Source organism: Saccostrea echinata, unplaced genomic scaffold (genome assembly GCF_033153115.1).
Source record: "Saccostrea echinata isolate AGI-Se365-2 ecotype Australia unplaced genomic scaffold, CSIRO_AGI_Sech_v1 ptg000056l, whole genome shotgun sequence".
In the NCBI taxonomy this organism is placed as follows: Eukaryota; Metazoa; Mollusca; class Bivalvia; order Ostreida; family Ostreidae; genus Saccostrea; species Saccostrea echinata.
In genome coordinates, this window is record NW_026889805.1 from 7,022,389 (window position 1) to 7,094,477 (window position 72,089).

General features: G+C 32.8%; 2 protein-coding genes across 2 annotated transcripts in view; both read left to right on the forward strand.

Moving 5' to 3' along the window:
* Positions 1–20,681: 20,681 nt before the first annotated feature.
* On the forward strand, positions 20,682–37,038 carry LOC133173062 (NADH-ubiquinone oxidoreductase 49 kDa subunit-like). The gene is made up of 14 exons (XM_061307976.1): positions 20,682–20,813; positions 22,585–22,706; positions 25,850–25,959; positions 26,219–26,299; positions 29,436–29,556; positions 31,399–31,511; positions 31,812–31,886; positions 32,029–32,192; positions 32,336–32,455; positions 33,295–33,424; positions 33,567–33,662; positions 35,828–35,911; positions 36,581–36,638; positions 36,843–37,038. Exons 1-14 carry the CDS (start codon positions 20,719–20,721, stop codon positions 36,878–36,880), a joined length of 1,407 nt encoding a protein of 468 aa, XP_061163960.1. The 5' UTR covers positions 20,682–20,718; the 3' UTR covers positions 36,881–37,038.
* A 12,290-nt stretch (positions 37,039–49,328) lies between these two features.
* LOC133173571 (uncharacterized) overlaps positions 49,329–72,089 on the forward strand; it is a 32,023-nt gene continuing 9,262 nt past the window's right edge. The window contains exons 1-22 of the mRNA XM_061308552.1: positions 49,329–49,368; positions 49,606–49,783; positions 54,780–54,883; positions 55,221–55,355; positions 55,511–55,687; positions 55,795–55,910; positions 56,057–56,177; positions 56,300–56,308; positions 56,412–56,595; positions 56,813–56,916; positions 57,127–57,264; positions 60,879–61,058; positions 65,039–65,151; positions 65,629–65,749; positions 66,394–66,402; positions 67,060–67,240; positions 67,433–67,536; positions 67,625–67,762; positions 68,421–68,597; positions 68,753–68,865; positions 69,046–69,166; positions 69,369–69,377. Of these exons, the coding sequence (XP_061164536.1) occupies positions 49,329–49,368; positions 49,606–49,783; positions 54,780–54,883; positions 55,221–55,355; positions 55,511–55,687; positions 55,795–55,910; positions 56,057–56,177; positions 56,300–56,308; positions 56,412–56,595; positions 56,813–56,916; positions 57,127–57,264; positions 60,879–61,058; positions 65,039–65,151; positions 65,629–65,749; positions 66,394–66,402; positions 67,060–67,240; positions 67,433–67,536; positions 67,625–67,762; positions 68,421–68,597; positions 68,753–68,865; positions 69,046–69,166; positions 69,369–69,377 (2,572 nt within the window). The remainder of the gene's footprint in view (positions 49,369–49,605; positions 49,784–54,779; positions 54,884–55,220; positions 55,356–55,510; positions 55,688–55,794; positions 55,911–56,056; positions 56,178–56,299; positions 56,309–56,411; positions 56,596–56,812; positions 56,917–57,126; positions 57,265–60,878; positions 61,059–65,038; positions 65,152–65,628; positions 65,750–66,393; positions 66,403–67,059; positions 67,241–67,432; positions 67,537–67,624; positions 67,763–68,420; positions 68,598–68,752; positions 68,866–69,045; positions 69,167–69,368; positions 69,378–72,089) is intronic.

The following is a 72,089-nucleotide window of genomic DNA, read 5'->3' on the forward strand; positions in this document are numbered from 1 at the left end:
TTCTGGTGTTTGACCAATGGTAAGCAAGCTATATCCTGTGTGCTGCAACTGATTCTATGGCTGCATCAAAATCTGGCCTGATTAAAAGGCCTCTGTCTTTTCTACAAACTTTCTTTCTTCCGCTGATTCACCAGTAAGGGTAGACTGTAATACCCGGTAATCTAATGTATATGTATTAATCTTTGTCCTGTGTCATAATCAATTAATCAGTCAAAGTGAGACTTTCATCCGACCTTTCAGGAGACTCAGACAATTCTTTTCCCTTGAACTAGAAGAATGAATGGCTATTGTTTTGAAAACTGGATAAAAAGTGATATTCTATATATCAAAGATCTTTTTGATAATGATGGAAACTTCCTTAGTATTGAACACTTTTATAATATACTAGAAAAGAAAAACAATATACTCTGTGAATATATCATGATAAAGAAGGCACTCAGAGAATACAAAAACAATTTTGATTGTACATATGCAAAATTTATTAATATTAAAAACGAAGTGTCATTTTTATTTAGAGATAATAGTGTAAGAACTGTAGCAAACCTTAAATGTGATTTTTATTATTCAATTTTGGTAAACATAAAGTTTCAACGATCAGTTTATGAAAATATGTGGCAAAAGACTTTTGATCTTAGTTACAAATATGTCTGGAAAAATGTATATCTAGCTAAAATTAAGTATATGTATGAAAAAAATGTTGCTGAATTCAATTATAAATTGTTGATTTGCATATTGAACAATAATTTAAATGTGAGTAAATGGAACAAAGATGTAGAACCTTTTTGTGAATATTGTATGGTTGTTGAAGACACTGAAAATCTCCTGTACAGGTGTAAACTTTGTGAAAATATTTGGAAAAAAATTAGTTTGTTTTTGGGTTTTGAAATCACATGGAAAATACTGGTACTTGGTTTTTACAATGAAATCAATTTAAAAACAACTAAATTGAATAATCTATTGTCATTCATTTGTTTTACCATTTACAAATATAAAATGAGATGTAGATTTCAAAAAGAAAACATGTATATAGAATTTTTTCGAAATAAGATAAAAAATTGTCTTTGTTTACAAAACGTGATTCTAAGGAAAGCACATGTAATTAATGATAATCTGTATCTAGAAGTAGGCAATTATTTGTGATTTTAATTTATAAATTTCTATGCAATGTATGTACTATGATTTTCTGTACATTGAATTATTTATGTACCATGTTTTAATAAAAGAGAGAGAGAAAAAAAAGAATGAATGGCTATAAATTCGTTAACAATCTTTCTAAAATCCTTTTAATCTAAAATATTGAAATTAATAATTTCTGTTAATATTTTTTTTCTTAATAAAAACTTGAAATATAGTTTAGGTCGGATCTTTAGGGCGTCATGTCATATTATAATGTCATATCTTTCAATATTAAAACATATGAATGAAAAATATATCAATATAACAATAAAAGCAATAATATAACTAGATATTGTCATAAGACAGTAATACCCGCACTTAGGTGTTTGCCTCTAAATGTACTCACCTTCATATTTGGGTTACAAGAGAAGAAGCCTCAATACTATAATTTACAAAAAGTCGGTTTTCAACCCCCTATCGTCCCTAGGGTGAAAAGCAAAATTCCGAAACCTAAATGCACATCATCTACAGGAAACCCAGACTTCTTCCAAAATATGATTGGGCTACTGTGAAAAATGACGAGGAGTTCGGGGAATTAGGGTTTTTTCCCCCCTTATTTTTTACCCCATTAGGCCCCAAAGTGAAAAATCAAAATTCTGAAACTTATTGCACATCTACAGGACACCACCAGTCATATTCCAAAAGATGAGTTGGTTACTGCAAAAAATGCAAGAGGGTTTCAGAGCACCAGGTTACTGTAGAATTTTTTTTCGACCCCCAGTTGTCCCTAGGGTGAAAAAATCGAAATTCAAAATCTTTATTGCACATCTAGGGGACATTTCCAATCACATTCCAAAATATGAATGGGCTATTGCGAAAAGGGGCTCAGATTTTATGAAGAAAAAAATATTTTGACCCCAATCGCCCCTAAGGTGAAATGTAACTTCCGAAGCCTTGTTGCACATTTACAAGACACCACCAATCATTTGTTATGAGTTGTATTTACTTCATCATAATTTGATATTGATTTTTAATATTATATAATTATACTCACACTTTCTAAAGAAAGGTCGGATATATTGTTGTTATCTTGGTCCGTCCATCCGTCTGTCACACTTTCTCAAACTACTCTTATATTCTAAGCAGTGTACTCAGCCAACTCATCTTTTGGAATATGATTGGTAGTGCCTTGAACATGACTTGTGCAAAAATATTTTAAAAATTTTCATACTCACTCCGGGGGACAAATGGGGATAAAAAAGTTTTTTGTTCTTTTCACCCTGGGGGCAAAATGACATTCAAAACTCCTCTTACTTTTTTTGCAGTAACCATGGTAACAAGCGGTGGGGTGCAACAAGATTTAAAAAAAAAATGGTTCCCTGAACTCCTCTTACATTTTTTTGCAGTAACCAACTCATCTTTGGAATGTGACCAAAAAAAAAAAAAAAAAAAAAAAAAAAAAAAAGACGGAAACACAGAATTGTTTACAGACCCATATAGGGTAAGTCAGGGTAATTTCGACCACCGTTTAATTTCGACCACAGGAACACAACACCACACAAAGATCTACGGAAGTGTTGAGACTAGTTTAATTTATTAGGAATTATAGAAAACTATTCCTCAAATTGTGTGTCCTAATATAATTATTCATCGCAAATATTGCTTGATCAGAGATATAAATAATTAAGGTCTTCCGTTTCCAACGGAAGACCTTCTACTGATTGTGATGCTTAAGATTATTCTTTTTTTTTTTTTCCTAGACGCCAACTTTGACGCTTCATATCTTCCTCATTTTTAAACAGATTTTGTTCAAATTTTCAGAGCTTTTAGACTTTACAAAACACTGTCAGAATACCGTAATACAATTCGGAAATTACCTTCTGTTCACGAGTTATTCCCCTTTGATTGAATTTTGCATGCCTCCGATTTCCAGACAAAGGCTCAGAAATGGTTATAATTGGAGCACAAAACCCTTTGAAATTGAAAAGAGGAAGCATTGAAGTTGTGCACATCGGTTTTTGTTTTTTGATTTTTGCATTAAAAATGGCGCTAGAGAGGGGTCAAAAGTTAGAACGCGGAAAACAGCAAAAAATTTGACATATTTTCCTTTATATCTTGAAAACTAGAAATATTTTGTTAAGACATGTAGAACAAAAGTTGTGCATAATTGCAAGGGCTTTCATATTATACTATTTAAAAGGGGCTGGCCCCTATGATTAGGGATCTTGGGCCCTTAAAAGTTTTTGCTTTATAACTCAAAAACGGTAAATATTTCGATCTGGATCTTGGGAACAAAATTGTTCTTTTACACCTTTTTGATCTAATGAAAATGTTGTTTTGTTCGAGTATACCATGGGTATTGCGTAATACGTATTAGAAAGCAGGCCAGGTAAACAGGTAACGTTTTTCATTCGGCAAGGAAATCAGACCTCTTCATGTGTATAACTTAAACAGACTTGCTATCAATAATATACCCTGCGGTATTTAATGTTAATTTTCTTTCTAATAAGGTTTAAAACGTGGTTTATGGTTCACTATTAAATTATTTATTACAACTAGTCTTTCTTTTCTTCTTTTTTAAATTAGATTAATAGTGTTCAAAAGCGGAGAATATTAAATCTATCTTTCTACGTTTATAATTACAACAAACTTTGTAAGTGATTTTAAACTGTATGCATTGAATAATTCACGATCATTAGCTGTATGCATATTACGGTCTCCATGGTCAGCTCGATGTTTAGTTATGTAACCCAACGCGCGAATCCCACGCTGTTGATTGAGGTCACCAGTGTACTAGCCACCTGTGGCCATATACCAAGCTAGTATTTGTGATCGCGTATAATGTCAATTTTGTACAAAGAGCTATTAATTTATGGAACGTTATGTTTTTAATTATATCGAATCAGTAAGATTACTTTACCGATCTTTTATAATCTTAATTCCAAACACTGGTGCATAAAAATCATTTTGAATTTTAATCGCTGTTTTTGTCTGTTCACGCAACAATACATTTTAAAAAAGTATTGCTCTATCCCGTGTTGTTGTATTTTAATTCATCTGCAATTGTAATTGAATGGGGGCTTCGGTAAATAATTGTAATTACTACGCATGCTACGCACATATTATTTTTACCATCACTCTTGTGAATGTCCATTTATTATTTATAGAATTAAATAAACATTAACATAAATAAAAATTCCTTCAAATATACATGTACTATAATTCAAGTCTTTGTAATATAGCAAACAGTTTCATCCATCTCTGCCGCTTTGTGTCTTAAGTGTTGTAGTCCAGTCCTCGTTTACATACACGTGGCTACAGAGAGCCGCGGACACCTCGATGTTGAAATACATTGTGTACTCTGATAGTTGCTCTACACAGCACAAACAACTTACGTGTACATGCAGTGTAGTAATTGGCAAAGATTGTTTGAAAAATATAAACTGGCATGTGTTCGCTACGAAGCATTCATTTTAAAATTTTATTTACATATAGATACCTTATAAGAACAAAATAAAGTAAATGTATAACACTTAGAACAATGTTTAAACAGGTAAGCGTTTTCATTCGGCAAGTAAATCAGAACTCTTCGTGTGTATAACTTAAACAAATTCGCTATAAATAATATACCCTACTGTATTTAATGTTAATTTTCTTCTAAATAAGGTTTTAAACGTGTTCTATGGTTAACTCATAAATTATTTTTTTTACAACTTTCTTTTCTTTTTTAACTTAGTTTTAAAGAGAACAGCGTCTTCTAATAAAGGAAGGAATTAAATGTATCTATATAACTATATAAGTAATATTAAACTTTAAGCATCGAATAATTAATGATCATTAACTGTGCCTTTTTACGTTCTCCATGTTCACCTAAATGTTTTTAGTTATGTAACACAACCCGCGATCCCACGTTGCCGAGGTCACCATCGACCAGCCACCTCCGGTCATAAACCATGTAAACAAAACAAATATCTGTGAAGACTGTGATCACGTTTTTAATCCATCGTGCAGAAACAACGACTAATGAAACATTATGTTTTTTTTTATTTATATTGAATCTTTAAGATAACTTAATCTCATCTTTGATTTAATCTTAAGCGTTCCAAACACTAGTGCATAAAATCATTTCGAATTTTAATCGCTTTTACCGGCCTGTTCACTGTCGACACAACAATACGATTTAAAAAAAAAAAAACAGCAACAACAAACAAACAATTTATTTCTCTGTCCCGTGTAATTGTATTCAATTGTTATTGAAAAGGTGCTAAGGCAAATAATTGCAATTAGTGATGGAAGTATTAAGTATTAATACTTGTGTAAAGTATAATTTTTACTATCAGTCTCTTAATTGTTTCTTCATTAAATATTAAACTATATACATCAAATAATACTTTTAAACATACAATAATTCACGCCTTCTTACAGCACAGGTTACATTCTGCTCTGTCGCTTTGTAACCCAGTCTTCGTGCACACGTGGCCGCAGAGAGCCGGGGTCATATCGGTGTTAAAATACATTGTGTACTCATAGCGATTAATGGAAAATTGGGTTTGAAATCATTTCGAATCTTACATATTATTTTATTTTACTCTATCTCACGCTTATTTTTATCAATCCTTACCGCCCGTGCATTTATTCATTTCAAGTTTTACGCATTTTAATTGCCGACTTAACCATTAAGTTTGCAACAATTTATTTTTCTGTCTCGTGTTTTAAACTGCATGTACACATGCATGATAATTGTAAGTGGAGGTGACTTTCTCAATTCTCGGCATCCTCACAATATCAAGGTATTGTGATTTCGGAACCTTAATTGACATTGTGAGGATGAATTCTCGGGAAAATCGGAAAGTTTTACGGATACATACATACATGCATGCAAGTACAGAACATGCTCTTTTTATAAGCACGATCATGAATTCGAATGTACATGTATATGCAAGAGCGCCCCAAATGTACGCATATCGAGTGTTTAAAATACAGAGAAATACAAAATCCCCGGTCTCTGTTTTACATTATCTTTGCAACAAAATATTAGTTTTATTTATTTTTTTATTTTAAACATATTTTATTGAAACATAATCAATAGGATTGGACACAAGTTTTACTAACTTAGAATTGTCCTCTCCAACACAAACAAAATGATATATACATATACACGTGATGTACAACCAACATATGTACAATACAAAAAAAGTGCAGGGAAATAAGAAAAGAGTGGGGGGGGGGGGTGCAAAGAAAGAAAGGAAAGGGGTTTTAATAGGTACAGAATGGTTACGCTGCGTATTCATAAAAATCTTTTCGATTTTTTAATATATTTGTGTACGGCTTTAACTATGTTCATATTATTTTGTTGGTTAATCTGAAATCAATTTTATTGATCTATAGCTTATTTTGAAGTAAATTATCGGTCCACTGAGTTGATAATGAGTTGTTTTTATAACGGGTACATTTAGAGTATTCCGAATCACTTTTTACTTTTTGACTGTAAACGATTTTATTAACAATTTTATAAATGGTTGGTTGGTATTAAAGGAAAGCCAATTCAATGAAAAATCAAATCTACATTACACGGCGAGTCTATCTACGATACAGGCCTTGACAGGGGTTATATTTACATCACCTTTTTAGTGTATTGCAGGTCACTTCCGGGTATTTCGAATCACCAGGTAAATGGCTAAAAACAGTCAGATAACAACATTATAATTAATGAATTAGTTGGTATTGTTTACCAAAAGTATAAAAAAAAATAAAAAGAATTATTTTCTTGTTGAATGTTGTTGTTTTTTTTTATTAAGTTATTAAAGCCCCCCCCCCCCCCTTCTGTAGACACACTATAAAACAGCGCTCTCAGAGGCGGATCATGCAGAAAAGCAAATACCAACAGAATATTACTTTCTGAAATTACCTGATTGTAAATTGTTGTCCTGTAAATATAATCATCATGGCCGTAGGAACCGGGGGGGGGGGACACGGGGGGCCGTGCCCCCAATAATTTTGCCGATTTATAGAATACTATAGAAAATATAGCTACTATGTGTTTGTGCCCCCTCAATAATAACGTCTGATGACATTTTTTTTTCGCTTGTCAAGGAATTTTGGTAGGTGATAGTGCCCCCCAACTGAAAATGTATGGTTGTGCCCCATCAAAGTGAAATTGCTTCTTACGGGCCTGATCATGATAATTTTGTAATTTTTTTTTTCCTATGTGATTTTTTTAATGCAAATAATTAACATTGAACTGTCATAATTCTACGAGTAGGCTACCAAATAATGATATAATGATGATAAAAAAAATTGTGAAAAGGAATTAAACCAACTCATGTTTAGATTTCATGATTATTAAGAATGACGTATATCACTGCATACGTGTGCTCGTACATATCAACATTGATCAACACTGATCACGTGTATACCGGGACCCGGGATAGTCTTATTATAGCTCTTGCTTTGTCAAATCATTACTTTCATACCCCTTGCATTTAAGAAAAACAATGTTATAAAAAAAATATTAATCTGACATATAACAAGTATACATGTAGCGTGTGCAATTTATTTGGCTAGGGGCATGTACACACGTGGTTCGAAACTGTAGGGGGCTACAAATGCGGCCATAACTAGTATATTTTTGAGGTGTTATTAAAAACAAATAATACTCATAAAAGCTTATAAAATTGCCGTTCTATCGATACCTTATATGCCATGTTTCATCCACCAACAACGCCACGACGTCGATCATAGGCACTCCCCAGCTTAATTGTTAAAAAAATATATATCTACTATACTATAAACATAACAAGGCATGAAACTAGCCTCCATGTTGGATTCCGCTTAGGGACACTTTCTGACTAATAGCGAGAATTTCTCGCCTAAGTCGGACTTTTCTCAGACTTCGGAAGCTGTCATTTATTGAAATAAAATCAAATCCGGTTGAATCTTGCAGTACGTTCGTCGCATTCACGCGTTTTCTAACATTTCTCTGCAAACCAGGTCTCCTCGGCCGGAACTTAAAGGTTTATGGGGGTATAGATAATTCGATCGTCGTTTACCTTCAAAGTGCGTCTCATGGAAAGCTAACGTTGTTTTTCATAACGAACGAATGTACCGCGAAATAAATATAATTTTACATCAATAAGACCTTTCAAGATTTGATAATACATTTTCAGGTCCATAAAAGTTGTTTCAGTGTTTGTGTGTATGTGTGTGTGTGTTTGGTGGGGGGGGGGGGGGGGTCAACTGAACAACAATTCTTGGAGAAGAAAAAATATAATTGAAGGAGGACAGTCCTAAGTTAGGTTTGTTTTCTATTGCATAGTATTAGTATATTGATGTATTGGCAAAATTATAGGGGCGAAAGGAGGGGGGTCGCGTTTAAGCAGATGAGTCTTCAATACAGAGATGGATTTGACCGGGGGTGGGGGGTGCGGTAAAAAAAATAAATGTATAGTAGATAGATATAATAAAATAAAGCGGATGTATACCAGGAATAAATAAATAAATATATTTAAATAAATAAATATATATACAAAAGCAATCTTGAAAACAGTAGCAAATCTATGGGGGGGGGGGGGTTCACTCCCTTTCAAATTTTTAAGGAAAAAAAAAAGAAAAGGGGGAAAATGTTCAATATAAAAGAAAGTCTTGATAAAACTTATGCTTTAATACTAATTTTTACTACAGTTATTTTTAGTTTCTATTACCACTTAATCATTTTGCCCCCCCCCCCCTTTGAAATCCCGGATTCGTCTCTGGAAAGTGTGTTACTTACATACATGTTAAGTATAACTTTTATTGCAAAATAAATAAATATACAAGTACATGTATATTTTATCCTGGTAGCGGGACTTATTTCTTATAGATGGATTCACACAAATATACTATAATAAAATGGGACAGTTCTTAAGTTTAATAAAAAGTTCAAAAATTTCACTAAAATATTATACAAGTGGTTTGGATGTTTTAAATATTTTGTAAGGGTAATTATTTCTAAACATATATTTTGGCATGTTCACATCACCGTTAATATTTTCATAGCTGAAACTAACTTCATCAGCTCACTCTTTGTCGATTTTATAACAGTGTTCCACTGAGAATGATAGCATGTATGGCATTAGTTTTGACCAAAAACCAGCTTCAGTCCAGTTAAAAAATGCAAAGGCAGCTAGATTAGGAGTCATTTAATAGACTAGTTTACTATGTATACGTCATTACAATGAAGTTCCTGAGCCCCGCCTTGCGCTGATTAATTTCACTGCGACAACCACATATAAACACAAACATATACACAAAGAGTTAAACTATTAATTTCTTCATGTGCAAGATTATAAAGTGTGAATTTTCACACACTTTCTTGACAACTACAGTATAAAGGATTCAATTCGTGATGCATAATTCTGAGGGGACAGCTACTTGATTCTGATACGTGCTGGCAGATTTTGGAGAAAAAAAATCTGTCCTTGAAAGTTTTGAACTGAAAAAATACCTATTTTCCACTAGGAAGAAAATAAATTAATTGACTTTGAGTGATGGTAACCCCACCCCACCCTCAACACCCGCTCCCCACACACACTCTAATTTTCCCATTTTTTCTTTATTTTCTCCTACCCACTTTTTTGGTGTAATAGAAATAAAAAAAAACTTTCCCGAATCATCTTGGAAATAAATTTTCTGTCCTTCAATGACATGAAAATAAACATTTTGACTCGAAAAAATTCCACCCCCTTTAGAATCAAATTGTCCTCTAAATTATATTATTCTGTTTTGGTGTCTCTGTAACATCATTGAATTTTCAACAACAACAACAACAACAACAACAACAACAACAAAAAAAAAAGCGCCAAGTCTTTTCCCTGTGTATAGTTCTTTTTCTTCCAATATAATTCACAATTTTCGTGCAGAACTTTCCTCTGCAAAAAATAAAGATTGTCCCCTTCAATTATATTTTTTCTTCTCCAAGAATTGTTGTTCAGTTGACCCCCCCCCCCCCCCCCCAAACACACACACATACACACAAACACTGAAACAACTTTTTATGGACCTGAAAATGTATATAAAATCTTGAAAGGTCTTACTGATGTAAAATTATATTTATTTCGCGGTACATTCGTTCGTTATGAAAAACAACGTTAGCTTTCCATGAGACGCACTTTGAAGGTAAACGACGATCGAATTATCTATACCCCCATAAACCTTTAAGTTCCGGCCGAGGAGACCTGGTTTGCAGAGAAATGTTAGAAAACGCGTGAATGCGACGAACGTACTGCAAGATTCAACCGGATTTGATTTTATTTCAATAAATGACAGCTTCCGAAGTCTGAGAAAAGTCCGACTTAGGCGAGAAATTCTCGCTATTAGTCAGAAAGTGCCCCTAAGCGGAATCCAACATGGAGGCTAGTTTCATGCCTTGTTATGTTTATAGTATAGTAGATATATATTTTTTTAACAATTAAGCTGGGGAGTGCCTATGCGTCGATGAGAAATACCATGCAACGTTTCTACACGGGCATTTTCTTCGAAAAGGATAGGAAGTTAATGAATTAAGATAATTAATTCTTTTAGTTAACGCATTCTGTTTACCTCTTTATTTGTTGTATGCAATAAGTATAGACCTTACTAATAATGACCGTTTGGTTGTCACACTTGTGCATGTGTCGTGCGAGGTACAGCGGTAAGGTAAATTACCGAGAGTCGCGATATGCGGGGTGATTCGGAATACCCTAAATGACAGTGGTCCATTGAATTAACCTGTCAAATCTAACATGGGCCAACATAATACCATAGGCACTCCCCAGCTTAATTGTTAAAAAAATATATATCTACTATACTATAAACATAACAAGGCATGAAACTAGCCTCCATGTTGGATTCCGCTTAGGGGCACTTTCTGACTAATAGCGAGAATTTCTCGCCTAAGTCGGACTTTTCTCAGACTTCGGAAGCTGTCATTTATTGAAATAAAATCAAATCCGGTTGAATCTTGCAGTACGTTCGTCGCATTCACGCGTTTTCTAACATTTCTCTGCAAACCAGGTCTCCTCGGCCGGAACTTAAAGGTTTATGGGGGTATAGATAATTCGATCGTCGTTTACCTTCAAAGTGCGTCTCATGGAAAGCTAACGTTGTTTTTCATAACGAACGAATGTACCGCGAAATAAATATAATTTTACATCAGTAAGACCTTTCAAGATTTTATATACATTTTCAGGTCCATAAAAAGTTGTTTCAGTGTTTGTGTGTATGTGTGTGTGTTTGGGGGGGGGGGGGGGGTCAACTGAACAACAATTCTTGGAGAAGAAAAAATATAATTGAAGGAGGACAATCTTTATTTTTTGCAGAGGAAAGTTCTGCTCGAAAATTGTGAATTATATTGGAAGAAAAAGAACTATACACAGGGAAAAGACTTGGCGCTTTTTTTGTTGTTGTTGTTGTTGTTGTTGTTGTTGTTGTTGTTGTTGTTGTTGAAAATTCAATGATGTTACAGAGACACCAAAACAGAATAATATAATTTAGAGGACAATTTGATTCTAAAGGGGGTGGAATTTTTTCGAGTCAAAATGTTTATTTTCATGTCATTGAAGGACAGAAAATTTATTTCCAAGATGATTCGGGAAAGTTTTTTTTTATTTCTATTACACCAAAAAAGTGGGTAGGAGAAAATAAAGAAAAAATGGGAAAATTAGAGTGTGTGTGGGGAGCGGGTGTTGAGGGTGGGGTGGGGTTACCATCACTCAAAGTCAATTAATTTATTTTCTTCCTAGTGGAAAATAGGTATTTTTTCAGTTCAAAACTTTCAAGGACAGATTTTTTTTCTCCAAAATCTGCCAGCACGTATCAGAATCAAGTAGCTGTCCCCTCAGAATTATGCATCACGAATTGAATCCTTTATACTGTAGTTGTCAAGAAAGTGTGTGAAAATTCACACTTTATAATCTTGCACATGAAGAAATTAATAGTTTAACTCTTTGTGTATATGTTTGTGTTTATATGTGGTTGTCGCAGTGAAATTAATCAGCGCAAGGCGGGGCTCAGGAACTTCATTGTAATGACGTATACATAGTAAACTAGTCTATTAAATGACTCCTAATCTAGCTGCCTTTGCATTTTTTAACTGGACTGAAGCTGGTTTTTGGTCAAAACTAATGCCATACATGCTATCATTCTCAGTGGAACACTGTTATAAAATCGACAAAGAGTGAGCTGATGAAGTTAGTTTCAGCTATGAAAATATTAACGGTGATGTGAACATGCCAAAATATATGTTTAGAAATAATTACCCTTACAAAATATTTAAAACATCCAAACCACTTGTATAATATTTTAGTGAAATTTTTGAACTTTTTATTAAACTTAAGAACTGTCCCATTTTATTATAGTATATTTGTGTGAATCCATCTATAAGAAATAAGTCCCGCTACCAGGATAAAATATACATGTACTTGTATATTTATTTATTTTGCAATAAAAGTTATACTTAACATGTATGTAAGTAACACACTTTCCAGAGACGAATCCGGGATTTCAAAGGGGGGGGGCAAAATGATTAAGTGGTAATAGAAACTAAAAATAACTGTAGTAAAAATTAGTATTAAAGCATAAGTTTTATCAAGACTTTCTTTTATATTGAACATTTTCCCCCTTTTCTTTTTTTTTTTTTCCTTAAAAATTTGAAAGGGAGTGAACCCCCCCCCCCCCATAGATTTGCTACTGTTTTCAAGATTGCTTTTGTATATATATTTATTTATTTAAATATATTTATTTATTTATTCCTGGTATACATCCGCTTTATTTTATTATATCTATCTACTATACATTTATTTTTTTTACCGCACCCCCCACCCCCGGTCAAATCCATCTCTGTATTGAAGACTCATCTGCTTAAACGCGACCCCCCTCCTTTCGCCCCTATAATTTTGCCAATACATCAATATACTAATACTATGCAATAGAAAACAAACCTAACTTAGGACTGTCCTCCTTCAATTATATTTTTTCTTCTCCAAGAATTGTTGTTCAGTTGACCCCCCCCCCCCCCCACCAAACACACACACACATACACACAAACACTGAAACAACTTTTATGGACCTGAAAATGTATTATCAAATCTTGAAAGGTCTTATTGATGTAAAATTATATTTATTTCGCGGTACATTCGTTCGTTATGAAAAACAACGTTAGCTTTCCATGAGACGCACTTTGAAGGTAAACGACGATCGAATTATCTATACCCCCATAAACCTTTAAGTTCCGGCCGAGGAGACCTGGTTTGCAGAGAAATGTTAGAAAACGCGTGAATGCGACGAACGTACTGCAAGATTCAACCGGATTTGATTTTATTTCAATAAATGACAGCTTCCGAAGTCTGAGAAAAGTCCGACTTAGGCGAGAAATTCTCGCTATTAGTCAGAAAGTGCCCCTAAGCGGAATCCAACATGGAGGCTAGTTTCATGCCTTGTTATGTTTATAGTATAGTAGATATATATTTTTTTAACAATTAAGCTGGGGAGTGCCTATGCATAATACGACTAAATTCGTTTCATGAATGAACTGGTTCTACAGTATACAATATCTTTTCTTTAGATCTGTTTGTTTATTATTTTCAACCACAATCTGCAGTACATGTATAGTTACACGAAATCCATGCACAACGGCGCTACACCTGTCAATCAAAATCACTCGATATTGTGAACTCAGTCTGGTGCTACGGCAGCATTTCTGAAGTGATTCAAAATATTCTTTCGGCTTATTCTAATTTTTCGCGGTGAATAATAATATTTTGGAACAAAGTTGGAATTAAGGCTGGAGCTGCATGATGTGAATTTATCACTCCTGCAGTCTGCAGTCTTCCCATCATACATGTATATGAAGCATCTGTTGAATAATGTTGTTTGTTGTTTTATTTGAACCAGAGACATTACATCTCATAGGTATACAAAATATGTACATAAATATTTATACATAAGCTTTGCACAGGATAAGTGTAGTATATGCTATACAATATACATTACATGTGGCATTTACATAAACAATAGCATTTAATGTATTATCACTTCTTATTGTACACTATTTAAAACATCATTTCTTAATTGATAAGAAAAATACAGAAATTTACTTAGGTTACATAGTTCTTTAGTATTTGTGGAACTCAGTAACTGTACTAATTTAAATACTGATGGTTTTTTAAAATAATAACTCTTCATAATTATATTTAATTCTTAGTTCTTCATATCGAGGACATTTTAATACAAAGTGAAATTCGTCCTCTATCTCATCTGATATACATATTTCACATTTCTATCTTTTCTTTCTATGTTACAATACCTTCCCCTCTCTATCTTTAAATCATGCGCTGATAGTCTTAAACGACTAATAGGTATTCTATACTTTGAATGTAATGGTTTTCTCAAATACGTCTGTAGTACAACATTATCCACTAAATGTTGATATAAAAAATATTTAGGAGAATTACAAATTCTTGCCATAATATCTTGTTTATAACCGTCATACATTCTTTGAAATACGATGTTCAGAGAATTATTATCAATACAATTGCTATTATACATGTCAGTTAAACCAAGCCTTTGAAATTCTTTCTTAATGTTTACAATCCATTCATCATTATTTTCCACCATATCTTGATAACATGATTGTAAAATACAATTATCACTGTTTTTTAATTTCACCCAATATTTCAAAATTTTCTTTTTCCTTTCTAGTATAAGTGGAAATCTACCTAATTCACAATAAACTGCATCATTACTGGTGCTTTGTCTGACTTTTAAAACTCTTTTACAATAAGTTAAGTGAACATTTTCTATATCTTGACCCTTGTGAAATCCCCATACTTCAGCTCCATAACTCATTACACTGTTAATATAGGTATCGAATACTGCTAATTGTGTTTCTACGTTAAAATGCAAATCCCTGGTTTTACTATTTACACCATACATAGCTTTTTTACCCTGACATGAAAAATGTTTCTGTGTTTCAGCAAATTTGCCATTATAATTGAACAACATAATGAATCAGAGAGCATAATGTGCGGAACAAGTTTGATTGAGATTTTCACTTTTCCTTTAAGATAAAATGATTAATAACATAATTTGTGCATCTAATAGATACATATAAATGTACATGTATAGCTTTTTTTAAAAACAAGAATCTGTAATTGAAAATGTGAAAGTGAAGAGTTTAGGTAATAGTTCTTAACCAATCAAAATTTAACGACAGTTCATTCCTTCCTAGTCTCTATATAACTTTTAATTACGGCCGTGCCCTCTCCCCTTCAATTGATGTCTTATACATGCTTTTAAATTCTGTTATGTATCAAGAAATTTCCACAGGTACTTGTGGACAGGATCCCCCCCCCCCCCCCAATTCAACCCTGATGTTTGTTGGACATTTTTTTCCACAAATTATATTTATTACACTTATTCATCATGTGAACCATAGGAAAAAATCGAGAACAAGTACCTGTGGAAATTTCTATTTGCCCCCCCCCTCCCAAAAAACTGAAATTGCTTTCTACGGGCTTGACAACAGGTACTTGTGGACAGACCCCCCCCCCCCCCCCCGATATTCAACCCCGGGGCTTGTTGGACATTTTTTCCACAAATTATATTTATTGCACTTACTCATCATGTGTACCATAAGAAAAAATCGTGAAAACCCCAAAATAATCGTTCCACACAAAAAATGCCTCACTATGTACAGTTAAAACATTAATTTTTCATATTTCTTGATGAAATTAACATTAAAAAATCAACACAAAATTAATACCGAATTACATATCACTTGAATTTATCATAAAGCAGAAAATCTGTTCTGCGGGCTTCAAGGCCAGCTCAGGAACCTAAAGATGTCCTCATTTTCCAAGTCCAGTACAGAACGTAAAATAAATGAAATAAATCACACGATCACTGGGATGGACTCAAAGAAAGAAGACTCTTGAGGAAAAGATATTTTGATTCGACTTATAGACTGAAATAAACCGATATTCTCTTTTTGCCACTCTTTCCTGGTGCCCTGGGACTCTGAATGTAGGATCAGTATTTTTTTTTCACAGGTCCGTTGTGCGGATTGTACGGGGGAGGGGGGGGGGCAGACCTTCTGAAAATAGTCTTTTGCTGTAGTTTTAATATGTAAATTTTGATTTAGTTGCTGCTTGCCCCCTCCCGTCTCTTTGTTTCTCTACGGTCATACATAGGCGAATCCCAGCAAAAATGTAATGACCCCCCCCCCCCCCCCTCCAACACACACTTTTTTTAAATGTGTATTGCGATAGGACTTAAAATTGGAAAACATTTTCTGTATATCTCTACATCGAAAAATATAAAACAAATATTTTTTTTTATATTTCCTTTTTAAAACAACATAGATAATTATACATAGCTAATTAAATACTGAATTAAATATTTATCTTTGCAGACAATATGCTCTGGGTTATAGAACATGATGTGAAAGCGTATCGTAATGCACCTTGTAATCCTTTGGATTTTCAGATTTAAGGCCAATGCAAAAATCCAAAGACGTCGACATTTTTTTATGCTACTGTAATCGAAGATCCGGGGGCATACAGTTTTTGTCCTGTCCACCTGTCTATTTGTCTGTTAGATTGTGTTAGCCTCTTTGTCCGCAAAAACTTTAACTATGCCCATAAAATTTGATTGGTTGGAACTACTGCTTTCATATTTCTTATGTGTATTCCTAGTAACAAGGACTTCCTTCAGGTACCAACATATTTGACCTCTTGACCTTGAACTTGGAGTTTGATCCTCTTTCGCAAAATTTTACCAAACTATAACCTTGGCCAAAACTTTTGAACAGTTGGTGCTATGGCTTTTATACTTCACATCTGTATCCCTTGTGATAAGTCTCCTCCTTGGGTATAAATATGTTTGACCATTTGACCTTGACCTTGGAGTTTGACCAACTTTTAAACAACTTTAGCCTTGACAATAACTTTTGAATGACTAGTACTAGGGGTTTTATATTACATAGGTAATTTTCTTGTGACAAGGCCTGACATTGTATACCTATAATTTTGACCAGTTTACCTTGACCTTTGAGTATGTCCTACTTTTGAAAAACTTTAACCTTGGTTTTAACTTTTTGGTGCTAAGGCTTTTTTAATACCACATGTGTATTCCTTGTAACAATTAAGACCTTCCCTCAAGTACAAACAATTATGATCCCTTGACCTTGGAGTTTGACCTTTTAAAGAAATTAACCTTGGCCATAACTTTTAAACTGTTGCTGCTGTGGCTTTCATACTAGTATATATTTCACAGTATATTCTTTGTTCAAGACCTTTATTTGGGTAATAACATTTTTTTTATCTTTTGATCTTGACCATGGAGTTTGACTTGCATTTGAGAAACATTAACTTTCACCATAAGATGCCATATGGGGGCATCAGTGTTTCAAAAATCACGTTGTTCAGTATCCAAATCGGGCATAAAACATTTACAATGATCCTTTAAAGCAGTGAGTTGAACCTAATAAATTACAACTATAGAAATTATGATAATTTATTTCGATGTATGGTCTAAAAACGTTTATTATACCTCTGTGAAAACTAGCTTACAAGTGAAAAATCACTAGTAAAATAGAATTTGATTGGCCGAGAAAGTCACGTGTCCATCATGTTTGCCCTGCAACAAAACGTCGTGTTTCACGATTGTGACGTCACAATTAAACGAGTGAGGAGTAAGATTGTTTATAGCGACGCTGCTAACTTCGTTCGCGCGGTAACAACAACTAAAAATTCACCCCAAAAAAATCACCTTAATTAATGGAATTGCATACATATAGTAGATTAAACGTTCTTTGTTAAAATGTTTGCACTTTTCAAAATTCGTTTATGGAAATACAGCTAACATACGTCATGAGACGTCACAGTCTAGACGTTCCAAATGTCTCGTGCTGTTTGAAGAGGAGGATCTTAAAATTAAGTGAACAATGCACTCCCCCCAACGGTCGCACCGTCAACATATTATCGTTGATTGATTGTGTCGATTTAAATGTGTAAAAATGAAATAGTGGTGTTTGAATGTTACTGGTGTGATCACGCAAACTTGTCACGTAGGATTTTTTTTAATGAAACGAGGAAGCAAATTCAGTTTTTGTTTTTTTTTTTTTTGGGGGGGGGGGGGGACAGCCATACATTTTCAGTTGACAGTTGAGGGGGCACTACTACCATAAATTTCCTGACAAGCGAAAAAAAAGGTCACCAACTACCAAAAATTCCTTGACAAGCAAAAAAAAAAAAAGAAGGTTATCAACGTTTTTATTGAGGTGGCACAAGCTATAGTATCTATGTCTATATCTACTATAGTAATCTATATATCGGCAAAATTATTGGGGGGACGCCCACACCCCCCGTGCCCCCCTCCCCCGGTTCCTACGGCCATGTTGATTAAATTTAGGGTCACTAAGGAAAGAATGTTTTGACTGGATGAATGGTCTGAAAGAACATGTGTTAACTTGTCGAGTCGGTAACACATAGATGGGGTTTGCTTATAACCAGAGTGTGTCATGGTTTGATGCAAGGTCATTTGAACGAGTTCAAGGTCATCAACGGAGAAACAACATTCCTTAACTGTCTTTCTACTGGTGAGACATTGCAAGTTGATACCCCTTACAAGATTGCTTATAACCTTAGAATGTGGCATGACCTTGACTCAAGGTCACTTCTTCCTGTTCGCAGCTCCAACGGAAGACCTACTCGTTGCTTTGCAACGAGCTCTGCTCTAGTATTTTTACTATTATTTATGTCTCCAGTTTGACGTTCGAAGTCCCCGTCTTCTGTGCGCTTGATTTGATCAAGGAAATGCAAGAGAGACAACTCGTACAACCTCTTTTTTAAGTTTAACCTTGTTTAACAGGCTACAGCACGAATTAAATTAAAATTGTTTTATTTTTTCTTGAAATATCTTTAATTTGCAGAATTTTACAAATTTATCTTGGATTTCTCTCAAAATGCACAAGAAACGTCCATTTGATTTTGGTCGAAATTACCCCTACTGATTTTAAGGACGCGGGGTAAATTCGACCACTTATTCTGAAATACACTGTATGTGTAAGTTGTCTTTAACAGCTGTTTAATGCAATGCAGAGTTAGATCTTCAAAAAAAAAAGATTATACTGTATATGTACAATATTATCTACAAATAACCTTTTATATTTAAAAAAAAATATGTCGGATTAATTTACATATGCATGCCTGCTATATATATTGTCCGGCCGTTCACGAGGGTGCATCACTGATCGACGTGCATGCGAGAGAACACGGAGTCGGCACTGGCTTTGAATGAACACTGACGAGAGCCATCCAAAAGATTCAAAACCCGTCAAATTACCAAAAGAGAGGATGCAGGAAATATTAGATATATGTAAAAAAAAAAAAAAAAAAAAAAAATCAGGTTTTTGTAGTTTTTTTCATTATTACGAATGCGTAAACTTTGACGGATGAGACTGAGACTATCGAAAACCAACGAACCAGTCGTATTAAGATCGTATCACACAGTCCAGGTACACAAATCCAAATAGTACCCAAAATATTAGAACAACACACCAAAAGAGCCGCAACTACCTTGAAACAAAAAAAAAAAAAACCCACTATGATGTTATACGAAATAAATGATTTGTTTGAGTTTTTTTTTCGGGGGTGGGGGGGGGGAGGATTTCAGAGGACTTTGCTTCTGTAAATCTTTATTTAATTGACTTGATCGAATTTCTCAAGATCTATCTCTTAAGAATTAACAAAGCACGTAAAATACGTAATACAACGCATTCCAAATGAATGTGTATATGGTAAAAATTAGTGAAGAAAAATGTACGCAATTCTAATGCTATGCTCAAACCTTATACATTTATATACAATTCGAATGATTCGGTTGTGAAAAGACGATATTAAATAAAATCCCTTTTGGGTTGGACAATTTAAAAATCATAACAAAGAAATTGTTTGTGGAATCTGAGAAAATTTTATCTATTTGCATAGCTATATATCACAATTTTAAAATATAGAGTTGGCGAATTAAAAGCAGAATTTAGAATAAAGAATAAGAATTAATATATCTACAAGACAGCATTGAAAAGCTTATGTAACCCCAACCCATTTCTTTACTGTATGGATACTAGTACTTATCCATTTCAATCTTTTTATTGAGAGATATAGAGATAGATACACAAATTTTCTAAATAACTACTAAAGGCAATATAGTTTCTCGGACCATAAATTTTGAATAAAATGCAACAGGTAAAGTTTACTTGCATTGCAAGAGTTATCTTTCTTTTTGATGTTTGTTGTGGTCGAAATTACCCCGAGGCCGGTCGAAATTAACCCATGCAACATGCTTACTTATTTTTAAACCAATTCATTATTTTTTATGCATTTTTAACTCCTAAAGCAGAAAAATATGAAGAAAAAATCAACCTCAATTACTTTGAATCTTTTTTAAACTAGTACATTTGAAAACAGTCGTGTTTTGTGGATTGAAAGCCACAAATCAGCAAAAGTGGTCGAAATTACCCCACTCTACCCTAGAGTCGGTGTTTAGTATATTTGATTAGATTTCCGGTCATTGGCAGAACCGTCGAAAATGGCGGCGGCTGCACGACTGTTACGAAAATTGGCTCCTGTGGTTAGGACAAACCACTGGCAATCACTTCTTTGTAAAACTGCCACACCAGCTTGGTAGGTTTAAGAAATTGTTAAAATCTCTTCAGAAAGCCTGCTTCTGTTTGTTGAAGTTAAAAGTAATCAATGTCCTTGAGAGCCAAAATATTATTATGTTATCCCGAATTTTCTCGCAGCATATATGTTACGAAACAAAAAGTATTTTAAAACTTGTAGGATTAATTTTTTTGCCGACAACTGGCTCAGTGTTTAATGATTTTAATTATGTTATTGTTAATGTGGGGAACAATTACACAAAGGGTTATTACACTTTAACTTGACTTTTAAATTTGTTTATCAGGTCCATATACAGCTCCAACACTTTTAGAACTCTTCAACTTTGATTGCAATTGCTCTAATTGAGACACATTTTGGAAAGCAATTTTTTCATGCATTGTTTTCAGAACAGTTTAAAGTTGAAAACTATCAATACACCAAAGTTTGATTTTTTTACAGGCTGAAAAAAATGCTCATTTATAGAAATAATACTGATTTAGTTGCTAAACAAAGTTACTTTGAGTAGATCAATAAAGCTATGTAAGCAATCCATGCTATGTAGCTATATTAAGTGATTGTACTGGACTTAATTTTATGTCCTAATTTTTTTTTTTTTTTTTTTTTTTTTTTTTTTTTGATTGCAAAACCAAACATTGTTTAATTAATACACCTGATATTGTTGGCATTTATTCATGGTCTACTACAACTTATAACCCACTAACAACCATAAACAAACATCTCAGCAACCTTTCATACTTTTAGGAACTGATGTCTAATTAAGATAATCAAATGAATGCAATTCAGATACATGTATGTTCACTTTAATACTCTATAGGATTTTTATGCAGGGCTAGGCCATCAGGGATAATGAATCTTAATTGGGCAAATATAAAACTCACCAACTGTGATATTATAACTGATTGAGAATATATTGACGGTGCGACTGTTAGGGTGAGTGCAGATACCTTTTCCATGTTTTCAGTGTACTGTTTATAAACTGTATATAGACCCGTCTATTCGAACCGCACGTGACATTTGGTTTGTCTAAACTCTGACATCACAAGACATCATATTTAGGTTGCATTACCAAACCGAAGCCTGAACAGTGCTGATTTTAATGAAGAATGTTTTATTTACTACTTTATCTGCATTATATCCATTAAATCAATACGAGTTTATTTTTTGTTGAACTTTTGTTGTATTCTCGCAAGAACATAGTTTTAACAAGCGATGCATTGTGGGTCCAGAGTTACTAAGGAAACAGATTCTATTGAATGAATGTGCATTAGTCCAAATTTTCTCTTTGCCCAGGCCTTTTTAATGATTTATTATCCCAAAGAGACACACATCTCTAATTGTTCAGGTTTTTGTAGTTGGGGCATGATTAGGGGGAGTACACATTGAAGCTTGAGCATATAACCCTCACATTTAAACTTCAATGCTCTACTGAAGTAAACCTGTTAACTCACTAGCTAGAGCTACACTGTGAAAGGAGCAAAACCACTGTCTACATAAAACTCTTTTACAACTTGTCTTAAAATTCTATTACAACTTGTCTATAAACTCTGTTACAACTTGTTTGGCCATATTGGTTGATTGTTCCAAATTTTTCGAAGGTTGCAGATGTGAGTGAATTTGCTTTATAAGAGAAGAAAAGATTTTATTTGAATTTAATTTCTAAAAAGTGTACAAATATAAATTTGTTTGTGACACTTACTGATTTCTGTAAGTACAAAATTCACTTGTTCTTGGAAAAGTTCCAGTTTTGATCAGACTTGTATATCGTTTAAAGCCAGGTTCGGTTTGCTGGGTCTGCAAGATGGGATCCACTTCAAGATCCAGAGTGGATAGAGAGACTTAACCAGCCAGTCTTATATCCAGATCCAGAAATGTCCAACTGGCATCCACCAGAACGTGAGTATTTGTGATTATGTCTAAAAGACCTATTTGGTTTGTGCAAAACAAAAATAATAAACCACAATTTTGCCATTCAAGTTGAATGACGATATTGTGGTTGAATCAAACATGGATACTTAACTTACTTACTTAAGGGACCAGCCAAAACTTTGTCTTTAGTTCTCTCACAAGGCAGACAGATAACTTGTAGAGTTTTTAAAATAAAGTCATACTAGACTTTGACCCGTGCGTGCACGGCTTGACATTGTTATGAATGCATCCATGTGCATATCGGACATTTACAAAATAGATACATCGACACATTCATATTGTAAGGTACTTTTGAGATAAACAATGAATGTGAATATAATTTTTTTTTTTTTTTGATTTTTTTTTTTGTTTTGTTTTGTTTGTTGTTGTTGTTGTTTTTTTTTGCAAAATTGTTGTGTAACGGCGTAGCGCAGAATGGCTTTGATCACCAGTTAGCTATAAATCAAGTCCTGAGTTAGAATCACACCGGAGCTTACATAAATTTCACCTTTCCAAACAAATTTAATAAAAGAAATTATGGATATTTATTGAAAATATGGCAACAACAAAGAGTTCAGCACTGCTGATACATATCAAGCAAAGTAATGAAAATGAAGAAATGTGCTAAACTGGTATTTTTACACAATCGGTTATTAAACTAAAGGTGTATAAAAATTTTGTAACAATTTTAACACTGCAGGTCTCAACTTGTTCAAAATACATGTATGACCTCAACAATAAAAGAGTTAAGCACTGCTTATACATATACTTTATATATACACAAGTAATAGACATGTATATAATCTGTTAAAGCAGAAATGAAAATGGACAAATGTGCTACACTGGTATTTTTACACAATTTAGCAGATGTGAAGCAGAACAGATTATCTTGCAAATACCCCCCCCCCCCCCCCCCAAAAAAAAACATACTGGTTGTTCAAGAGATCATAATAAAAATTAAGAATATCAAATGTACTTTATATATGATGTAAGAAAATGCTCTCATGATTGTCTGTTTTGATAAAAATTAATGTGATATCCTTGAATTAGTACAGTATAAAATATATGGGAAACATAAATTATCATTATTATTAGATAAACCAAGCTTAGTAGGAAAGAAGGAACTTGAAAGTACTTCTTGCTGCAATAATGAAGCCTTTTCCTGGGGGAGGGGGGGGGGGGTACAACTCTTTTTGGATCATACAATATCATTTCCATTTTTTAAATGAAATCATACAATGTAATCAGAAACATTTTAAAATAAATGTTTCTGATGTAATTATTCAGAGCATAATTTTTTCCAAAATATTTAGTAAAGTTTGAGTTTACTGACCTTGACTGATTTTATTTTGGGACAGCCAATGAGAATTTGGGAGCGGGATCTTGAACTGAATATGGGAATTTTTCTTACTTCGCACATAAATAATGCAGCAAAAATAAAATACATACCTCATAAACATTGATATATCTGTTTAGCGATAACAAAAGGTAATCTACTGCAGTATTAAACGTTTTCAATCAAAAGTCATGCATTACATCACTTGAGAACTGTCATGGCTGCTGAAGAAGACAACTTGTTTTTACGCTGGTGTATTTTTTCTTGTGGCGATTTAATAAAGCGTTAGTTTGTTTGCTACGATTAAATATAATTCATTTCATCAATGAATAAATATTTTTTATGATCTTAATTTTGTCCCACCTCATAGTTTTGAGATTTACTATATGCATGGATTATATTTTACAAACGATCGATAAGAATAGCTTCATTGATAGAATGAAGAATGAAGACTGTACGGACCACAAGGGCTGACTTCAGACTACCTATCAAGCGTAGTTACCATGACAACCTTTACATATTTAAAAGAACAAGGAATCAAATATTTCTTTGCTCTTAGTTTATGTTTCATATTTACCGCGTTATAAATTTCAGCAGTGAAGGTAATAGTAAACATGGCGAACAAATTCAAGTTGCAATCATTTAGACACATTTCAAATTGAAAATATCGGTTATATTGACGTTATTTAATTACTTCGATTTATTTCAAAGTTAAGAAATGAAAATAATGTTATTGTAATTTTTGGCGGAAAAAGAATGCCTACTTCACTAAGATGTGATTCTAGCTGGAGTTGTAACACCCCCCCCCCTTCACCTCAAAAAAGCATAAAAGAAAGGAAAGATAAAAGAAAATCGGGTAGTTACATTAATATTGCTCCTACGATCATGAGCTTTTTGCCCCCGTTGAGATGGCCAGAGACATAAAGAACATATAATAAATGTGTCTCCGAGATGGCGAATGATTATCCACGTGGCCACAATATCACATTTATATGGATAAACTCAGAAAGATAATACAAATACGTGTAAATTTTCATTGAAAATTTGCTATATATTCTGTTCATATATATTTATGATTTCTTATTTTCTTATTTCTTATTAGAAAAATTATAAAATAACAAATATATATATCTACTTAGTACTTCTTTTGTCTTCTCTGATTTGAACACAGTGATATAGCGTGAATGTAATGCGCGCACGCAAGATTGTAAAATCCAAGAAAATCCAGATGATTTCCGGAATTTTTTGTGGAATTTTCGTTGATTATTAATTAGCGAAGGCTAATTGAGAAAAAATAAAAACAAATTGGTAATCTTCAAGTACCAATTATGTTTAAAATATATAAAACAAAAGACAGTACTCTTCTGATTTATCGGTATTAAAGGCCCCAAATTCAAGTCTATTATTTTAATATAGTAGTATAGATGACAGTAAATCATGTGATAATAATGTAAGTACTGTCTAATAACGTTTCTGCTGACATGTGTCAACTCTGTTCTGATATATCACTTGGAATGAACATTGTACAAACAATGGATCTCCATGTTAGATTTGAATTAGAGAGACATTTTAAATATACCCTAATAAGTATATTACAACAATGTGTACTGACAACAAAAGAAATCATGAAGTTGGTGGAGATTTATACATGTACATGTATGCATTTTATTATTTTTTATTTGGGGGGGGGTCTAAACCTAAATACTTCATTTATTAATAGCTCTGTAGTTTTTGAAACAGTGTTTCAATGATTACTCTTGAAGTATACTTAATAATTATATAAATGATCTTATAGGGGATGTGGATGACATTGATTTATCAGTCTCAAACTTCACATTAAACTTTGGACCTCAGCACCCTGCAGCTCACGGAGTACTGCGGTTGATAGTTACACTACAGAATGAGGTAATGTTATCTCACATGATGTACATGTATTACAATGATACAGAATGTAGTGTATGATGAATGAGTTTACTCAGTGTTGAAAATCAACATGAACAAATATCTGTTAGACAAAAAAAAAAAAACACACACACACACACACATGAAAAATTACATTACAAGTATTGTTTGAAATGAATGAATGCAAAAGAAAGGATAAATTGTCTTATTACTGTAAATGTTAATTTAAAAATAAATTGAAATGTCTGTGTTTTTGTTGTAGACTGTTATTAGATGTGATCCACACATAGGATTGCTACACAGAGCTACAGAGAAATTAATTGAGTATAAGACATACACCCAGGTAAAAATATCAGCAAGGAAAAAAGAAGAGTCATTTTCTAAAATAAATATAGTATTAATTCTGTAGCTGGAAAAAATATGCAGCACTTGATCCCTCATTTTAGGTCTTAGTAATGATAAAATTTTATTCACTGGACCAACTGACATGCTGTTTACTGTTAAGGGCGATAAAACTCATATTGGGAATTTTTGCTGTATTCACATTCTTAATAAATTTGGGAATTCAACAAAAGTGAATACTATAATTTATTTGCATAAAGGTCTCCTCTATAAATCAAAAAATTACAATCAATCAAACCAAATATTAGCCCAAATTCAAATATATAACAGTAAGATGTTAAAGAAAAAAATATACAGCTGGAATTTTAAACTCCATGCAGCACTTGTTAATTTAACTTATTAAAAAAATTTAGAGATCCATAAGTTATGGACTTGTAAGTTGTAAATTATGGACCTGTAAACTGTATTTAAGGACCCTCTTTACACTGATGAAAAATGTTTTTTGGACATTGAGAAAACAGGGTTAGAAACTCCCAAAAATTACAACTCGCAAATAATTGCGAGTACCAAGAAAGTGAACTAGCAATTTTGTAAGACTACTTGCAATTTTCATATAAAGTTAAATTTATATAAATTAAATACATGTAACTTAAGGAAAAAGTAACTACTGTACAATACACAAAATACAACTACAGTGTGACTTTTGTTTAAATTACTGATTTAAATCAAAAGCATTGTGTTCTGTCATATTATATAATTTTGCTACAGTTTCAATGCAAAAAAAATCAACACGCAAGTTTTTGCGAGTTACCTAATTTTTAACTCGCAATTTGGGAATTCTAACTCGCGTTTTGCGAGTTGGATATAGTGAATTTCAAACCCTGAGAAAATTATATAACATAAAGGAGGATATTTTGAAATTAACTAACTCATTTTTAATATAGGGAGCGTGCCTTTTTTATGCAGGAAAAATCTTCAAAGACAATGAAGTAATAGAAAAGAAAAATTGCCTTCACTTACTCAAATGGATAAAATACATGCAAATAAAGTTTTCAAATACTCTATCTTGGTCCAATATAGAATACTTGGACTTATTTTAAATTATGTGATACAATTCAGATAACAATTTATTTTACCTATATGTCAAATGGTGGGTCAGTCTAATTCCACAAAAGTACCCTGAAAATAGGGTGCAGTGTAGAGAGGGTCCTTAAAGTGTTTTTTTTTCTTACCTTTTGCTTAAGAAGCAGGAAAAGAATCGTCATTCTGCCTGTGATGAAAATCTTGAAATTTCATTGGTCAAGAAGAATACTGTATTAAACCATATTATGCTGCCTGCCTACATTATATTGTTAATGTGCCTCCTCCCCATGACCTACTCACCACATATCAAATCAGTATACTCCCTCCATGTGCCACAGTGTCCAGATCATATTCAGTATGTTGTTTTCATTTGAACACGCAAGGAACTTAAGTGATGTCACATAAGCATTAAACAACGTCACAATGTAAACAATTGTTACGGAATGGTTTGCTTAACTCAGAGAAAATGAACTTTATAAAAAAAAATTTTTGACAGGATAAATTTGTTATGTAGACACTTAGAGAGGTAATGAAGAAATATAAATTATGGGGTCCTTGAAAAAATGCATATTGGGCTCAGCTTACACCTGGCCCAATATGCTTTTTTTTCAAGCACCCCATATATTTCTGTATTACCCCTCTAAGAGTCTACATAACTGATATTATACTAGGGATTTGACAATATACCAGTATACTGCAAAAACACAAAAAATCATACCATATTGTGGTACAAAAACCTTATACCTCAGTAACGTGTATCACAATATATACTGAAATGCAAAAGAAACGCAACATCCTATTTTAGGGGGAAATATTATATATAGGATATAATTTTGTATCTAAAAAGTAAGGACATCTTCAACTTTGTAAATATGGATAATTTAACAGTTGAATGATTTTCATACCATAACCGGAAGTTAAGTTTGAGTCTGCTTAACAGAAATGAAAAATTGCATGTTTAACAAAACATTTGGCAATAATATGGGGTTTTAAGGATTTGTATCTGTTCATCATAAGTAATGCAGCAATGTTCCAAAAAATAAACTCTCCTTTCTTTTACCGTAAGTGATGCCAAGGCTTCCTAAAAATGACTTAAGTACGCATTTCCATAGCTCTAGCTGGAACATCTCAAAATAAAGGTGATGGAGAGTTGCAGATGCAAATATGAACCACATCAAGCCTCAACAGGCTCTTACGTATCATTAGCATGAATGACAGTCCTTGGAAGTCCAAGGGTTACTACACTGCATTTGGCTAGAGAAAATTCGACCTCACATCTGAAAAACAGGCATTTAAAAATGGCAAAGAATATTTCTTTTGCTCAGATCTCGAGATTGATGAACCTATTGCATAGTAGAAATCAAGCTGCAACTGTTGTACATGGCAGTCTTGCTCGCTGTAATTGAATGCCCGGGGTGGGGGTGTTATAACATTCATGTGTTATTTTCTAAAATTAAAAGATAATCATTTAACATTTTTATCAAATCTCTGATGTTTTTAAAGCGACTTTTACCTTACTGTATTCATTTTTGAAAATCATTAAATAAAGAATTCTAATATTTGTAGATTAATGCTTGTTGCGTTTCAGTATATAACATTTTAAGGAATTTCTGTTATTTATTTTTAATTTTATCTAATAATAGAGATTTTTTAAATTTGCTATTGCTGTAATTTTTTTTATTGTGTTCTTAGCTTATTAAATGTTATATATAAATGTGTTTTTGAATTTGATGAAATAATCTACAACTTTTATCATTTCCCACCATAATACACAGACATACAAATTATAAAGATGAAAAGTGAAATATCGTTATATGTATCATGATACAGCCCCAGTGTATTATGATATATCATGATACGCTTTAGCTGTATCGTTACACTCCTACATTAAACCTTGCACAAACGTTGTTATCTGTATGTAGCTATGGGTCAAATATACAGTGTTTTATACTTGTCTGACATAACTGTTCTGTTATCATTGAAATGGTGAGGATAGACAAGAAGCATATTATTTAGAGAAAAATTAGTATGAATGCCATTCCTTTTTATTTCAGGCACTACCATATTTCGACAGATTAGACTATGTTTCTATGATGTGTAATGAACAAGCTTATTCTCTAGCAGTGGAAAAATTACTCAACATAGATGTGCCAATACGAGCCAAGTATATCCGCAGTAAGTGATGACATAGATTTGCCAATAAGAGCCAAATATTTCCACATTATTAAGTAGTGATACAGATATGTTATTAAATAAGTGCCAAATATATCGGCATTAAGTATTGATTCAAATGTGCCAATAAGAGCCATATATATCTGCAGTAAGTATATAGTAACATAGATTTTAGAAATCACTGTCTACGTTGTTGGGTATGCCAGGGCGTCAATGATAGTTGGAAACTTGGGATATTTTAAATAATGGGCAAAGCCCGTTATGCATAAATTATCCCTAAATTATCCCATGTTTCCAACTATCGTTGATGTCCCTGGCATACCCAACAAAATAAACAGTAATTCCTTATATTTACATTTATGTATGAAATAAAATTTTAAATATAAATTAAAAAATGCTGTCTAATAGATTTTAAATACACCCCATGTGAATTTCGATAGTCCCCACCCTCTAAAATCAGACACAAAGACAGCCGCAGGAGATTGACATGCAAATTAGGCTCCTGACCTTTCACTTGGTGAAATTTACATTCATATATAATTAAACCCCCACTCCGAAGGAGAGGGGGGTATACTGTTTTACCCTTGTGTGTCTGTCTGTGTGTCCATGTGTCTGTCAATAACAAATTTTGGTCGCAGTTTTCTCAGCAATTACTCACCGCTGATGCTTGAAATTTTAACACACTTTGTTTAGGCATGCCATATGGTGGGATTAATTTTTGTGAGAATCCGATGACAACTTCCTGTTTTTCCTTGAATCTGTCCATACCATACATAACAAATTTTGGTCACAGTTTTCTCAGCAATTACTCATCGCTGTTGCTTGAAATTTTAACACATTCTTTGTTTAGGCATACCATATGGTAGGATTAATTTTTGTGAGAATCGATATCAACTTCCTGTTTGTCTGTCCGTACCATACATAACAAATTTTGGTCGCAGTTTTCTCAGCAACTATTCATCGTAGATGCTTGAAATTTCAACATGCTCTTTGTTTAGGCATGCCATATGATGTCAACTTCCTGTTTACCGTGCGTCTGTCTGTACCATACATAACAAATTTTGGTCACAGTTTTCTCAACAATTACTCATCGCAGATGCTTGAAATTTTAAAACCCTCTTTGTTTAGGCATGCCATATGGTGGGATCCATTTTTGTGAGAATCCGATGTCAACTTCCTGTTTATCTGTGCATCTGTCCTGGCATACATAACTAATTTTGAGCACTGTTTTCTCAGCAATTACTCATTGCAGATGCTTGAGATTTCAACACACTCTTTGTTTAAGCATGCCATATGGTGGGATTAATTTTTGTACAAATCTGATGTCAACTTCCTGTTTATCTATGCGTCTGTCCGTACCATACATTACAAATTTTGGTTGTAGATTTCTCAGCAACTACTTATTGCAGATGTTTGAAAGTTTAGCAGACTCTTTGTTTTAGGCATGTCATATGGTTGGATTCATTTTTGTATGAATCTAATGTCAACTTCTTGTTTATCCCTGTGTCTGTCCAAAAATGAACTTGTGTATTCACATCAGAGCGGGGGTATTATTAGTGAGCATTGGCTCACAGACTTCTTGTTATCAAGAAATCAACTCACCTAACTTTCAAAGAGTTATTATTGAGAAAACAATTAGAAATATAAATATTTGCTAATAAGAGCCAAGTATATCCTCAACAAACATTACAACCATTATACAGTATATTATCTTTTAAATTGTGACATTGTTAACATATTTAGTACTGTCAGTATACCTGGGATGAAATTAGTTGTGAAAAATAGTGAAAAAATTTGACCAAAAATCCCAGCAGGTTTTGGATTTCTTCTTTCTTTTTTCTACAGCCATGTTTGGGGAGATTACCAGGTTACTGAATCACTTGATGTCGATAGGCACACACGCTCTGGATGTAGGAGCCATGTCACCTTTCTTTTGGCTCTTTGAGGAGAGAGAAAAGGTGAGCTGCATAAAAAAAATCATGTTTCATCAGTCTTCCTACAAAGAAGGTTATATTCCTGTCTTATTCACATTTATAGATTGCTTTATGTTTCATGTGGTGGTGATCTTTTTCCTTACTTTCTAGTCTGCTGAGATAAGAAATTGAAAAACAAAATTAAAAAAAAACTTTTTTCTGGCATTTTCTGGAAATACATGTATTTGAAAAAAAAAGTTATATGCCAGTATGTAACATTTTTTCAAAGTGATTCAAAAATTTGAAATTCAATAATGTTTAAAATTTCTCCCCCTCTCATTCTAGTTGATGGAGTTTTATGAACGGGCATCAGGTGCCAGAATGCATGCTGCATATGTTAGACCTGGAGGAGTGGCTCTGGTAAAAATTTACATCAATTCAAAATGCAATTTATCATTGTTCTGATATCAACTTTATATTGTATTTAGATAGGAAAAAGAAGACATGCAGTTCTCAAATGTATAATACATGTATTTGAAATGAGATCCATTCCATTTTGCAGGACCTTCCACTTGGATTGATGGATGACATTTATGACTTTCTCACAAAATTTAATCTGCGTTTGGAGGAACTTGAAAATGTGTTAACAGAAAACAGGATCTGGGTTAGCCGAACAATGGATGTCGGAGTAATCAGTGCTAAAGAAGCATTGGATTATGGCTTCAGGTCAGACTTAGTTGGATGAATTAATTTTGTTCTTTTCAGAGTAATTTTGTTGTGGACGAGACATACCTTATGTAAAATAATTTTGCAGAGAATAGCGTACTTGTAATTCATGAGATGAAATACATGATGTGTTTTATTGTTAGTGGAGTCATGCTTCGAGGCTCTGGAATTCTATGGGACTTAAGAAAGACCCAGCCGTATGATGCTTACGACAGAGTGGAGTTTGATGTACCTATTGGTATCCATGGTGACTGTTATGACAGGTATCAAAATTAGTAACATCGGTGCCCAGAGAGGGATTTTGGATTTTCTGTCTTATCAGTCAACTAAATAAACTTTTTTTTTTTTCAAATTTCATACAACATGATAGCATTCCAGTTCCTGATTTTCAATTATTGTTGAATTTGCAGATGTATCTTATTATATCAATAGTGCATGTTTTTGAGGATAACAGTTGAAATTGACACCCCTCGCAAAACTGTCAACCTCCACTGATGTGTCTGTTGACAATGTTTTCTCTCTGGGTGTCAGTTTCAACTATTACCCTCAAACACATGCACTATTTATTTTATTTTACCGAATGTCTCATTGATATATGATGATGTTTTGTTATATCTTCACTCTCAAGCATTTTTCGTCTGTTGCTTGTTGTTATTCAGATGCAAGCTTTGATATCAGTTTATTTGTCAAATTTCAAATGCAAAACTGACATGAGAAATCTATGTCAAAACATATGCACATAAATTAAATATACATGTGACATTATCGTTGTGTTACCTGTGGTCTTGTCGAGGGTAAAATTTCAATTGTTAAATGCATCTAAACCAATCAGATTTTATTATTAACATAAAAGTATAATAAGCTAAATTGTAATTACAAATGATTGAAGCAGCATTCATCATGCGATTTTAATGTTGCATACTACGATAGTCTTGGTAAGAATTTTAATTTTGTGACATTAACAAATGATGTCAGGATGTAGATTATTTAACCAGAAACAAGAATAAATAATGCTTAGTATTTCAATTGCAATTAATTGTATGCAAGTCAGGGTGATACCACTGTGGACCATTTTAATCCCCCACATTTGTATCCCCTATAGATACTTGGTTCGTATGGAGGAAATGCGACAAAGCATGAGGATCATCCATCAGTGTATGAACGACATGCCTGAAGGAGAAGTCAGGACAGATGACAACAAAGTAGTGCCACCAAGACGTGCAGAAATGAAGGTGACAGCCACTAGCAAATTGCTGAAGGATATCTCAGGAGTTTGCATATCATGCTTATTTGTTTAGCTTATTTTTTACAAATGTTCTGTTTTTAAAGGGGACAAAAGTGAGTGTCTCAAATATCTTATTTTGCTTGAAACAGGAAAGTATGGAAGCTCTTATCCACCATTTTAAGCTGTATACTGAGGGATATAATGTACCTCCAGGAACAACTTACACAGCTGTGGAGGCACCAAAGGTAATGATGTCATTCCAGAAGTATAATAGCACCACCATTAGGACAATTTAAACAATGAAATGCTTTATGTGGTTGTTAGTATGGAAATTAATGTTGTAGCTATTGCAGAAAAAATACATAAACCAAATTAATGTAAATTTTTTCTGCAATAGCTGCAACGTTAATTCCTATACTAGCAAAGAAAGATATTTCATTGTTTATATTTATGTCTGTATAAATAATATAAAGTATGATTTATTAAGTACAGGTAAACTTCGGTATCTCGACATCGGATATGTCGACAACCTGGGATATGTCGATGTCTGTCCGCGGTCCCGGCAGTATTTACTATATAAATGATTTGCAAAAACTCTGATATGTCGACCTCGGTAATCTCGACAAACCTGGTTATCTCGACGTATATTCACAGTCCAAAGAGCAAAATTTACCCATAGGCACTCCCCAGCTTAATTGTTAAAAAAATATATATCTACTATACTATAAACATAACATAGTAGATATATTTTTTTTACAGTTAAGCTGGGGAGTGCCTATGAATTTACCTGGTATATGTCGACATCGGCAATTTTCTGCTCCACTGAACCTAACTGTTTGTCAGATAGGGTCGCTCGTCACGCACGGACGGCTCTGGGTATCTCGACATCATCAAAAATTCACACCTTTCACACCCATGTTTTGACTGCACGCTGCTTAATTAATTCTGTAGACTGTGTTTGTAGGTGAATCCAAAGCCCCCTCGGCGTCTTTGAGACGTTAATTGCTTAATGTTCAGCTTGGGTAATATCACTGATAAATCTACACGATTCTGCTTAAATTTACAGGTGTTTATTTATGTCGAAACCTAACTTTTAAAATTGAAAAAGATAACTAAATTACAAAGAATAATAAACATATTGAATAAATTCAAACTAAAGAATTAAACGATGTTCTAATAATATTTTGTACTTAAAATGCATTCAACAGGAAATAATCTGATTAACGACACGATTAACCGAATCATCAGTAATTCATGCATCTGTAATATCACTACGTTAGTTTTGATACACAAATCTCTTAAAAAAAATTAATATTAATGCACATTCTTCCTGAATGAAATAAGAAAAAAAAAATACGCATTTAATATGTTTTCGTATCTCGGATGTCGACTTTATCATGTTTATACGGTACGGTTCGAAGTTTATAGAGCACATTTCGTATCCTGTTCTGACAAAAAAGCAAGTAACACGCGAATGCTGGATGGAAAACTACAAAAATTTAGAACGATTTCGATAAAGAGGAAGAACAGGTTTTATAAGTAAGATTTTTAAAAATAACTTCTTATATTTTTAATGAAAATAGAGGGATTGCTGAAATAAGTTGACCTACAGTCTATATTGAAGTCATGTACGTATAATAAGCTTGTTTGGTTATGCAGTGAAATCTTGGACGTCAAGTCTCAACTCTGATATCTCGACACCTCGGATATCTCGACATTTTCCGATGGTCCCGTCGATGTCGAGATAACGAAGTTTACCTGTAGTTAAATATTGTTAAATTGATATGTACCATGTACATCATTGTACATTTCATTGATGGAAGAGCTACTGCTCAAGATATCTATGCAGGTTGCTTGCTAAGAAGTGTTAAAGAATTGATAAATGACAGTGGTTTTCTTAAAAAAAAAAATGAAGGAGATGTACATGTATTTCAGTGGATGTAATTTTTTTTTTTTTTAAAGAAAAGTCCATCTTGTCATTTGCTTTAGGCAATTGGAATCTGTCTACTGCACTAAAGTATAAAAATGTCTTGATTCCTTTGCATCTATGATTAATTTGATGTGTATCATGTAAAAATCTTGTATATTAAAGTTGAAAAATTTATTATAACTTAAAATATGGTAGCTATATGCAATTCTGGAAAAGAAAGTGCACAATCTGTTTCACTTTAAATGGAAAGTAAATAAAGTGTATCTGCATGTGTTATGTATCTGTATCTGTATGTGTTATGTATCTATTTAAGTTCCTGTAAATTTACACATCTGTCAACAATAACATATTCCTTCATAATGATATCAAAAACATTGATAAGAAATGAAGATTGAAATAATATCTAATGCAGTACCTGTTTATTAATTTTTCAGAATTTCATCCCTTACTCCTACTTTTTGTTTACTTGTCTTATTACAGGGTGAATTTGGTGTTTACCTAGTCTCAGATGGAACCAACAAGCCCTACAGATGTAAAATCAAGGCCCCAGGATTCGCTCATTTGGTAAGTCCACTACTCTACTCCGAATTTTATGTATTTAGTTATATGTATAATATATACATACAAATATAAAACAAGCCCCCAGGATTTGCTCATTTGGTAATTCCACAATTTTACTCCAAATTTTATATATTTAGTTATACTATACTTAATATTCTCTGCCTCAGCAGAAGTAGACCTGTTGTATGAATTCTAATAACAAGAAAAGGTTTCAATGAGGAGAGTGTGTTATTATTATTATGTGTACATGTATTAGTATTATTATTAATATTTGTGTGCAACAAAATATTTGGAGTTCTAATCTAACCTCTCAAAGCAAAGGATCAGTAAGCAATGTAATTTTGACATTCATATAGATACAAATCAACTGACTCGGGTATTATTTGAATAACAAAATGACAAAATGACACATGTATCATTAGGAAGAGTTGGCAACTGCTATAATTTAAGTAATGCATATAAAGATGGGACAACTTTCAGCGCTTCAGCATTTATTGAGGGCATAAACATGTTAACGTCACTTTTAAGAGCTTTAATTACCCCCAATAGATTAACCAGTTTTGAATTTGTAATTAATTACCATCATACTGATCAATTGATGCTTAACCATTTCCTAAATAAAATGTAGTTTGATTTATAGTATTTCAGTTCTTCACTTTCTATTCTTTGCAGGCTGCTTTGGACCATATGGCAAAAAATCATTTGATTGCAGATCTTGTGGCTATTATTGGTAAGTTATTGATCTTTAAGTAATGCATGTGTCCAACAACTGTTAAGAATTGTCCATTTATTGCCAAAGTATGGTGCTTTGAAATGGTAGAGTGAGGTCAATATTAACACAGATGGCTCTCTCACCTAACCACCAGATTCATTAAATAGTTTTTCAGCTGATGACATTTTCACATGTACTTACTTTTGTTATTGATTTGAACAGGGACATTGGATATTGTGTTTGGAGAAGTGGACAGATAGAGGGATGATTCAACACTGTGTACACTTTTAATTTATTGTGTAACAAGACTTGACACTCTTGCATTTCAAACACTAAACAAGTAATTAATGACAGATTTATATCTTTTGTGCAGATAATGCTGTAAAATTATTAAGTTATAATAAAATTGTTTTTAGAATTTTTGTATATGTTTTGAAAAGAAATACTTTTGAAAAGATTTTCATAATTACACTGTACATGGAATGGAAGATTATGGTTAAACTGCATTTCACTGGGTCTAACCATAGCCTGTATCTGACAGAATTCAGGGTGTTAGTCTGACCTTTACAGCGTCTAATTTTTTTCTAATAAGGTGAGCAATCGATTAGTATGAAGAACTTATTTTTTTTATCAGTATGAACTGGGATGTTACAGCATTGCACTATTGACAGTGATCCAAGGTATTGAATGGTAACATACTGAACAAGATTATATAGATCAATGATTTTAAACCCAAACTCTTCATGAGCATTTTTGTAAAAAAAACTTCTGTAAAAGTATAATCAAGGCAGTTGGGCAAATTCTGAGGAAACTCCATAAGATAGCTTTATCATTAGTAATGCAATCTCTACGTGTTTTAAGATTTATCAATTCTGAATTTCATAAGTTCTGGAGTTGAACTGGTGTTGGTTGAAAGTAGTAAAATGACTTATTTATGACCATGAAGTTTTAGAAATTATTACTCTCACTATGGGGACATTAAACAGAGACCAAAGAATTCTGAAATCAATGCATCCAGTATTGACAAAATACCAGGTTATTTAATTGCCCTGCAAATATATTGTATAATATTGAGTATGAAATAATGCTTCTTGCATTTAAATCCAGACATGTCACTTAGCCATAATTGTCAGGAGGAATTTGAATAGGAAAAAAAAGTGATTTAGATTGCTTGTGGTAAGAGGCTTCTTTGAACGGACTAGAAATGTTTACGTGAACCGCTTGATTTAAATGATTTTATCATACACTTTGCTTGAGAGAGTTTCAGTGTAGCTGCAAATCTGTAGCTTGCTGGTCTGAATTATTGTAACTTAAAAATTAATGAATTGCACCATAAAGTGTCGGTGGACTGCTCCCTCCCACTAATTCAGTATGAAAATGTTCATTGAAAAGCCCCACAAACACTTTTTTCGCAAGGCAGTGAAATCTACCCAAATTAAAGTATTCCATGAAGTTTCTCTTCTTAAACTATATATCTTTTTGCTCCAAATGTTAAGATGCATTTAGTATTTTGGGCAAGTGCCCTGGGGTCATCTTCATCCCTTCAAAATCTTTTAAAAACTGATGGGATCTTCACCCATAAACCTGCAGTTGTTAAGATTCATGGAGTATTCTAGTAGGCAAGTGCCCATGGCTCTTCCCCATACCCTTATATTATGATTGATCAATTATTTATCAAACTATAGAGGTTCCAATACCTAAACCATATATATTCTTGTCAAGATACCTGACGTATTCTGTTGGGCAAGTGTCTAGGGGTCATCCCAACGCCAATCATATTTTAGCTCACCTCAACGAAGTTGGGGAGCTTACGTAATACCCTCGCCGTCGGTGTCCCAGGTAAAAGTTTTTGGAGCAGATTTCTTTTCAAGTACTTCTATGCCCTATATAATCAGAGATGCATGGATGATGCTTTTAGTATATTTCATTGTACCAGTCAAGGTTTCAGATGCTGCAATTTCAGCTGAAGAATGACCAGGTTAATGATTTTGGAGCAGGTTAAAGTTCTTGGAGCAGGTTTAAGTTTTTTAGCAGGTCTATAAGCCCTATATTGACCAAACTTGCATACAATCCCCACACTTACATACATATTCAAGCTTCACATAAAACAAAACAATGAGCGCCGGGTTTTTGTAGGTTGTTTTTCGACCCCCAATCGGTCTTTAAAATAACAAGAGGCCCAGGGGCCACATCGCTCACCTGAGCACTGTGGCTAGGAAAAAAAGAAAAAAATCAGTTTAGTATTGAAAAACTTAAATGCATAAGTGGTCCCAACCTACACCGAAAAGGGAGTGGGGGTATGATTTGAACAAAATTAAATCTACACTTACTAATGATGCTTACATAATTTTTTGACTAACTGTGGCATTTTTCTCTACAAGTTTGAACTTTCATTGTGACCCCACCCTACCCCTGGAGGTCATGATTTGAACAAACTTGAATCTACACTATCTGAGGATGCTTCCGTATAAATATGACAAACAGTAGTTTTGCTGTTCTTGAGAATATTTTTAAAGATTTTTCCTATATATTCCTATGTAAAACTTTGATCGTTCATTGTGGCCCCACCCTAGCCCCGGGGGTCATGATTTGAACAAATTTGAATCTACACCACCTGAGGATGCTTCCACATAAATATAACCAATCATAGCTTTGCTGTTCTTGAGAAGATTTTTGAAGATTTTTCCCATATACACCTATGTTAAACTTTGATCGTCCATTGTGGCCCCACCCTACCCCTGGAGGTCATGATTTAAACAAGCTTGAATCTACACCACCCGAGGATGCTTCCACATAAATATAACCAATCATAGCTTTGCTGTTCTTGAGAAGATTTTTGAAGATTTTTCCTATATATTCCTATGTAAAACTTTGAACGTCCATTGTGGCCCCACCTACCCCCGGGGGTCATGATTTGAACAAACTTGAATCCACACTACCTGACAATAATTCCACATGAGTTTCATCTTTCCTGGCCCATTGGTTCTTGAGAAGATTTTTCAATAATGCCATTAATTTTTTGCTATTTCGTAATTGTCTCCCCTTGGAGGAGGGCGTGGCCCTTCATTTGAACAAATTTGAATCCCCTTCACCCAAGGATACTTTGTGCCAAGTTCGGTTGTAATTGGCCCAGTAGTTCTGGAGAAGAAGATGAAAATGTGGAAAGTTTACGACAACAACGACGACGACAGACAACGGACAAATTTCGATCAGGAAAGCTCAATTGAGCCTTCGGCTCAGGTGAGCTAAAAATAAAATTTCCGAAACATTACTGGACATCTACAGGACACCATTAATCACCTTTCAAATGATTATTTGGCTACTACATAAAATGTAAGAGGAGTTCTGAAAATGATGAAAATGTAAATCCGGAAGCCTTATTGTTCTTTGACAGGACAACACCAATCGCCATTCAAAAGATGACTAGTCTACCGTGTAAAATGCAAGAGGAGTTTGTATGAAGAAGAAAGTGTGAAAGACTGACGGACGGACCAAGTTAACAACAATACCCCCTGACTTTCTTTAAAAAATGCATCAGATCAGATAGAAAGCTGCATCTGCAGAGAACCTTTAAGTGGCCTGAACAGATATAATTCATAACTGCGTTTTAGAAAAGTTTCACCTTGGAAGAGTCATGTTTAGAAGGTTTAAAAAAAACATACCTCATTTTTATTTCTAATTTTAAGGTCATTTCGTTAAAAAATACTATGATATGTTTACACATTGTTTTGATTCTTCGGATTTCATACTATAAAACTGCTTTGAAACTAATTTAATTTCCAATCCCATGAGGATCTGAAAATTTTTCCTGAGATCTGAGGTTTTTTAAAAAAGAAATTGTAATCTTCAGAATCACCATAATTGGCTAATTCTACAAAAAAAAATGTTAAATCGAGTATACATGAAGGTTTAGATCTAGTGAATGAAAAGTGCCTGCAGAATTCTCAAATTTGAGAAATTAATTCGTTTAATGATGCTTCATTCTAATGAGCATTAAGTGTACTTCTTTATTAGCAGACCTGTTTTTACATTCTCAGCTATGAAGCAGAATTTATTTGAAAATTTCTACATAAATTTGTCATGTTATCACTTTCAACTTCAGATTGAAACTAAATAAACGACAATACCACCGAGTCTACCATATCTGTTTAATTATCTGTTTATCTGTTAATCCGGTTAATATTTGGATGTTTTACTGATTATAAACGACAATGGCTAATACATGTAACTAAATTGTATGACAAACGAGATGACTTCAGCTTTTCTGTTGTCAATTTTCCTTATTCATGTAGTAATATTCCGCTATCACTTGCATATGGGGTTTACGTCTCCCAACTTAATCGTTACTCAAGAGCATGCTCTGAGTACGATCAATTTTTAAACCGATGCAGACTACTGACAAATAAGTTGATGCTACAGGGATTTCAACTATCTCGTTTAAAGTCAGCATTTCGGAAACTCTATGGTCGTTATAATGACCTTGTTAGCAAATATAACCTTTCATTAGGTGACGTGTTTCATACCAATTGTTTCATACCTAAATTTGACTACGGGATGTAAGGTCTACCTTATCAACACATATGGATCACGGCGGATGTGATCGATCAACAGGGGATGCTTATTCCTCCAAGGCACCTGAATCACCTCTGGAATTTCCAGTGGTCCGTGTTTTATGCCCTGTTCACAGATTTGTACGTTTTATTTGTAGATTTTTTTGAGATCGATCACTGTTCGTTATCTTCACCTTTTTCATTCTAGAGATATTTGATCAGTTATAAAATAAAAGTTTGGGGACAACGCCTTGGCACTTGCCTAATAGAATACTAGCTTAATGCATATTGACATGTGTAGCAAGAATCCTTCGGCGTTTATGCATAAAATTATAGCAAACTGATCTTCATCATAACACCCAAAAAACTTCACAATTATTCCTTAATCAAAATCATAATTCACGAATGAAAGCGCTTGATGCATGAAAGCTTTATCACATTGAAATTCTGCATGCTTCTTGTCAAAGCAATGGTAGGTTCAGCAAGGGACTGTCTGACACACTTAATTTATTCCATGAAGACATGTTTGATAAATAAACTTTCAAGTTTAAATATCAGGTTTTCAAATGCACCTCTTATTGCTAATCCACTGAATATTTAAGCTTGTTTAATATTTGTTTACATAAAGCATCAGGGCTGTGAGAAATGAATACAGATTATTTAAAAATGCAAACAACAAATCATTGAAACTTTTTTAATAGTGTCGATGTTTGGTCCGACATTGCAAAACTTATAATGACTAGCAATTAAATGCAGTTTGTCAAGGCCATGCAGGCTTCCTTAGACTGTCGCATCGCTCAGAACATCACCCGCGTTACTTTGAACAAATTGACCTTAAATTCAAGTTTGTAGAACAAACTGATTTCAAATTAAGTTTGTATGTTACCAGAGGGACACAGAGACAAGTTGACTTCTATATAAGAAGTATGATCTATATGAAAGCCAAATTAACATAACCTCAAATAACGGAAGATATAATTAATTATTTGAAGATACCATTAAACCAATTATTGTGCGCAATAATTGAATTGATGTTGGCATCAAATAAAGATTTGTTAAAAATCGTACTGATGCGTGATTCAATGGCTGAATTTAAGAGAGCAATTATTGTTTTGACGAACGCATCTGTTCGATTGCTGAGCTCAATAATGTGGTGAAATTAAATTAATTTATACTTCGGAATAAATGATCTTTTGATCCCTTTAATTGAATTAAAGATATCTCATTGTTTTACAAAGACCCTGCTAGGTGAATGTCAGGCGAATGAATGCGCGTATCAATTCTTTTAAAGAAAACAACAATTCAGTTAAAGAGATTATTTTATTTATGGATATGTTGAATTGAAAATACCACTCATTTAAATGTTGCTTTTTCTCTTCAAGAATTTATGCGCTTTAATTGAATAAATGGTATCATTAATTCTATTGAAGAGAAAAATTATTGATTTGATTGGCGTATTAATTAAATAATTGCTCTCTAAATTGAATTATTTAATTGTTGAGATCATTAATTCATTTGATGAGATCAACAATTCAATATAGTGTGTGTCAGTAAATTGATTGACGGTATCAACTATTGAATCAATGCCCGCTTTAATTCAGAATCGAAGGTAACATTTTAAAATCATTTGAAGAGATCCTCAATTGAAATGTTGAGTGTATCTTCAATTAATTAAAGATATCTTCATTAATTTGAGTTTATCTTAATTTGGCGCTGCATGTGTCAATGATAGTATCCAAATTTTTATATGGACTACCAAGTGAGCTAAATCGTGTACTTTTTTTAATTAAAGAACTTTAGGTTTATTTTTTATTAATACGGATTATTTAAAATGCAATCAACAAAATATTGAAATCTGAAAATTTTCAAAACTTCTGTCAATTACTACTTCTCCCCTGATAATACAGAAATCCAGTCCCTGTGGTATATAATGATTTTTTCCTATACTCTGTACGATTTTCCTCGGTAACGTAAACTTGTATGGAGAGTTTGTGTCTCGGGACAACTTCCTAATGGAGCAGATTGATTTTCGTATCAGGTTTCTATGCTGACTTAATATATAAGCTTTGTGCACCTCATCATGTTATTGGAGAAAATCATAATTGTCACTCGATAACTATGAAAAAGAATTTAAAATTCAATGGATTCCCTGTGCATTTTACTTTGACATCACGTGAAAAGAATATTTTAATAATGATTAGAGATTGATCAATCCTGTTATTTAGTTTTTTTTGTTCAACATTCAAAATGGATCATTTTTCATGTTTAAAAATCCATTTAAATTCAATGACATACAAGTAAAAGTGAAATAAAGAAATCCTGAACAATAGACGCACAACAAAAAGAACGATCGCCAATTACATACACATATCGAAAACACTGAAGTGCTTCAATGCATGCAGCGAAGTGGACATTTCACACAATGCAATAAAAGAAGCATACAAGAGGTGTACCTGGAATTTGTTCGTACTGGTTAGATATAAAAATCAAGTTAGAGTTTACAACATTTTCACGTTTCATGATGTTGGTATTAAATAAAATTCTATGGAAATAAAGGAAGGACGATTTGTGATGAATGGATTGAAGATTCTAATTATTCTAGTCATCCACGTGGTGCCAATAGGTAAGTTTTTTTTTGTCATACAGGTTCCATGCATGTATTTTTTCACAATTGAGACAATGTATAAAATTTACATCTATCTGTATGAACTCCAGGAAGCAAACTAAAATTTGAATTATGTTTTCTATCGGTATTTCTTTGTTCAGTCACTGTTGAAGGGCATGCAACAACCATATGTGAAATCTTACCATAAGAACAGTTCTTATTAATGTAAATAAAGATTGCAGTAAGATCGTGTATTACTGGCAGCAAATTCTAGATGAATAACCGTTGCAATACACACAAATTCTTATGGATATATCCTTCCCTCCGTGTTCTTTCTGTAGCTGAGTCTGATATAGTGTATTCAAGGAACTCTAACCAGTCTCTCTCTCTCCAAAACCAGAGGAATAGCGTCTATCCAAATCGCAAAATCCTTTGGTAAAGGGTAATTAAGTTTAATGACTGAAAGTTTATAATCCCTTTTCAAGAAAAGATACTATAATCATCATACTATATATCACTTTTTATTCGGGAGATTTTAATTTTTGCGTAATAGATTATGTACAAAAATCACAACAGCTCGCGAAAATTTTGTCTCGCTTTTAAATTTCAGATAGTTGTTTCGCGAAAATAAGGTGCCAAAATATAGTAATCTACAGTACTTAAGAAAATAGAGGTGGAACAAAAACACAACAGTATGAAAAACTGGTATGTTAACATTCTCACGTCCCCTTCATACAACAGTTTCAAAAGTAAAAAATCAGGAATTACGAACTTAGATTGTTATATTCATTGGACTCATGATAGTCCACGCATAAACGTCTTTGAGTAATTTACATGTACAATGTGTTAGTATGGTTGCAGCGGTTGAAGAAAAAAATACATAACCGGCTTTAAGCGGGGTATATAATTTTTTTCTGCAATAGCTGCAACGTTAATTCCCATACTAACAAAGAAAGACATTTTATTGTTTATATTAATGTCTGTTTCAATAATCATGTTGTATTGATATGTACGTCATTGTTTGTTTCATTGATGGAAGAGCCACTGCTAAAGAAATCTATACAGGTGGCTTGCTTAGCGGCGTTGAAGTATTGATAAATGATTGTGGTTTTTATAAGAAATGAAGGTCATGATATTCAGTGGATGTAAATATTGCATACAGAATCTTTACAAATTCAAAATGACTATAGACAAATATTTTTTAAACTAAACCCTGTCCATCTTGCCAGGATGGATCTACAGCAAAGATTCTTAAATTTTTAGAAATATATGGGTGGAATCTTTCAAAACCTACCCAGAAGGGTTTAAAAATTATGCGATTAAAATGCATATGTCATCATTAAGTGTCCTTATTAAGTGTAGGATCGATATCGGATAATTGTCCTCGTCTTTTATTTAGGCATCCGTGGGATCCAAAATTTGACCAAACAAACTTAAAATGGGCCTAGGGATTGATGTACAATGAGAAAACATGTATCTGAATAGTATTAAGTTACCCACAAACAAGAAAAACATATAACAAAGCCAGGATATTTTTTTTATTAATTACATAAATCATGCCATCTTGGTAAAGAGATGATCACAATAATGCTCTTTGAAGTAAAGAAGATTTGGCTAAAATCAAGAAAAACATTGTTCTATCAAACACAATAGAAAAAATATGTAAGGTATTTTTTTTTCTTTCTGGTATTTATAATCATAGCACATTTGAAATTTGATATTTACAAAAATGAACAAGAAAACATGCCAACAATATTTTAAGCTATCGAAGACCAACCTTTTGTCTTTCAAAAGAATGAATCATGCTATTTGTTATCGAATCATTTCTAAAATTAGTTTATGATGTAAGACCTTTTCTCATATTTTATGTATACATAAAGATTTTACATGTATACATGTATCTTGCTACAACATTTCCTATGAACAATACTAGAAATATGTCCATAGGACATGAATGCCCCGCACAGGATCCATTAGTAATACAAGAGAAAATTTGTATTAGTGTATTAAGTTTGATGAAAATACCTTGAACAGTTTCTTTGAGCTAAAAACAAATTTGAGAAAAGTGAAGTCAAGGTCAAAGAAAAGTCAAGGTCAAAATGCTGATGCCATTGAATATCTCTCATCAATACGTATAATCATATAATGCTTGATAAAAATATCTTGAATACTATCTTTGAAATTTAGCTAAACATAAAAATAAAGTCAATCTCAAACGAAACGCAAGGTCAAAATGTGTATCAACATATAAGGTTTGATTAAAATATCTTGAATAGAATACTTTTTTGAAACTGAGCTTAATACTATTTTAACTTTTTACTTTCCTTTGACCTTGACCTCACTCATCCTAAAATTTTGAAGATAAGTGAGGTCAATGTCAAAGGAAAGGCCAAGGTCAAAGAATGTTGATGCAGTTGAACCGCTCTGATCAATTTGTATCAGCATATAATGTTTCATAAAAATATATTTGAGAAATATTTAAGAAAGTGAGGTCAAGGACAAAGGAAAGATCAAGTTAAACAAATGTTGATGCATTTGAATAGCTTTCATTAATATTGTATTTTATATAAATATTTAATCTCTAATTCACAATCTGAAATTGGTAAAAATCCATGGATTGATTGTGTGCATCGTATTTTCGATTCTTTCGGACTATCAAATATTTGGAATGGACAGTTTTGTAATAGATTGGGTTACTACTGTTGTAAAGCAATGATTACAGGATCAATTTATACAAAAATGGTATGCTGACATTAATAGTTCATCCAAGGGTGTTGTGCATAAACTTTTTAGAATAAATTTTGAATGTGAAAAGTATTTAAGGAAGGATTCTTCTCTGGTTTCTGACTAGACGAAATAACCCAAGTATATTTGCTTGTATGTATTTTATACGTAGCTGGAATGTACTTTACTCATCATAATTGTACAAATTTAGATAGAAATGGTAAACTGAGTTTGAAATCCAGCAGGGACTATATTATTAGCGCAACTGCGGCGTATAAAAATATTTCCTTTTCTGCCTATCAAAATCACTTGCAGAACAATACATTTAGTTAAATTTTTTAAACAATCAAAGATTTAAAGAAATTTTGAAATTAACGAAAATTAATAAAAATGCCCTAAAACTATAGCAAATAATATTGATTTTCTAAACAAACTACAATCTTGTTAGCTTTTAAAAGCTTAAGATCTAAAAACAAATTTGAGCAAAAAATCAGTAAAAAGTGTTTTTTTTTCTCTCTTACTAAATGGTCAAAACTTTTTGTTTTCATATCATTTTGTATATTTCTATGACTACTTTACCATACGTGAAAATAAGAAATATTTAAATACATGAAGTATATAAAAATGACTAATATATCCTAAAAATTAAGAAAAACAGAGGAAATTCGGATTAGCCAATATCTCTTTTTGTTAAATTACGTCAATTAATTTGATAGAATCATCTGATAGACCAGATATGCTAACATCTTTTTGTGCTAAAAGAAATACATTTTAACTTTTAAAATAGAAGTAGGCACCACATGATTAGCAACAGTAGTTTTTTACTCTAAATGTCAAGGAAAAAGATAATGACCTTGACCTGACCTTGCTTCTAAAATAAAACGGTCAAATTCAATCTAACTGATACCATCACTAAGTGATAATGTCTTCTTGAATCTATGGAAATTTCATTAATTTTTAAATACAAGAAATATGAGAAGAATCCCTCCTTAAGTATTTTTGCCATTAAAGTTTAGAAAAATACTTGTAAAATTTCGTATTTCTAATCACTGTCTACCAGTTGAGCTGGGAAGATGGGCAGGTATACCATTAAATGAAAGATTATGTACACTTTGTAAAATCAAACACGTTGCTGATGAATTCCATTTAATACTTGAATGCACTGCATTGTCAAACATTAGGAAAATGTATATTAATGAGTACTACTTTACTAGACCAAATATACTTAAATTTTCTCAATTGATGACAAAACAAGATGCTAAGACACTGAAAAAACTCTGTACTTTTATATTAAAATATATGATTTAGTCTGTCCTTCATGATTTTTTCCTCATTTATACCATAATTATATCTATTAAATGTATTTATCATTTTTTCTTCTATTTTGTCCTCTTTCACTTTCATTTTCTGAATATGTATATCATATACTTGTACCTCTGACCTGAATTTATATGCTGTAAATATTTTTCATTGTCCTCATGTACCATATATTTACATGGTTTTGAGTGAATAAATGAACTTGAACTTGAATAGTTTCTTTGAAACTAAGCTTAACGCAAATTTAAGAAAAGTGAAGTCAAGGTCAAAGGAAAGATTAAGATTTAAAAAAAAATGTTAATGACTTTGAAAATGCTCTTATCAGTATGTATAAGCACATAAGGTTTGAAAAAATATCTTGATTCGTTTCTTTGAAACTATACTAACACAATTTAAGAAAAGTAAGGCCAATGTCAAAGAAAAGGCGAAGGTAAAAAAAAATGTTGACGCAGTTGTATGGCTTTCATCAATATGTATCAGCACATGAAGTTTGATAAAAATATCTTGAATAGTTTGTTTGAAACTGAGCTAAACGCAAAGTTTGACGGAAGGACGGAAGGCGGACATGACAAACACTATATGCCCCGGCCATATTCATGACGGGGCATAAAAATGCTCTCTTTGTTTGGTTATATGGGGATGACCAGTTTCGAAAATGCAGAAGAAATACATAACCCGCATATGTGGGTTACGTAAAGGAGATGGGCGAACAAGGCGCACAGAATGCCTATAGCTTCAGATATATAAATCATATAAGCAATTTGTGAATCTGTTATTTAGAGTAAACTTCTCATTGTTGAAATTTATGAAAGTATGACAAACAAAACTTTTCTGAGGAAAATTTTCTCTGCAAAAATTCTTGATGAATTGTGGCATTTAAATCATGTTTGTGATATGACCCTTGACTAAATGGACAAGTATTTCTCGAAAAAGATGCAAATGTTGTGTCATAAAAGTGCATTTCTAAGGTATAGTGGGTCTTTTGTTGAACAAAAAATGTACGAGTATATTTTTTTTTTGCAAACTTTGAGGATAAACTTTGAAATATATGGACCGAAGAACCACTCATATAGAAAAATTGTGTTATAGTATGAGAAAATGATCTTTTTTTTGTCCCTCTAGTGTGTGTATGCGATTTCATAGGCAAATAATTTCAATCTTTGTGAGAATTTTGCAAATTGTGGAGATTTTACAAAAAAATATACTTTAATTTTAGATGAAATATCAAAGAAAATTTCGCTTTAATTGAGATATAATTTTTCACTTTCATGTTTGTTGCACTATAGGCATTGTGCTAGCCTTAATCGCCCATCTTCTTTGCAACCCTTCATCACCCCCCCCCCTTTCCCCCAAACAAACAAACAAAGACATTATTTTGTTGCTTATATCTATATCTGTATATTAGTTATTTATTTATAAGTAAGTGGAAGTACGTAAAATATTACATTATTGATCCAAACATTATATATATGGACCGTGACCAATCCATTAACAACGTACATACGCACAGACATGTCGAGTTTAGATGCTTATAGGAGATCTGAGGAAGGGGGTGGGTGAGTTATGGAAACAAAATAGGCGATCAGCAAGCTTCGACAGAGCACTGGCAAGAGCCACTGATTATTTGTTAATCAGCGATAGGTGATGTTTATCTCCAATAAATATTCTTTTAAATTGAGGTGAAGTGTACATTATAAAAAGATTTCTGCGTACCTTATTTTCAAATTCACATACACTGCAGTTTTCCTTTCAATTACACAAACTTAAGTTTTGATTTTTTGAACTCTAGAGTGCGCCTGTACATTACCAAGCCTTTGGGACGGACAATGGTGGGACAGCAGCTCTGGGGAGGTAACCTTTACCCATTCCACTCAATTGTTGACGGGGTGGCGGATCCAGGCTTACACATCAGTCATCACGTCCTGGACATGTGTCAATCAAAATTCTAGCTCATTCCTTCTGTTCAGGTAAGCTATTATCTGTCTATTTTCTTGTTTGCTTAAAAGTTAGATTTGCCCATGTATTTGGAACGTACAAAGTAGAGGCTTCAGAAGGCCATTGGCTTCTATTAAAGCAAAGAAGCAGGTGTCTCAAAAAGAAAAAAAACACTATGATGACTCAGAGATTGATAGTCTTCTTTATCATCGCAGGTCCACAGTGACGATTTTAAAAGGGGGTGCAATCTGCCAAAAAAAAATTGGCAAGACATAAAAAAACCTTCATTGTCCAAACCCGAAAATTTTATTTCGCGGAGGGAGGGGGTTAAACCTTATTCTCACCTTTTGGTACACAATTTTCTTGTTCTCTCAAATGTTTGATTTTGCCAGTGTTCCACTATAAGTCACAAATAGTGGGGGTGGGGATAGCAACAAGTGTTTAGATGATGAAAATTCATATCAAAACTACAGAAAAGGGCTTTTCTCATACCCCCCCCCCCTCCCCCCGGCGTTCCATGGGCCTGCATTGACAACCTTTTCCCGAGTATGTTTAGTTGAATTTGCTAGGAATATAGTGAAGGAACAAATTAAACGCACATAGAAATGTTAACTAAATAAAGATACATTCAACTGGGATTGCTTACTTGTATGGTAAAGTTTTAACTATGATGTAGTTACATGTATGTTTTAAAACAAACGCAATCAAATGATTGATCTTGATCTTTAATCTGCTTCCAGTTTTGAAAAGGTTTAATGGATGCAACTACTGGCTAGCGTTTGGATAGAGAAGCATCCTCTGGGCAGCCATTGTTATCTCTATATGCTGAAACAATCCCACTGAGATATAGAATTAAACTTCATAAGCAATCACTGAATCGACAAAAAGTTATTAAGAAAAACTTTGGTCCAAGTGAAAAAGGTTCTTTTTAAATTGATCGCTAGAATGACGTTCATTATTACACAAACCATGATTATTAATATACTTACTTGAATTTTTTTTTAAAAATGTATGCAACGATATTGCTCATTTAAAAGCTTTAGCCCGGTTCTTTGAAAAAAGAATGGAGTATATCTTTTATGTTGTGTTGGCAGAGACAAAAGTTTAGAGACAAAATACTAGTATGCCGATTTTATTGATTTCTTTTTAACTTAATTCATTCTGAGATTTCGTGCAATCTATCTATTATACAAGACGATTACGTTAATAAAAAACTAAGACCTTTAACATACAAAGACATACAAAACATTAATATTCACCAAATGAGATCAAACAAAAGACGGAGCATTTCACCCTCCTGGTAGAGGGTCTCTCATTGTTTGGAACTATATTACTTTTAAAGAGCATCAAACATATTATGGAATCAAAAAATTATTTTTATACCACTTTCCATATTTTTTACGAACTACTTGATGCTTACTGATTTTGACTCTTAAGTATGATATTTTACGTACTTAGTGGCCGATGATGTATTTTATGCCTTTTTTTCCCACCATGAAAGGTGACTAATTCCTTCTCATGAGATCGGACATCTTTCGAGAATTTTGAATTCTGAAACATTTAAATTTTCAAAATTTACAAGAACTTCTCCTTGTCTTTCTCTAGAGTTCTGCAAATCATACGCCCGAACTTTAGTAATGCCATTGTTGCTGCAACCCTCACATATTAATGGTTTCCATTTGTAGAATAACAACTTCATCAACCTTGTAGAACAATAGATTGTTCGGCAGTGAGATATTACAGCTCAGAAATCGTTTTCATCGAAGCTTTACTTTCAATTAAAAGATCTGGTTATGCCTCTTCAATACAACTTTCATACAGATTTTTGACTCTTTCTCCTTTTGCATTTTACATTAATCTCTAGCATTTTATTAGTACTCTAATTAAGGAAGATTATTCTGAATAGCCAAGCTAAGTCCTGACCTTTAGTCTCTTGAGACACTGGTTTCGCGAATGATGAGGTATTAAAATAACATATCGAGAACTTTTCTCCATAGCCCTTTTCTTGGACTTCATATTTCTAAAAGACTTGTAGGACTCTTGTTGTAGTCGACTGACATTGTCCTATCAATTTCTTAATTCTCCCTGGTAAGTTCCTATTCCACTTTATAAACACTTCTAGTTCGACAAGAACATTACTTAGAATTACTGAGCTGCCTCCATTTCACCATCAACTTCATGTCTGCATCAACTATAGTGCATTAGTAAACTGTTCTATAGCTATTGCTTTCCTTATGTCACTGAGAACTATTGGATATACATGTACAAGGCCTCACTGCTCTGAGATTCTTTGTTTTCTCTCCCCCAGATGCAACTGATTACTATCTCTTTGGACGGAAAAATCATGTAAATCTACATATTTCCAAGCATTCTTTGAGTTGCCCCTTCTTGTGAGATTGCTCTAATGTGAGTTTCGTGCCCTAATAACTCATCTTTTTTCCATCTTTTAAGGCTCGCAACTACAGCTTGTATTCACTTCTAACATATGTTGTTGGTGTTTTGGGATTGATGATATATCGATTAATGTCTTTAAACATTTGGAACGACACCTCTCTCTTGGCTTCGGCAGACTTGGACATTATGACTTAGAGAAGAAGAAGCCATGTGTGAGATAATTATCTGGTCCAGGCCAACGATTTTTATTTCTACGATTAACCAAGTCGTCTTAGCTTGGAGCTCTTGATCTAGCAAGTTCGAACAGTCCAAGCTAAACAAACCATACTTTGAGGCTAAGCATGCAGGCTGTATTACTTTGGTACCCCGTCCTACGCTATCTAACTAGGTTGAACTTTTAGGCACCCGTAATCGAAGATTCGGGGCATATAATTTTTGGTCTGTCCGTCTGTATTTTCAGCTGTTTATCTGTTTGTCTGCAAAAACTTTAACCTTACCTTTAACTTATGAATGGTTAATTCTAGGGCTTTCATATTTCACTTATGTATTCCTTGTGACAAGACCTTTTTTTTTGAGTACCAACATTTTTGACATCTTGACCTTGAAGTTTAACCTTCTTCAAAACAAGATGTGTTTGTGAAATACTGATGCCCCCGTATGGAAACTTATAGCAAAGGTTAAACTTTCTCAAATGCAAATCAAATATGTTGGTACCCAAAGTAAGGTCTTGTCTCGAGGAATATACATGTGAAATATGAAAGCCCTAGCAGCAACCATTGAATAGATATGGAAAAAGTTAACTTTTTTTTTTTCAAAAGTATGTCAAACATCAAGGTCAAATGGTCAAAATTAATGGTGCCCAAGGAAAGGCCTTCTCCCAAGAAATACACAGGTGAAATATGAAACCGAAGCACCAATCATTCAAAAGTTATGACCAAGTTTAAAGTTTTCCAAAAGTAGGTCAAACTCCAAGGTCAAAGTCAAAGGTTCAAAGTTGTTGGTATTCGAAGAAAGGACTTGTCACAAGGATTAGCTATGTGAAGTATGAAAGCCCTAGCACCAACCTTTCAAAGGTTATGGCCAAGGTTAAAGTTTTCCAAAAGTAGGTCAAACTCTAAGGCCAAGGTCAAATGGTCAAAGTTGTTTGTATTCGAAAGAACGTCTTGTCACAAGGTATACACATGTGAAATATGAAAGCTCTAGCACTAACCGTTCAAAAGTTATGGCCAAGGTTAAAGTTTTCCAAAAGTAGGTCAAACTCCAAGGTCAAGGTCAAAGGGTCAAAGTTGTTTGTATCTGAAAGAAGGTCTTGTTACATGGTATACACATGTGAAATATGAAAGCTCTAGTACCAACGGTTCAAAAGCTATGGCCAAGGTTAAAGTTTTCCAAAAGCAAACTCCAAGATCAGGGTTAAAGGGTCAAAATTGTCTATATCCGAAGGAAGGTCTTGACACAAGGATTACACATGTGAAGTATGGAAGCCCTAGCACCAACTGTTCAAAAGTTATGGCCAAGGTTAAAGTTTTTTCAAAAGTAGGTCAAACTCCTAGGTCAAGGTCAAAAGGTCAAAGTTGTTAGTATCCAAAGAAAGGTCTTGTCACAAGGATTTTACATGTGAAGTTTGAAAGCCCTAGCACCAATTGTTCAAAAGTTATGGCTAAGGTTAAAGTTAGGTAAAATTTTGCAAAACTGGGTCAAACTCCAAGGTCAAGGTCATATATGGTGGTACCCAAAGAAAGGTCTAGTCACAAGAAATACACACGTGAAATATGAAAGCCATAGCTTCAACCAATCAAAAGTCATGGGCAAGGTTAACGTTTTTGCGGACAAACAGACAAACAGACAGACGGACGGATGGGCAGGGCAAAAACTATATACCCCCGAATCTTCGATACGGAGGCATAAAAAAAACTTTTACCAAACTTTAACCTTGTCCATAAGTTTTGAACATTTTGTGCTAGGGCTTTAAAGTTTCATATGCGTATTTCTTGAGACAAGACCTTTCTTTGGGTACCAACATTCTTGACCTTTTGACCTTGGAGTATGACCTACTTCTGAAAAACTTTAATTTTGGCCACAACTTTTGAAGGGTCGGTGATAGGGCTTTCAGAATTCACATATGCATTCCTTGTGACATGACCTTTCTTTGGGTACCAACATTTTTGTCTACTTGAGTTTGACTGTAGATATTAACCTTTTTTTGAAAGTTCTTAATCTTGCACATAACGTTTGACCTGTGTTTTCTTTGTGACAAAACCTTTCTTTGGGTACCAACATTTTTTAGCCCTTGACCTTGGAATATGATATACATTTGCGAAACTTTAACCTTGGCTATGAACTGCCATACGAGGCAGTGTTTCACAAATACATCTTGTTTAATGTTTTTCTGCAGCTATTCTCTTCTTTTTTTAGACGTGAAAAAAGTCCAAATACTTTAAGGACTTAAAAATTTTTTATTCAGACTTACTTTTAGAACGTAAATTTATCTGACCTCTGGTCGTAGTCATTTATAGATTGTACATTCTACTTCAGAGGAAGTACCACACTTACACAATCTATGAACAAATATATTAACTGGCTGTAAAGATAAGCTTAGGATCATATCATGTTCAATCATTGTTATAATTTCAGGGGTAACCAATACCTAGATCTGTTCAGTTCAGATGTTGTTGCATTCCGATGTGTTCGATACGTCAGGATAACAGATTACTCTTACTATTACTATATTTTTGGAGGTAAAATATTGAAATAAAATAATTGCCTCAAGAGGGATAGGTCGTCAAGGTCATTTTTAGACTATCTAAACATCCTGGAAATAGACATTTGTAAAAAAAAAAAATATAGAAATATTTTGAAAATTGCATTGAATATATTGTATGTATTGTATAAGTAATTATTTATAGCTAGAAAAATAATATTTGATATTTTTAGGTGTATCTTTAGGTAGTCTTCTTTACCACCCAGTCTTCTTAAAATGGGCAGACAAAGAATTGCATTAAAATATAAAAGGTTGAATTGTATATCTATTATGACAATCGAATTATGTTTAAAACATGCATGTTGCATTTATAGATGAACAACTCGAATCAAATAAGCAGAGGTATGAGGGGAAAATTCTAAGTACGTCTCCCTCGGAAGATTTGTCTGCCCGCTGTCAGCCACCTAATGGTCCTTCCGGTGAAGAATACCATGTCCTAGTCAAGAAAGGTCTGTAAAATGGAATTATCATTGAGTACTAGTGTAATATCAATTATTTTTAGTGTAATATCAGCTGAAAAGGATTTTAAATTCATGCTGTGTACATGAATTAAAATCAAGATCTGTAACATAAATTCTTTATTTTGCATAATAAAAACTCACAGGTTTTGAGAGAAGTGTGAAGCAGTGGTGCCCAGTTCCTCTTCTCGGAACATTTTCATACATACACGACACCGGAAGTGTTGTTAATTGTGTTTCTGGATCAGAAGTTAGCGCATGCCCAGACTGGACATATTTGGCTTTCAATTATTCACAGTGTTCAACAATTCAAGCGTTTTCGGGTATTGAATTCAGCTGATTTCTAGGTTATATTTCCTGTAAATTTCATAATAATTTTGAAACTTTTTTTTCTACAAGTATAAGCAAAAAAGATCTGTTTCCATTCTAGCTGCCGGTAGAGTTCAGTGTGTGGCAACTGTACAGTATAACAGTACTCTGTACACTACCGTGTTCAACCCTGAAACTGTGACTGATACCACTAACTACGACAAATTTTCATGTCTAGTAAGAACAGTTGGAACAAATACTGAGAACACACTACTGTATATATTTTTTTGTGGTCTGTTAATGTTAGTCCACATTGACAAATCTATTTTTTATTGAATATCAATTTGATTTATCAGATAATATTTATTTTCGTGAAATTTAAGGCTATCTCAAAGTCAGGAGATACTGTGTATATCAGTGATGCCAAGGGAAGCTGTGAAAACGGTCAAAGTTCACAAGTTAAAGCCACAAGAGGAAGTGGTACACTGGTGTTAACGGAGTACAGTAAGACTCTTTTTTTTTCAAAAAAAAATATATATCTTTCAAGGCTTAACCCAAGAATTAAAAATGACAAAAAAGTAAATTACAAAATATATATATCTTACTTTTTTCTTTCTATTTTACAGGTCGATGTTGTGAGTATCAATATTGTTTTAATTCTATCATGTTTAAGTTTTGTTAAAGTTTTATTTTCAAGAGATTGGTTTATAATTTTTAAAAGTAATATTTTTAACACAGACGGGGGATGTGATTTCCCGGATGCGTGGGACTCGGAATGGTATGATAGCAGTCATGGCGATATAATTCTAAACAGAAATTACAGTGCAGTATCTGAAGGATGGTCAATACCTGTGTATGAAACCAGCATACTTTCCTGGACATGTTTCGCTGAAAACACTTCAGCAAGTTATTTTTTGTTCAAGTAAGATGTATCTATGTTTATCGATAGTTTGTATCGTTAATTTGCTCAAATGGCTAAAATTGTTGATTGCAGAATGAAATTCACTGCCTTCAATCTTCTTCTTAAAATAACTATCAAAACTTCGTCGAGTTAGTTGGACCCTTTCATTACTATGATTTTCAAATTGCTTTTAAAACCATATACCGGTATCTCTAAATCATTGTCTTTATTTCTTAAGAGGAGACCAAATACCTTTATCGTCTGGAATCCGCCAAAACGTGTTCAGATGTGTTAGATGGGAGAAACTAACAACATATTCCTACAGCTATTATATACTGGCAGGTTTGTTGATACTCAAATACATGTAATTTACAAATGATATGTTCCTGTTTGAAATCATTGTTTATATATTAATCTTGACTTTTTTCAATGATTATCGAAGAAATCTTGAAACCGTAAAGAATATTTCATAAAGGAGATAAGATTGATAAAGATTCATTTACAAATAAAAACAGGATTAATGACTTCTGGGTAATATATCTCTATGCTCAGGTAAAAACTCAAATGCTGCCAACAACAGAGTGATCACAGAAACCCAAGATGTTAGTGTGACGTCATGGACAACCTCAGATTATTGTCAGGAATCGGCCTCTCCTCCAGTAGAGGAGTTCCATGTGATTGTTATGAAGGGTAGGATAACTGTACACTATTGAATCATTTGAAAGATGATTTTTAAGTTTTAAAATCACAAGTCATTTTCTTTGGGACAGAATTTGGTAGATAAACACTTTGTAATAAATTATACAATGTACCACTAGTTAACACATCAATATTCAAACATGGGAAAGTAGTAATCACCAGATTCACAAGATAATTAGCCCAAACAAATCATATTAATTCAAAGTTTAAACAATGTCAAAAAAATTATGAATATTTTTTTTTTATTGCTTAAACTTTGAATTAGAATAACAAACAGGACACCAGAATCAGCACTATTTGTCTTTTAAAGCAACAGAACAATTGCATCGCATTGAGATCGTTCCTTTTGGGCGCTCAAAAGATAACCATTGATGATCCCCAAACTCAGTTCTCTACCCCAAATTTTACTTTAAAAAATAATAAAACCGTTGTTCATAGGGTTCAGGAAAAACAAGTCTGCAAAAACAGTCTTGGGGTATATGATTTAAGTCATAATAATCTTTAATACATATGGAAATTGTGAGAAAGAAAGGGCTGTTTTCCCCACATAAATGTGAATTCTCGAAGAAAATACAGAATAGAAAATAAGTATTGGAATTCCCTAGCAAATTTTCTGGAAAAAACCCAGCTCATCAGCAATCTTACTTAATTTTTTTTATCAGTGCCTCTATGTATCTTCAAAGTACTAATTGTGTGAATTTTCTGTGAATATATACACATCATATTATTTGTTCATATTGGTTCTTTCTGTATTGGAAAATATTTTGCTGGCTTTGTTGCTTTTTATCCTATCTTTTTTAAACCACTTGCATTATTTTCAGAATAATACTTAAAGCATATAAAAATTCAAATCAGAAGCCCGTTTTATTCACTAGGTGTCATTCGTTAGACGTATATCTGTATTTTCGAACAACATACTTTACAGTACGTGTGACTAAGACACACATCATGAGTAACTGAAAACCATTTTTAACACGTTATGGTTCAAAGTTTCTTAGCAAAACAAACGGATTTTCCAAATGTTTTGCTTGAAGAGATTAACAAAATGCAATATGATACTCTGAATTTCTTCCGTTGAAAATCTATTATATGCATGATTACCCATTTTGTCATATTTGAATGCTGAATTATTTTGAGGTTTATATATTATTCAGGTATGTCACTCGTGATATGAGCTATATCAAGGATTTATTAGAAGTATATTTTAGATAACTACTTATAAAGCATGACTCAAAATAGCAAAGAAAATTGGGGGTCAGTGTGCATCTTACTGAGCAACGGTACAATTAATTTGACCCTTTTGCACTTAAATTGTAACTATTTACTGAATGCAATCATGTGAATCATTATTATATGTAAAATAGTTTGAATAATATTTATTATTGAAAAAATCCTGCAAATTAATGCGCGTAGAGTATTGTGTGACCTTTTTGCGCTGAAAAAATATATTTGGGGTATTAAAAATTCTGATATGCAAATATTTTCTTGTATCAAGCTTTTTTATGACCTAAGTGCTGATCGGTTGAATGTATCGTGTGATTTAAAATAATGAAAGAAAAAGTTGGGGTCAGTGATGTAAATTTTGAGATATTGGTCAAAATTTGCGATTTTCAGGCAAAAAACAATGTAAATTTTATCTTGACTTCTTAAATATATCTTCATTTTTTGGCAAAGTCTGTTGAGTTCATATTTAAAGTTTGTTTAAAAATATTAATTGTAAGCTATACTTAATATTTCTAGCATATAATAGCGGGGGGGGGGGGGGCGACGAGAAAAAATATGTATGGCCAAAGTTCCAAGATATTAAAATGAAATATATGGAGATAACGAACAGTATTCAAGCTCAAAAGACCATTAAACAATACAAAATAGGAGCAGAGAAAACATCAGAGGTGGGATCAGGTGCCGTGGAGGAGTGAGCTTCCCCTGCTGACCGGTCACACTCAGTTTGTAAATAATGGCCTAACAATTAGTATGAAAAATGTCAGTCAGCATTTGACATAATGATAAATTGTATTTGCTGACAAGGTCATTGTATCGACCATAGAACTTACGAAATGATGACTTTAAACGAGACTGCTGATATTCTTGTTTCATCAACTTGTTTGTCAATAATTTACCTCGTTTTAGAAATTGTACATACGTAGAGCATGCTCTTGCGTATCGAATCAACTGAGAAATATAAACCCTGTATGAAGGTGATGAAGGTATATTGCTGCATAAGTAAGGGAAGTTGACGACTGAAAAGTTAAAGTCATCACGTTTATCATAAAGCTTGGTTACCACTAACGTCTTTTTCTAAGTAAAATATCCAAATATGAAACAGATTGTCAGACTCTGTGGTATCTTTTATCTCCAACTCACCGGGATATATCGTATTAAAAATGGAAATAACCATTGTTAATTTACAACACGTCGTCGATATATCTGAATGTCGAGTTGAAGGCGACAGCAAGTGTTTTCTTCTTTTCACGTATAAGATTTTGGACAAATTCTGCTTGATATGAATACAAAAAAGGTCTGCTTATAACGGGGCGCAATTGGTACCCATGGAAATTCCAATAGATTGTTGGAAGACCTGGTCTCCGAAAACCACATAGATATTGTCAATCAGAAACTCAGGCATCTTTTTAATGTCAACTTCAGAGTACAATGTACTTGTGTGTACAATCAGAATGTTTTTTAACAAAATAATTTTGCAAATGTCCAATGACAATGTAAGTAAATTTACGAGTTCCATTTTTATTGAACATATAAATCAAACAAATATGTAGATTTGAAGAATTTTCTTCTAAATACTTTTCCACCAAAAGAAAAAGTCCACCATCATTTTTTTTTCTTTTTTTTTTTTTACAATTTTAAAACAGTTTTATACAGTTCTTAAATTGAATATTGTGTAATTTGCATTGTTTATAATTGAATTGTAAGAAATAATTTTGAAGTTAGAAGTTCTGTCCAAACTTGTCTTAAAAGGTGACGAGTGACATACCTCAAGTACTGTTAACCTTTATCACCAGTAAACATTTATATGATTCCTATCTTCAATGCACTCTTCATAGAGCTACATGCACTTTGTTCCTGTAATCCTGAGAAATAATTTTGAAATTAGAGGTTCTGACCAAACTTGTCTTAAAAGGTGACGAGTGACATACCTCAAGTAATGTTAACCTTTATCACCAGTAAACATTTATATGATTCCTATCTTCAATGCACTCTTCATAGAGCTACATGCACTTTGTTTTTTTAATCCTGAGCGATCAAACATATTTTTAAGAACTCTATCTTTACTAGTGACCATCGCGGAATTCAAAGCACCTGTATAATATGTTGTTAAGGAAGTAGCTTCTTTAGACTTATAGAACAGAAATTTTAAACCTATCTCGCATCTATGAAACATTGAAAGTTACAGACCCTATAACTAACATAATCATATTCATAACTTAGAAGTTTCCAATCTAAAATGATCCTGCACATTATATTGCTATCTTACAAAAAGAGAGTAAATTATGCTGGATGATAATTTGCTTATCTTGCTTTTCATAATAGTCACTATTAATATTAATTCTCATATTAAATTTTCTATTGTTTTATTCATTCATGAACAGGTCGTGAAGTAAATGCAAAGCAGTGGTGCCCTGTCCCTTTGTTGGGTAACTTCACCTACACACATAACGACGGCATCTCCACCACATGTGGGTCTTTGAATTCCGACCTAAACGTATGCCCCTCTTGGTCCATCATGACATTTAACTACACCATGTGTAGTACAGTTCAAGGATTCTCAGGTAAAACTAACTCATTATAAAGCATATTATTATTATTATTATTATTATTATCATTTTACATTTAATATTATAAAACTCCACATACACATTTTACACGAATATTTGGAATAATGGGTAAGGCCCGATAAAAAGTGTTGGCGCCGAGAACATATTGATAGGTGTTTCATTATATATGTTACATTTTTACAGTTCAATATCTTTCTTGTATATCAAATATTTAACGCAAGTTATATATCAATTTAAACAGGTTGGGGGAAAACGTAAATTCCGCTATAATAGTGGTATACCACTATTATAGTGAGATTCCGCTATATTTTCAGCCGTAGTTGTCCTTGATTTCATCAAATAACATACTTGCTGTTTAAAGCGCAAGTTATGATGGGAATAAAAATGAACAATAATTGGCATCCTTACATATTATGAATTTTATTTAATTTTCTGCCGATGCGTTTGATAATGCGAACACACTTTTTAAAGCGGAAGTTACATTTTTAACATAGCAACCAGTGATTGCGGTAATATTGAACAAAGACTGACTCTTAATATCTCTCTCACATGTGCACAAATTAGTGCTTGTAATAACTTTCAACCAATTTTGGAATAGGTTTGTCGAATTTACAGACGAAAAGATGATTTTTGCCTGCATGGTGACGTGTACGGAGAACCGTTATGACAAACGAAAAAAAGCTCATTACATGTTTACTTTATTCTGATGAAACCGATTTGTATAGTTTTTGCAATAAATCGTTAACAATGATATAAAATGTCATTTCTGCAGGTAATTACATATACATTATATGACATTAGTTTCCGGAATGTTAAACAAAATTTTTTGAAATATTAATTTTTGTATTATGACAAGTAAAGTTAAATTAAAAAAAGAAAAATCTTTTTAAAAACTATTTCAAATATTATATGTGTGAGCGATTTTTGTTGGGAATATTTGGCGTAATTTCTCAGAAGAAACATTGGTGCTTAATACATGTACTATGATTAAACCACGTAATGGCGAGACATAAATTAAATGTTCATTTAGTTATGATATAGCTGCAGTTTCCAAAAATATAAGTATGTTGAAAATTACTAATAAAAGACACCAGGGAGTATAACAAATCTGCTTCTTTCCTTAAATATTTTACTAGAGAAAGAGATTGATGACAAACTAATAACTAAACTTACATGGTACATGTGATAACTACTTTTTCTATCGTCAACTTCCCTTGTTATGTAGCAATATACCATATTACCTGCATGTGGGATTAATGTCTTAAATTATTAATTGATTCGATACACATTACGAACAACAAGGGGTCTCGGTTTTAAGAGGGTCTTCCGCCTATTCCCCAACCCTTTTTTTAAAATCACAAATCCACCTATTCCCGCTTGCAAGTAACAAAATTAGTTGAACGTTCAATTGTGTTTATAACAATTATGTTAATTACATCCCAACTTAGATATACCTGTGTTTTGTAGAATTTAATACACCTTAAGACAGAAAAAACACAATAAATAAATCGATGAAAATGCAATGATTGATTTCACTTAATTTTGTACATTTTCTGACAGAAAATAAATAAATAGATGTAAGAAAAATATAATGTAATTCACTCAAATTTTTTGCACTTTACGACAGAAAATAAATTAAATGGGTTCAATTTTTTTTTTCAATTTGCTTGAAATACTGTATGAAATATGAAGATAACAAACAGTAATCGATCTCAAAAGTCCATTGAAACAATACAAATTTTAAACAGAGCAAACACAAACCTCTAAAAACATCAAAGATGGGATCAGGTGTCATGGAGGAGTGAGCATCCCCAGCCGACAAGTGTGTTCCTTGTCGTGATAGGAAAAAAAAAACGAAAAAATAACCGTACGCGAAAACAATTCAATGTGCATATAATGGCTTCTTTGTAGTTAAAAAAGCGGGCTTAATATTTTAGCGGCTGTGGCGAGACAACGATGCACTAATTCATGATAACTATTAATAAATGAATTTTGCAAAGTCCATGTTCGACAAGGGATGCGTAATCCTCCATAGCACCTTATCCTACCTATTCGCTCTGCAAAAAAATTATTGCTCAGATGGCCTTTTTTCGTTATCTTCATATTTCTGTTTCTCCTTGTATTTCGTTTATTTACAACAGAATAATCTACTTCTGGTAAATAGGATTTCATTGTTTCTTTTCCAGTGTATATCGTAGTTAAATATAAAATTTCATGCAAGCTAGAGAATCAAAAAATCGTGCAGAATTTATTTTACGTCACGTCTACAGGTAATTTCATGCACAAGTGTAATTCGTCTTTTCTTGCTAAGAATAATCATTTAAATTCATGGATTCATCGTCAAGAAAGGAAACATTATACACAAACTTAAGATTACTTCGAAAAGTGACATATTATATATATTTATTACAATTTAGACGACACAAATCGGTTCCTTTAAAATGTACATGTGCTGAGCTTTTTTTTCATTTGTCATAACGGGCCTCCATACCCGTTACCATGCAGGCAAAAATCACCTTTTCTTCTATAAATTCGACAAACCTATTCCAAAATGAGTTGAAAGTTATTACAAGCACTAATTTGTGCACATGTGTGAGAGATATTAAGAGTCAGTCTTTGTACAATACTACCGCAATCACTGGTTGCTATGTTAAAAATGTAACTTCCGCTTTAAAAAGTGTGTTCGCATTATCAAACGCATCGGCAGAAATTTAAATAAAATTCATAATATGTAAGGATGCCAATTATTGTTCATTTTTATTCCCATCATAACTTGCGCTTTAAACAGCAAGTATGTTATTTGATGAAATCGAGGACAACTACGGCTGAAAATATAGCGGAATCTCACTATAATAGTGGTATACCACTATTATAGCGGAATTTACGTTTTCCCCCAACCTGTTATTGTATTATAATATTTAATTGTGACAGAAACTCCGATGTCATAATTTGGATATTTTTCGAAAATGGGTATAACTTTTCAACATGTTGCTGAATTGTAAAGATGTTTTATCAATGCAAATCGCCCAAATTCATTCAGAAATTGATGAAGGAAGATAATCCAAAAGAAAAAAACCTTTTCTAAGATGCTTATCAAAAGGCTAGTAACAAAGTTAGCAAAGTTTTGAAAGTATAAAGATGAACAATATGATAGAAATGATACAAAAATCTAGAAAACTAAGGACTTAAAGAACCGGAGATTTCCTTGTTGAAGTAGAGACTCTAAATAGGTCAAACTCCATAGAAAGTGTCTGACTGATGTTTTTGAAATTTCATGCTGGCAATGTCAGCACTTACAGTATATATTTGGACTTTGAAATATGATATAAAGTTATCAACGTACAAATTCTCAATAATGCAACACCCCAGAGAAAGAGTTTGACACCTGCATTAGCCAGGTCTCAATAATAAGGCCTTTTCTACAGGTATTCTTAAGAACAGGGTCTACAATACTAGATCACAGATACTGAATGAGCTCAAAAAAAAACAACCCCCAAAAACCTTTTAAAAGAGGAGAGTCTTGGAAAAATTGCGTGGCAATGGTTATAAAAATTTCAAGAAGCAACTTTCTCTAGTTGATATTTCATCAAGTTTTTAATATTTTGGTTGATGTTTGTAATTAATGAATCTAATGGGTGCATGCATTAATATGATGAAAACACCTTTCTGTATCTTTTTCCTGTGTTTGTCAATTTATAGATTCAAAATGTAACATGTATTATGAAACACGCTGTATAATTTAAAATTATGATAAATGTTTAAAATATTTTCTTAGATGAATAACGACACCGTTATTTTAAACTTGATACATAATTTTTTTTTTTTGTAGATTTCTCCGTTATCTTTTGTTAGTTTTTGTTTTGAGATTTTTTACCTTGTTTTCGCAAGAAATATATAACTGATAACCGATAGGGAAAAAATATCCAATGAAGAAAAATTTAACTTGCGACTTTCAATTCCATCTTTCTACTTAGATGAGGGAATCTTGTACTGCTTGAAGTATGTCCTAAAAGGATCGACAATTTATCTGTCTGTCTTAAACCCTGGTGTGGTGGACAACACGGCTACACACAGATTTACCTGTTATGTGAGTATGAATTCATGTGATTGGTATTTTTACTTTTTAGTTCTAATCGTGGACAAATTTTCCTATCTTTTAAGCAAAACAAACAGATTTATTTTAATCTCGTTTGTATATTAGAATGCTAGGAAAAAAAGTGAAATGTTAAATATATATACATAGTTTTACAAATGTATTTAAGTCTTCCATCCAATCTGTTGAAAAAAACTTTTCACCTTTGAATACTTGGCATAGGCTCTGACAGAGAGTGGGGTTTTATTTAAGTCTTCCATTAAATCAGATGAAGAAAACTTTTGACTTTTGAATACTTGGTGTAGGCTCTGACAGAGAGTGGGGTTTTATTTAAGTCTTCCATTAAATCAGATGAAGAAAACTTTTGACTTTTGAATACTTGGCATAGGCTCTGACAGAGAGTGGGGTTTTATTTAAGTCTTCCATTAAATCAGATGAAGAAAACTTTTGACTTTTGAATACTTGGTGTAGGCTCTGACAGAGAGTGGGGACACCGTGTATATGAGTGATAGTAAAGGGAGCTGTGAGGCGGGACAGAGTCCCACGGTAAAGGCCCCGGATGGTAGTGGAACTCTCCAACTGGAATCAACAGGTTTGAACTCACTTCAGTTTTTTTTTTTTTACTGAGCAATATAATTAGAATTTCAAAAGAAAATGTTGATATATTTCAAGTTCTGTATCAATGCTAGTTAATGGTACTAAATAAAGCTTTTCCCCTTCTTCTTATCCACACATTTCCATTTTAAGATCAGTGTTAACATATTTTCAATACATTTAAGATTTACTTTTCGCCGAGCAAAACTATAAACACGTATACTGAGTTCAAATTTTTGTAATCATTAACTCTCAAAAGAAAAAAAAAATCACTGGGGAAGATAAGTTCTAATAAATGTTGATTGTAAAAGCTTCAGTGGACTTTAACATTCCGTCGATTTTATTTCTTTTTCTTTTTCAATCACTTTAATTTATATTGATACATTTCAAATGCACATTTGGTCATGAAAAGGAACGTCTAAAATATTATTATTGAAGAATTAATAGAACAAGTTTATCTTTAGATTTTATGTAGGAGCATGAGAAAAAAAAATATGAAATCATTTTCAATAGCTCTTACGAGCATAAATTTGTAACATAAGATTTAATTGGTAAATAAATGTTAGGGAGTGGAAAACAGTACTTTTATTTATTCCTCTCAATGATATTATAATATTAGTTATATTTTATTTTTGATTGCAGAACGATGCTGTAAGAGAAACACTCATGTTTTAATGAATCTTTTCTCACTGCAAAATGGCGCTTATTCACTTCACAGGCATGATTTGTTGTGAATGTCTATACTTATGTGCTTTGTTTATTTATTAAATCACCTCTTTCACTGTCATGTTTAAAACTTTAAACATAATGTTGTGTGAATTCTTTTTGATTTTGATTTACCATACGTGTGTTTCTTTCTGAGAAGAGTGAATTATTGCATCTTTATACATTAAATTCAACAACTAGAGAAGGTATGCTTGGAGTACATCAAACAGTGTAGGTAAGCTATTGTAAATATTTGCCCATAATTCACAATTTCACTTGATGTTTAAAACACTTATTTAGAGGATACACCTTAAATAGATAGCATATTTTAAGAAAAAAAAACTTTTTTTTAAATTTTCACTTCATAAAAATAAAAAAAAAAAAACAGTATTTCAATTGCTGTAAATTTAATTGGAGCGGTTTTTTTTTTTAAAATCATCCATATTCGTCGAATTTAATGTTAAAGCTGTTGAGCTCGTAAGTAATTTTATTTTATTCATTTAAATGTTGATCATTTGTAATGTTTCGTGTTTAAATCTTAAAATTAACGATATTAACCTTTATATTTCTCATGAATTGTAAAGTTCTTCATTTCTTTGAAAGACGGTTCCTGCACATTCCCCGTGACTTGGGATGGTTCCTGGTATGACAGTGGGATGGGAGAAATAACTTTGAGTTACGCTGTTAAGACTGTGTCAGGATGGAGCGTCAATATCAATAGTACGGAAATGACGTCATGGACGTGTCAATCACAGAATGCTTCAGAAGGAATAATGCTCTTCAGGTAAGAATTGACAGAAGAATTTGGTTTACAAAACTGTTATTTATAGTAAACGAGGAAAATAAAATTGCTTCTTATATTTTTGAATACCATTAAGTATAGTAAATTTTAGCCAATTAGAACGATTGCTGTATCATCTAAATATTTTATGTTATTATGCTTTTACATATCATGATTTTGAATGGAATATTTCAGAGCCAATGATCTTCTAAATATCAAAGAAAAGTTGTACAATGTCTTCCGTTGTATAAGGACAGTTAAGCTAACAAACTACTCGTATACGTATTATGTTATGAATGGTAAGTGTTGAAAGTACCAAACCAACCACTTTTTTGCCTGAATTGTTTTCATCCAGATAAAACTTTCAAGTATTTAATTTCTATTTAGATATAATGGAGGATGCTGGTTTTGAAAGGATACAACTGACTGAATATTCACCTGACGTCACGAATTGGGATGTGAATTCATTATGCTCCCCTATGGCTCCTGCAGAGGATGAAGAGTACTACATGTTGGTTAAGCAAGGTAAGGAACATGCATTTCTTCTGACAAACAGAATTGATGAAACATCTTTAAGATAATTTTTCCAGTCAAATAATAATTAGCTGTAATATTTCCCGAATTATATTAATCCTTGGCTTAATTGACACCTTAATGACCAGCTAAGATCTAAACATTATTTAAAACTTCAACTTTTCCGTCGTCAACCTTCCCTATTTATGTTGTTATATTCCACAATCAACTGCATATGATGTTTTTGTCTCCCAGCTGATTTGATGCTCAAGAACATGTTCTTGGTACAATCAATTTTCAAATCGAGACAGACTACTGAAAAATATGCTGAAATTACATGTTTTTTAACTCTCTCGTTTAAAGTCAACATTTGGCAAATTCTGTGGTCGTTAAGTGACCTTGTTTGTAAATACAACCTATCTGACTGACATGTTTCCCACAAATTGTCAAACTATTGTTTTTATACCATTTTGATTTCGGAATACTCCGTGTACCTAATCAACACAGAGGGGTCAAGTCAGGTGTGACCGAACGACATGGAATAATAAACTCTCCCAGACACCTGATCCCACCTCTGGTATTTCCAGAGCTCCATGTTTTTGCCCTGTTCACGATTTGTATTTGTTTATGAGATTGATCACTGTTCGTAATCTTCACTTTTACATTTAAGGGCATGATACAGAAGTAAAGCAATGGTGTCCTATTCCATTGAGAGGGGACTTTAACTACACACATGACACTGGCCTTGTAACATCTTGTGGACTGTCCTCCTCTCTAACTGCGTGTCCAGACTGGGTCACGTTACAGTTTAACTACTCTCTGTGTCCAACCATTCAGGCATTTTCGAGTATGTAATTCAGACTTATATATATAAAAAAAAAATAAACTGACTATACAAATATGTTTTTAAAATTCAGTGAAATAATTACTTATTTTATTGAAAAAATAAATAAGGACTTTCCTATCCATAGCACTACAAATTTTATTATTCCTCAATTGTAGAAGAAGGAATTGTTAATTGTGTTCATACTGTGGTACAAGGTGACACATATTTTACGTCTGTATTTAATCCGGGGCATGTAGACGGGGTCAACTTCCGGCGATTTACCTGCCTTGTATGTAATGATTCTTACTGATAACACTTTCACATATTATAATGTTATTTTGTATATTTTAGTAAAACTTAAAATTTTATAGAATTTTTTAAACAGTTTTCAGTTCAGATGCATATCACTGAACGGCATATTTCACTGAAAATCAAACACACTGAATTGATAATGTTAATTGATTGATAGGCTGTAACAGAGATGGGTGGGATAGTTACAGTGAGTGACAGTGCCGGAAACTGTCAAGCCAACCAAACAAGTCACTCCAAACAAGCCGACGGAAGTGGTATACTCACACTCACAGTGAAAGGTACCTAACCTGATATATTCTGGAGTTTTTCAAGAACGTTTTCAACCTTTAAAAAGTTCATCAATGTTCTACTTAATTCAATAAAATAAGGGATTTGTAAACTGGTTAACAAAGTAAATGAATGCATATAGCGTATGTACATAATCAAATAAATATATCAATTCGTAAGAAATTAACAATGATATATATTTTTATTTTCCAGAATCATGTTGTAAGTATTCCTTTATCAAAACCGAATAAATACAGAATTTTTATCATTAATTTTTCTGGATGTTGTTAAAAGCACGATTTGGAAAGATTCACATGGGATCTAAATACCTTTTATATTTAAAATATAGAGCCTTACAAACCTTATCAACATTGGAATGCTGGATATCCAATAGTAGTTTTCAAAGGGTATTACTTAAATTCGTCCTTTTATATATGCATTAAAGTATTTCGTTTAAAAAATTAATGTAGCCAACCGTAAATTCTAGTGATGAAGATGCGTTCCCTTTCAAAATAAACGCACCTCTCTCTCTCCCCCTCTCTCTCTCTCTCTCATTGATATTAGGAAGGTGTATTTCTGAGAAATATGGATTAATGATTTATCATTTAAAGTTTCCTTAATCCATATTTACTTTGTGGACAGAAATATCTCCATATATTTGATTTCTACAACTGCATTATTTATGAACTAGAATTTGTGTGGGGTTAAATTTGAAATATGATGGATCAATGCTGTTTTCCTTGACAATGAGACCAAATGTATGGAAATTTTTTTCTTCATTTTAATAAAAAAATAAATAAAACATCTAATGATGGTAAGATACTTTTAGTTGACCAATGAAGTCACCAATATCATAAAATTGAAGGGTAGCGGTTATCAAAACAGTGGTCAAGTTTTTACCTCAGATCTATATGCATATTTTTTTATTATTATATTCAATATTTTTATACTAATTGAAATGGTCATTGCATACTTAATCATAATAAAAAGGAGCCTTATTTTCACTAACTGTTAAAAATCTTAACATATCCATTTTATTAATGAAATAAAAGTATGAAGATGAATTGAAAACATCCATATCAAAATATTATTTATGTGAAGTGTTGATTTGAAAAACTGTATCATAAATGTTTAGTATGCTATCATTTAAATAGGAATTTTCTTTGGATTACTTTAGCAAAAGACCCTTTCTGTAGTAATTTCTTTTGGTAATTAAATCATGCCAAAATCACGCTTTGCCTTTATTAGATTTTCTTAGATTTTGTACTTCATCTATTTTGTACATATTGGATTTCATTATAACAAAATAATTTCTGTTGCAGTGAAATTGAGATTGGTCCTACATTTTAGCTAAATTGACTGGATTAGTAGGGATTCAAAACACATCAATTTAGCAATCTGTCTCTGTAACACGGGTCATAGTATTTAAGTTTAATATATCTACTTGCTGCTATGAGAACCACTAATATATACACTTCACATAAGAGGCATTACACATGAAATGTATGGAGATAACGAACAGTATTCAAGCTCAAAAGTACATTAAACAATACAAATTTTGGAGCAGAGCAAACATGGACCTCTAAAACATCAGAGGTGGGATCAGGTACCATGGAGGATCGAGTGAGCATCCCCTGCCGACCGGTCACACCCGCCGTGTGCTCCTTGTCATGATCGGGAAATAACGGAAAAATCCGTTGACAATTCAGTGGTAAATAATGGCCTAACAATTAGTATGAAAAATGTCAGTCAGTCTTTGACTTAATGATAAATTGTATTTGCTGACAAGGTTATTGTATCGACCATAGAACTTACGAAATGACGACTTTAAAGGAGACTGCTGATATTCTTGTTTCATCAACTTGTTTGTCTATAACTTGCACATCTATTACAAACATTCAAAAATATGCATTCAGTGACTTTTTAAAATTCCATTTCCTCTTTGGTATAATAATTGTATATTGGAAAAAAATGCTTTGAAAGGCAGGCGATGCGTTAAAGAAAAATCTGTGAAAATAATGAGACCAAAGGATGCGTTTTTCATAGTGCTACTTATATTTCGTGATGATATAAATTCGTTAATTGCTATCATCAAAACCTCAATTGATTTTTGTTATATTGCTGCACATTTAAGGATTGTAGATGATTCTTCCCATTCGAGTATTCAAAATTTGCTTTGTAATACTATTTTGCTTTTCATCCTTCAATGAATAAGTTGTACACAAAGAATTCATCATACCTTTGAGAATTATTTATCGTCATTTTTCTCGAACGATAGGAGTAGCAAATTTAAAAAGACAGTTTAATAATGAAAAAAGCAAAAATGTACCATCCTTTACTTTATCCGCATAAAAACATAAAGAAAGCATAGAATTTTGTCATGCATTACATTTTGTCTGTCAACTATTTCTTATAACCTGAGCATTTACATGTTATAGTTTATGAAATATTCAAAGTCACAACTCGATGTCTTGCAGAGAAGGTTACTTTGAAGACTGGAATTGAGTTTACTGTGACTTTGCCATCATGATCTAAAATATATTCTACATCTTTTTGTGCTTAATAATCCTTTAGCATTACATATGTCAATAGATTTTTGAACCAAAAAAAGATGTCCTTTTCATTTTATACTTAAGCCGATAATTAAAAACATTCTTTCTACTCCGATTTTTTTTTTACTCAGCATCATTATTGATATTTCTCTCTCAGGTATATAGTTAATAAGTGCAATAGTGTTAGTTGCCTAAATCGCTTTAAAATTAATTGACTTCTGTAAACGTATCGTAATTCTGATAGAGCCCTATTAACACCCAATATACAGGCCTACCATTTCAGTCTAAATCGGAGGACGTGCAGCTAAGCTTTGTTTTGTTAGTTCGCTATATTAAATACATCTTATAGTCGTATTTCTACAGAAAATAACCAATCAATTCC

What these genes read in the sequence shown, in the direction of transcription:
- LOC133173062 (XM_061307976.1), top strand. Translation starts at nt 20,719, where the DNA reads ATGGCGGCGGCTGCACGACTGTTACGAAAATTGGCTCCTGTGGTTAGG. An exon ending in GCATTGGATTATGGCTTCAG is followed by an intron (nt 32,193 to 32,335) that starts GTCAGACTTAGT and finishes TTTTATTGTTAG; the next exon opens with TGGAGTCATGCTTCGAGGCT. An exon ending in CAAGACGTGCAGAAATGAAG is followed by an intron (nt 33,425 to 33,566) that starts GTGACAGCCACT and finishes TGCTTGAAACAG; the next exon opens with GAAAGTATGGAAGCTCTTAT.